Genomic DNA, 72,089 nt, shown 5'->3' with positions numbered 1-72,089 from the left:
TTCCAAGGCTGGTTCTTCTTTGCACATCAAAGCTTTAAAAATAGGTGGAGCATTTGCCAAGCCGAAGGGAGCCATGCCAATTTGGAGCTTAGACGATGTAGGCAGATGACTGCCTATCAATGGATTGATACGTTGAAAGTAGGGCTTTAATCTCCATCCATTGACTCTGGTCTTGTGGAGTTTTCCTGATAAATCTGCTAATCTGTAACTACCATTCCCAAACTTTGTTTTTATCATGAAAGGTCCCTCCCATCTTTGCAAAATTTTTTTGTCAAGTCGAGTATCAAGTCAGTTATCATAGCGAAGAACCAACATACCTTCCTTCAATCCTTTCCCCTTGAGCTTCTTGTTGATTTTGTCCCTTTGGCTTGTCGCTTTGGTGATGTAGTGATCAATGGACTCTTCTCTATCTAGCTCAAGTCATTGGAGATCTAAGATCCTTTCATGTAGAACCTCTTTTGGTTTTTTTGCCACGCTTGCAAGAAAGCACAAGCTTGAGAGCTCTACCTCAATGGGGAGAAGTGCCTCCTGTCCATAAACTAGATGAAAAGGGGTGAATTGGGTAGATACCTTGAAAGATGTCCTATACGCCCAAAGAGCAGCCGTCAAATGACGATCCCAATCATTAGGCCGGTCCACAACCTGCTTAGAAATGATCTTAAATATCATTCCATTCACTTTTTCCACCAATCCATTGCATTGAGGATAGTAGGGTGTGGAATGCAGGTGTTTCACTTTTAACCTCCTCAAGAGATCATTCAGAAGGTCAGCCCTAAAACCCGGGCCTTGATCTGATAAGATTTCTAGGGGTGTTCCAAACCTACTACAAATATGATCAAAAATAAACTTTGATACCTCTTCAGCTGTGATTCGGGTTGTGCTTGTTGCTTCCGCCCATCGTGTCATGTAGTCAACACCCATGATGATGAAAACCTTCCCTGTAGAAGTACGAGGTAGGGGACCTATTGCATCCACACCCCACTTTTTAAAAGGGCCATAAGATATTAGTGGGACTCGAGGCTCATATGTTAGTCGTCTATCCCCAGAAATTTGGCATGGCTTACATGCCTTACACCAATATTGGACATCACGATGTAAGCTCGGCCAAATAAACCCTGGTTGTAAAATCTTCCTACTTGTAATATCTTGAGAAAAGTGACCAGCATAGACATCATCATGACACGAAAGAAGAATTTTCTCTATCTCTTGCACACCTGGTACTCTCCTCAAGACCAAATCTTTCCCTTTGTGATATAAATCATCCCCGATCAACTGGTAAGGTGTGGCCTTCTTAACTAGTCTATGTCTTTGCACCTTGTCTAAGTTTTTGGGACACTCACCTGCTTGTAGAAAGAAGATAATGTCTTTTAGCTCCTCTTGACCTTGATATTTGGGTTCATATAGTTTCACACCTCCTACCACCATTTGAAGCTTTTCATTTGCGAGTAAGTCTGCTTCCTTGTTATGAGTTCTCACAATGTGTTGTACCTGTGTTGCTTTAAAACCCTTCATCAAAGCTCTGACACTACTAAGCCACTCAAGCAATGTACGATTCTTGCACCTCCAAGTCCCTTGGATTTGCCTGACCACTAGCAAAGAATCACCTTTTATAATAAGTCTTTGTATGCCTAATTCTTTGCATTCTTCGAACCCAAGGGTTAGAGCAGCATACTCAGCCTCATTGTTAGAGTGAACATTGGGTAGAGTGATACCTTTTCTAACCATTACCTCCTTTTCTGGGTTCAAAATGATGATCCCCCCTGTTGCTTTGTCTTGTTGGCGTCGATAAGCTCCATCAAAGCATAAAGTATGGGCATTATCAATCTCCTTCACTTTGAACTGTTTTGAGCCTTCCTCTCTTTGTAGTCGTGATCCTTCCCTTTCTCTCACTTTGTAGGTGAGAATGTTTGCAAGTCCTACTCTTGTGATATCTTCTACAAGGAAAGTGTATTCAAATTCTTGGAGTTCAAGCACCCACTTTGCTATTCTAGATGAGAGGCTCATGTGTTGTACTACATATGGTAGATTGTGCTCTAAGGTGAGAAAAACAAATGGCACAGGGAGAAGATACGATCGAAACTTCCTTACTGCAAACAAGATTGCAAAGACCACTTTCTCCATTTCAGTGTATCCCTTCTCGGCCGGAGTCATCACCTTGCTTGCAAAATAGATCGGCCTCATGTATGATGTTTTATGATTTTTTTGCATCAAAACAACACCAATGGCTTCGAAACCTGTTAGGAAATAAGACGTAGCTAAATAGATAATTGAGTAGATTACTTAATGGAGAGAGACAGATTTATATACATGGGATTATAGAGTAGAGAGAGAGAGAGAGAGAGAGTACACACGATATACGTGGTTCACCCAATGTGGGCCTCGTCCACGGGAAAGCAGCCACTCAATGGCTTTAGTACTTCAAAACAAGAAGTAGTTTACAAAGGGATTATACCCTTAATGGAGCTCCCGCCTTGCTTCACTCTCACCACCTCACACTCACCTTGTTGCATCAACTTCACACTATGAAATGTGTGTAGAAATGGCCTCCTTTTATAGGCCAAAAGGGCTGCCCTCTCTTATGAGAGACAGCCATGTGTAGCCGCCCTTGTGGAGGCTTTCTAATCAGCAAGCAAAGAAAATCGAGTGAAGCCAATTTCCGAGCAAATATGAGCAACACCCTTGACAAATTCATGAGAGCACAAGGTATGTTGAAGAAACGTGTGGTTGTCCTCCTCCAATATCTCCATAGCATTCACTAATATTGGTCCAGATCTTCGAACACTTTTACCCGGCACCAAACCTTTAAATAAGTCACCACTTCCAATATCTCCTCATCAGTCACTAATATTGGTCTAGATCTTCGAACATGATCAAGAGCATAAACATGCTCTCCTATATTATTTTTTCTATGCTCAATCTTAACATGATCTTCGTCATCAATGTCAAATGATTCTTAATAGTGTCAACTTTGATCTCATGCACGTGACTATGAAGGTAGTCGCCTTCTGGCCAAGAGTAAGAAAAGAAAAGCATCACAATCACTAGATGTAGACCGCTAGGTTGGCGCGGGAGGAATGAATGGGGTTGGAGAGGGTGTTGGTGGAAAGCGAGAGGATAGTGATGGTGCCGCAGATGTTTCGAAGGAGGTGGAAGAGGTTAGCAAGGGAGGTGGAGATATTGGATTAGAGGTTACAGAGGACGTGGAGTTGGAGATGGTGTTAGAAAGGCTACCAAGTAGATGGGATCAATATCTGAGGTCGAGGTGGAACACACCGTCCATCTATTCTCGGTGGCTAGAACTCAACATCGACGGTCCGTAGCGTTGCTCTTGTAGCTGTACCATGGAAAAATAGAGCAGCTATTTTAGCAATATGGGAAAATGAGGAAAGGGCCACTTGCAAGTTGGCAGGCTCCATGGCCATGGATTACCTCAACTTGTGAGTATTTATCGAAGCTAATGTAGGAAAACTTACATTACATGTTAAAGATCAACGAGGATTGCCAGTTTTGATTAATAATCTCACCTTTTTCTTTAAAAGCCTTGGCTTTGGTTCAATATTAGGGAGCTTGACATCATGGCAGCCATCTAGTAGCCGGGGTCTCGAGACATACCCTTTGAATGCCCCGCATCGTGCTTGTCAAACGACCTTATGAGCAATGCAAGTATGCTCTGTCCATATTCTCCGAGGGGAAAACAATTTAGAGGGAGAGAGGATCAAAGTTGAAGAAGGAGAGCTTGGGATAACGGCCTGTGGGCAAGCATTCAGTTGGTGAAGAATGTTAAGGATCTAGAGAGCATGTGATTCAAAAGAAGGGGAGAGAGAGAGAGAGAGAGAGAGAGAGAGAGAGAGAGAGAGAGAGAGAGAGAGAGAGAGAGAGAGAGAGAGAGAGAGAGGAGAAGGCTTCAAGAAGCTGCCTAGGAGAAAGAGCGCATGAAGAAGCTAGGAAGGAAGCTCTTGGGTGGGGATCTACTTGTGCTCATATGTCTTGGAATAGCAGGCATGCAGCTTTGCTAATTATCAAGCTCTTGTGCTTCTTCAAGCTGAATACTCTCTTGCGCTTCTCAAGTTCTCTACCTGTTTAGTCGGAAAGGTGGGAAGAAGTAGTTGCTTTCCAGCTACCTGGTTTCGCCGCCACCGGTTTGATCACTAGCCAACACGTTTTGCCACCGCCACCATCCTCCAGCCACAAGGTTTCGCCTCAAGCCGCCAAAAATAGCCTCTATCTCAGCTCGGCTAGCTCTTGTGGAAGCTGTCGAAACCAGTCCGCGCCGGCGCGGACAGGTTCCAGCAACGTTTATAAACAATGCTAATTGAGTCTCAACAAACAATACCGCTGGTTGCTGATCTCTAGTCGACACGTTTTGCCACCGCCACCATCCTCCAGCCACTCGGTTTCGTCGCAAGCCGCTAGAATTAGCCTCTTTCGCATCTCGACGAGCTCTTGTGGAAGCTGTCGAAACCAGTCCGCGCCGGCGCGGACTGGTTCAAGCAAAGTTTATAAACAATACTATAGAGTAAAAAATGTCACCCCGCCCAATAGATACCCCGACACAGCCTCCGCTACGGCCATGCGGCCTCCTCTTCATGACTTGCCATCACGCAGAGATGCCTCGCCTCATTCGGGATGAGAAAGAGAGCGAGGTATCTCCTTTCCTTGCTACATCCAACATGGGTGTATTGCACAATAACAATAGCAGGGACAACTGTAAAGAATATCCACTGTGTGTGTGAGAGAGAGAAAGAGTAAGAAAGAGAATCTCGATAGATTATACATGTTATTTTGCACAATCTCATACCCGTTCGTTGAATTTTTTTAACAAATCATTTTTTGCCCTAAAGTTTGCCTCCGTCTCATCTCAACTTGTAAGCTGTCGAAACTAGTCCGCGCCGACGCGGACAAGTTAGAGCACCGTCTGCAAAGTGCAATCGTGCATGTGGCCTAGGGATAACCCGGCTAGGGGCCAGGGCATAGAGAGGAATGCCAAATGTTTTGATCCTGTTGTTAGAAGTCGAAACTAGTCCGCGCCGGTGCAGACATGTTAGAGTAGTGTCTACAAACTCTAACCTTGCATGTGACACCCGACTAGGGCCCATAGCATAGAGAGGAATGCCAAACATAGAGAGCAGCGTCTGCAAATTATAACCGTGCATGTGACACCTGGCTAGGGCCCATAGAGCCTTTTGACAGTTTGTGCGTGCATACGTGTGTGTGTATGTGTGTATGTGTGTGTGTGTGTGTGTGTGTGTGTGTGTGTGAGAGAGAGAGAGAGAGAGAGAGAGAGAGAGAGAGAGAGAGAGAGAGAGAGAGAGAGAGAAAGCAACTTCTGATCTCGCAACTTTCAGAGTTGAAGCAATCAGCATCTAGCACCCCCATTGGACTCTATGGTGTTGATGACTTCAACTTTGTGAGCAAGCGGAGACCAAAAGGGATGTTGTCCTCGCAGCATCTCATCCATGAGGCGTGTCCACTCCATCGCCTCTCTCTGGCACAATAAGTGAAGACTGACCTGAATTTTCAACAAAAAATAAGAAGAGACATCAATTTCAAGTTTAGCGGTTGAGGTTTGAGGAAACACAGAGAAAAACATGAGGACTTGAGCCATCAATATCTAGAGAGCACATTCACTAGACAATCATCTTCATACCCATACAAAAGAAAGAAAAGGGATACTTGGCGACCATGAAAACCTTTTGGAACAAAAAAAATGTCCTTAGTATTGCAAACATCTCAATTTAGCTAAACACATGAATGTGAGACCATCGTGCTCCTATAAATGGCTACCTAATCAAACACTTTTGAAAATCTCTCTAGTTCAGAAAAACTTTGTGGAGGGACTTGCTCGTTCTTTTTGTCGCTCAAAAAATCTCGCTCGCCATCTGGTAAGACTCCCCTTGTGCAAATAAGTCCAAATCGGACCCTCCAATCCGCCCATGTGTGGCCACCCTTGAGAAGACAAGTCCGCTTTTGAATTCGGCCACCGGCCACCGGCCATTGACTTTCGACCACCGGCCACTGGCCATTGACTTCTGACCACCGGCAATCGGCCATTGACCACCGGCCACCGGCCAACCAACCGGTTGTTTTCCGACCACATACCGGCCGCCGGCCGGCCATAATATTCCGGCGAAAAAAAAGTCTCGGGGGCCTCCGCCCCCGAGGCCTCTAAAGTTGCCCCTGATTCTTGTCCGTGAAAATTTTGGTTTCCGGTGAGTGATTTTCCTTCATGCACGATGGCTTCTCCTCATAATGGGGGCCTTACAAATGTGCGCTTTTACCACAAAAAATTACAAGGGTAAATCAGGCTCCATACTTAACAATCTCCCACTTGGAGACTGATCTCCAAACCAAACCTGTGACTGCTTTCCATTCTGGCTTCTTATCCTTGAATGCCGATCGAAGATGAGCAAAAGCTCAACTTCTCCTTGTTGACTACCTTTGTAAACATGTCTGCAGGATTTTCACTTGTATGCACCTTTCCTAGCTTTAGTTGTCCCTCTTCCAAAAGAGTGCGTATGAAGTGATATCTCACCTCAATGTGCTTTGTCCTTGAATGAAAGACTGAGTTCTTCGCAAGATGGATAGCTCTTTGGCTATCACTGTACAAGACACAATTGTCTTGTTTGAATCCAAGCTCTTCTAAGAATCTGTGAAGCCACATAATTTCTTTGCTTGCCTCCGTCATTGCTACATACTCTGCTTCTGTGGTAGAAAGTGAAACCACTTTCTGCAGCTTTGAAGCCCAGCTTACTATTGTGCCTCCAATCGTGAACACATAGCCAGTAGTGCTCCTTCGAGTATCTTTGTCACCTGCCATATTTGCATCAGCATACCCTTCTAGAAAAATATCAGTTCCTCCAAAATACAAAGCATTTGTTGTTGTCCCTTTTAGATACCTAAGTATCCACTTCACAGCTTGCCAATGCTCTTTACCTGGGTTGTCCATGAACCTACTCACAACTCCCACTGCATGTGCAATGTCTGGCCTTGTCCAGACCATAGCATACATTAGAGAACCTACCGTTGTAGCATATGGAACTTTAGACATATAGGCTATCTCCTCTTGTGTCTTTGTACACATATCCTTCGTTAGTTTAAAATGACCAACCAAAGGTGTAGAAACTGGTTTTACATTTTGCATTGCAAACCTTTCTAGTACCTTCTTGATGTAATCTTCTTGAGATAGCTTTATTGTCTTCTTCGTCCTGTCCCTTGATATTTTCATACCAAGTATCCTCTTTGCAGCACCTAAATCTTTCATTGAAAAAGATTTGGACAGCTCCTCTTTTAGGTCTTTGATGTCCTGCATGTTAGCACTTGCAATCAACGTGTCATCAACATACAACATTAGGATGATGAATTTCCCATCTCCCAAATTCTTCGTGTAGACGCAGTGATCCGAGTTGCATCTTGTGAATCCATGATCCAACATCCATCGATCAAACTTCAAGTACCATTGTCTTGATGCTTGCTTTAAACCATACAAGCTCTTCTTTAATCTGCAAACCATTTTCTCCTTACCTTTTACTTCATACCCCTTTGGTTGAAGCATGTAGATTTCCTCCTCTAAGTCACCGTAAGGGAATGCCGTATTTACATCCATTTGCTCAAGATTTAGATCATGAGCAGCCACAAGGCTTAAGACAAGCCTAATTGAGTTCATTTTTACAACAGGAGAAAATATTTCATTGAAGTCAATACCTTTCTTTTGAGAAAAACCTTTTACCACAAGCCTAGACTTGTACCTTTTCTTCCCACCTTCTTCTTCCTTTAGCTTGTACACCCATTTGTTTTGAAGTGCCCGCTTACCTTTAGGCAACTCAACCAACTCCCATGTTTGGTTGCGATGTAGTGAGTCCATCTCCACTTGCATGCTCTTCGTCCATTCTTCTTTGGATTCATGTTGCATAGCTTCTTCATATGATTCCGGCTCTCCAGAATCTGAGATCAAGAGATGGTTGAAGGAAGAAACAAACCTTTCTGGAGGTCTACTTGCTCTTGTAGATCTTCGGGGAATAGGTTGAGGCTCCTCATTTGGTTGATGTTGTTGCACATTGTCACCGTTTGCAGTCCTTGAGTCTTCACCGTCCTCAAGCTCCATGTACTCATCACCTGTTTCTTTTGTTTGTTTTCTTTCCAAGTAATCTTTGTACATATTTTGTTAGTTAAAAATTACATCCCTACTCCTTAAGATTTTACCATCTTCAGGATTCCATAGGCGATACCCAAAGTCTTCTTCTCCATAGCCAATGAAGAAACACTTTTTGGACTTTGCATCTAACTTTGATCTTAGGCTTCTATCTATGTGCATGAAAGCCTCATACCCAAACACTTTGAGAAATGCATAATTCACCGGTTTACCTGTCCATGCCTCTTCTCGAACTCCCCCATCCAATGCCGTTGAGGGTGACCGATTGATTAAGTACACAGACGTACTTATAGCTTCTGCCCAAAGCTCAAGCGGTAGGCCTGCATGTAGCCGCATGCTTTGTGCTCGTTCCATGATTGTCCTGTTCATGCTTTCCAAAATCCCATTTTGTTGAGGTGTCCTTGGGGTTGTCCTTTGCCTCCGAATGCCATTGCTAGCACAAAAGCTTTTAAAAGCTTGGCTGCAATATTCGCCTCCATTGTCGGATCTGAGGCATTTAACCTTGGTACCTGTTTCATTCTCCACAAAGGCTTTCCACCTTTGAAATATGGAAAATACATCGGATTTATTCTTCATGACATAAACCCATGTTTTTCTAGTCGCATCGTCTATGAATGTTACATAGTACAATGAGCCACCAAGTGATGGTGTACTTGTAGGACCCCAAACATCAGAATGAACCAACTCAAGTTTTTTATTTTTTCTTTCATTTCCTGATTTTTGAAATTTTACCCTCTTTTGTTTACCATAAACACAATCTTCACAGAACTCTAAGTCCACTTCTTTCAAACCTGGTAGAAGCTTCTTTGTTTGAAGGATTTGCATTCCTTTGGCACTCATATGCCCAAGTCGGTAGTGCCACACTGCACTGTCAACTTCTGTAGTTGCAGAGTACACACGATATACGTGGTTCACCCAATGTGGGCTACGTCCACGGGAAAGCAGCCACTCAATGGCTTTAGTACTTCAAAACAAGAAGTAGTTTACAAAGGGATTATACCCTTAATGGAGCTCCGGCCTTGCTTCACTCTCACCACCTCACACTCACCTTGTTGCATCAACTTCACACTATGAAATGTGTGTAGAAATGGCCTCCTTTTATAGGCCAAAAGGGTTGCCCTCTCTTATGAAAGACAGCCATGTGTAGCCGCCCTTGTGCAAATAAGTCGAAATCGGACCCTCCAATCCGCCCATGTGTGGCCGCCCTTGAGAAGACAAGTCCGCTTTTGAATTCGGCCACCGGCCACCGGCCATTGACTTCCGACCACCGGCCATCGGCCATTGACCACCGGCCACCGGCCAACCGACCGGTTGTTTTCCGACCACTTTCCGGCCGCCGTCCGGCCATAATATTCCGGCGAAAAAAAAAGTCTCGGGGGCCTCCGCCCCCGAGGCTTCTAAAGTTGCCCCTGATTCTTGTCCGTGAAAATTTTGGTTTCCGGTGAGTGATTTTCCTTCACGCACGATGGCTTCTCCTCATAATGGGGGCCTTACAAATGTGCGCTTTTACCACAGAAAATTACAAGGGTAAATCAGGCTCCATACTTAACAAAACCTACACTTGGAGTGACATAGTAGGTCTCCTTTGGATCTGGTAGCATTAGGATTGGGTGGCATTAAGTTTTGTAACTTTATTTTGCAAACAATAAGTACTATGGGTGATGGAGTTAATGGTTATATTGTCTTGTGGGTGACTATTTTGGGTCTATATTTACCTTTGTACTTTTTTTCAAAAGTGAATCAATTAATGAAACATTCAATATGGTTGATGGGTGAATGCCCTGCCACCAAAAAAAATTTCTCTCGGGTGTCGCTATGAACGTCGCTATATAAGGCTCTGTAGTATCGCTATAGATGGCTCTACATCGTGGCTATAACCGTCTCTGTAGGCGTCGTTATATAGAGACGCATATAGAGATTGGCATAGCGACGCTTTATAGCGACATCCCCGTATTGTCGCTCATAGCGATGCTCTTAGCGACGCCGTGGGTTATAAAAACCCAGTGTATTTCCGTCGCTAAAAGCGTCACAAGAGCACACAACCTCTTGTAGTGTTTTGGGTGTTGGCATGAAAATTGTGGAGAGAAAATTGATTCCGAACTCAAAAAGGTGATGTTCAAGAGCTTGCTCATGAGGTCCGCAAGCCTTTGGTCCACACAATCATCATAGGAGTCAAACTCCTTTTGAAGATTCTCAATAAGGAGGGTTTGGGCTTGAATGTAAACATCGGTGCAATCTAATTGATATTGAATGTTAAGGGCTACAAGCTTGGATTGGAGAAAGGCTTGTGTATCAGTGTCATCCAACACAAGCCGGGGTGGTTTCATATATAGACTTAATGGAGCTTTTTGATTAGCCCAAAGACTTTGGACGCGCAAAAGGAGGGATTTGGCTTTGCTAAGATTGAAATTAAGAGTTTTAAACTCTTCTAAAGAGTGGCCAATAATGTTTTCAAACTCGAGTGGCTTCTCTATGGTAGGCATAATAGAGGGAAAGGAGGGAGGGGTAGAAAGGCTTAAGACAAAGGATCGTATAGGATGATTGAGGGACAAGGGTAGAGAGCGCTAAAGGAAGATGAAGAGAAGGATCCAAAGGGGGAAGGGAAGGTGAGGGGTGGTTGCAACAAGATTCCTCCTTGAGTAGCAAGCGCCGATGGGCCTTGGTTTTTGAAAGATTTGGCAAGGTTTGTAGGGAATTTAAGGTCTTCCAAGGGAAGATTCACAGTGAGACCTTGTAGATCTTCCGAGATGAAGATGACCTTCTGAGACTCCGACATTGACAAGGCGGCAGAGTGGGAACGGGATACATCTTTGTTAGAAGCAAACGCTAAGCAGTTGTGATAGTAAGACCCGGTAAGGTGTAGGTAGAGGCAGAGAGGCTGAAAATCATTGATGCAGAGGAAAAACCATGACGACGGCTACTGGAGGTAGCAGTAGGCACAAATGGTGAGCTGGAAAGAGTGGCAAGCCGACAAAGGAGGTCATTGGGAAACCCAAAAGCTAAGGAAGACGGTCTAGCTCCGAGTAGCGATTTGATACTCAATGCACCTTTGGTATGTGCATCGTGAGCTTCCAATTCTTGTGTAAACTGCATGATATCTTTATTTAAGCCTTTCTGGTTATTCACCTGGGTGCTTTTAATACATTCACTCTCACTATCAAAGTCTGATAGGCCTCGAGCTTTCTCATTGGAGCTCTCTGGAAGGACCTCAGTGCCTTATTGATTTGAGTTGGGGGCCATAGTAGGAGCCTTCTCTGTCTCCATAGGCCCTATGGTGTCAGATTCCAAATTGGCATGGCCTCTGAAAGGGGTAAATTGGGTTCAGGATTAGCTCTAAGGTTAGGATTATTTCTAGGAGAGGGAGACCTATTGGGCACCATAGAGCTAGTGTATTGAGAACCTTGATAGGTTTGAAACTGTTGGGTAGCTCCATCTTGCACGCTCCATCCATTTTGTTGAGAGACAGAAGGTAGAGAACCCATACCTTGTTCCACATGTCTGAAGAGGGGGTTGAGAAATCGCTCAGAGCCATAGATAGCTTCCACGTAGGATAATGGGGGGAAGGAAACTTGATTGAAGCTGGGCATCTAAGGGTGCATCTGCATATTCTGTTGCATGTTGACTTGAGCCATGGGTCGAACGACTTCATCATTGATTGTTCGAAACTGAGAAACTCTAGGGCTATGAACAAGTTGTGTATGGGACAGGCCGCGCCTACAAGGGGGAAAGCTAGAGGGGATGGAGCACTTTGGGAGGGCATTTGATTTTGGGTGCCCGGAGAAGAAGTACCCTGGTTTTCCTTTCTAGGCAAAGCGGCCAAGGCAAAAAGCCCGTTTAGCTGAGCTTCGTGGAGGCCCATTAGCCCCCCCCGGTCCCCCCCTCAAGGGGAAGAGTTGGCATGGTGGTGGTTAGAAGAGGGTACAAGGACGTAAGGCATGATGGAAAAGGAGGATGTCGCAGAAATCATGGCTAGCTATCATCTCAGAGTAGCTCAGAGCCTAGCCTCGCCCCATGAGTTTCATCACAACGAGAATCGATCGAATGGGATAAGGCCCTAAGGGGCCGAGCTAATTTTTGGCATCACATTGGGGAGAGAGAGAGAGAGAGAGAGAGAGAGAGAGAGAGAGAGAGAGAGAGAGAAGCAACATATCAATTAGGCCTTAGCTGTAAAGTCCAAATCTACCTTTCCATTTTCATTTTCTTTTGAACCTCTGTCAGGTATATGAATGTATGCATTCAGGCTATGGTCACGCGAGGCTTAGTTATCCGTAAGCCTGGCGGACTTCTGACTGCAGCACAGAATGGAGACCGGGAGCAACAGGTAGAGAGAGGGAGAGCCAGGTGCAGGCAAGAGAGAGAAACTCAGAGCGAGGCTGTGGCGACCGGGCAACGTTTTGCATAGTTAGCCTACAAAGCCAGTGTACGCATGTAAAAAGCTGTTGGACGCATGTAAAAAGCTGCCTCACGTCTGACAGCTTACGGAAAACTAAGCTGCGCGCGACCATAGCCTTATACATACGCACATACACTGAGGACTGAAGAGTGTTGACCGACAGTATATTGGGCCCGCCGAAAACTTTTAAAAAGGAGGCTGCCAGATTCTACCCCCAAGACGCTACCGTGGACACATAATAACAAGACCTCCTCGAGTCCTCGGCAAACCTCTCTCGCCCGCTTCCCAACCACGTCCTCACGTTATCCCTGTCTGAGGATGCTTCCCAACCACGTCCTCACGTTATCCCTGTCAGCCCAGCTTACGTAATTAACCCTTGCAGCCAAGATGCCGGCAACAACATGCAGCTGCTCATTTCACTTATAATGCCGAAGAGGCTCACAGCAGCTGCTCTCATCATCAACCTCGCCTCTATACGCTGCAATCGAGGAGAGAGAAGATGAGAAAGGATGCTTCTGCACCTGCAGATGGTCATGTTGCCATATCAATCAACCCAGCAGGCATTGCCAATCATGATATTACTTTCATTATTCTGCATGCACCCTAGTGCTGCAACTTCCCTCCAATGTTGTAGTACTGATGCAGCTCAAGAGAACCTGCTCAAGGCAGGTGTCTCCGATCACCCACCACCACCTCATCTACACTGCCCATTGGTGCACACACGATGTCTTCCGGATCAAACCCCGCCTCTCCCTGCAAACCCTGCAAGGACTTGTTTCAATCTGCAGTTGCATGCTTTGCAGCTTCAATCGGCGTTATGTTTCAAAAATCAGTCCCCCAGCATACATTCAATTGTTTGTGGGTCGCATCCATTGCATCCCTCCTTCACATAGCTATCTCTATCTCTAGGACATAATCATCTACCATACGTGGACAGCAGATCGAGAGTGGCTATGCTCTGCACCCTCTTTCCAATCATGGTTTCCACATTATCCATTCTCCTTGCACTATTCTTCCTTTCGTGAGGGTACGTACTTCTCAAACTCGCTGCACCTATTTGGTATCGTTTTGATCAGAGTATGGTACATGCTATATTCTATTGTCTCATGGGTGACTACCATTAGTCTATACCTTACACTTTCTTTTAAGGGTGATTCTGGGCTTATCTTGAATTCATCAGTCCAACTGCACCTCAATCGACTGCTCGTCCACGACGTTCATATACATCCATCAGGTACCCCTATGTACCGCTGAATCGCCCAACAAAAGCTCGATAGCTCTGCACGGCCACTTATAAACCCCAAGCACTTGTTCCAGGTTGCCCTTGCATACTTTGTCACCTCGCTCGGTGGTATTGCTCGGGGATATTGCGAAAAACTGAAGATGAACCATAAAAAGTACGTGGTGGGCATCGTAGATCCCATCTTGTGACTTCGATTTGTAATTGTATACTTATCACACAACTACCTCATTAAGGACTATGATGATTGTGGCACTCTAGATCGTGTTGTGACGCCTCCGTAAGTCTAATTCTTCTCTTAGACTCTTATAATTATAAAGGGGTTTTCAATTGAATTAATGGGTAATCTTTCGAGATCCTGTTTGCTCGAGAAAACACTACTATTGTCATGCCGTAATCTTTGGTACATTCTTGACTGAGTAATAGACATTCTTGGCATGCTCTCTGCATTAGCATATAAGCCTCATGCCTAATCAATAGTTTCTGTGTGAAATGGGAATATCCATGGTCCAAATTAGTAAAAGCGGAACGATTAAATCCCAGCTGTCAAACATGAAAGCACCATGGGGGCCACAACCAACATCGGGTTAAGAAAATAGAAAAGTTGCTTATTGATAATTACAACATATTATCCAATATCCAGGGGATTCTTATTACCAGACCAAGTGACTGATGCATACACAGTCAATAGGCAGCAATAACAACACCATGTCAAGAGACAAAGGCTACACCACAGATCCAACTTATTTCCCCCTCTCAGTAAAGGGACAAGGTAAAGAGTGGATTCCTTCCAAATATTGTAATCCACATTAAGTGTTACGCCCATCCGCCAGTTGCTTTCCTGCAAAGATCAAACATTGCTGGCTAGGGGGATACCTTAGTCTTCCCATTATAAATTTTGTAAGAGGTCTCAACCTCCAGGGTCATGGTCTGAGACATTTGTGATCAACGGGTATACCCTCCTTCTCATGGATCTTGGTGTTTTTAACGCTTACCATTTGTATCAGAGCTTTCTGATCCCAAAGTTATGGTCTTACCAGTAAGAGTTTTCACAAAGGTATGCATGCCAACACGCGGACACAGCAACCAGCAAGAATGCGGCTATCTTCCGCAGAGGCAAAGATAAGGCTACCAACGTGATGGTTTTGAGTTTACTGTTGAAGAATGTATTTGAAGCACTAGCCTCAGGACTAAGTAACACCTATACTTAATGTGGGGCCAAGTAATGGATCGACGACCCGGAAGTTCATGCACGGAGATCGAAAAGATCGTAACTGTAGGTGTCTGCTTAAAAACTAAACCTAGACACGCACTAAACATGGACAGGTGCTAAACCTGGACAACGTGGCCAATGCACCCCGAACTCACAATATTACAGCGTCAAAACGGTTTGGGATACACTATGAGCTTGAGGGTGAGGTGGTTAGCCTGTTTGACCCTAATCGCGGATCCCCGAGGTCACGGGTTTAAATTGAGCCGTTCTGTCTCGTTTTTCACACTGGCCAGGTTTAGCGCCCCATTTTTTCAGCGGCACCCTCGTTTTTCGTGCTGGCCAAGTTTAGTGTGCCTCGAGATCCCGCCTCGAACCCCGACCATCTAGGAGAGTCTTAATGAGGTGATCCCTGTTATTAGGCTTGTCTTTGTGTGAGGGAAACATGGAGCTTAGACATGGAAGGTGTGTGTGTGGTCATGTTCTCTCTCTCTCTCTCTCTCTCTCTCTCTCTCTCTCTCTCTCTCTCTCTCTCTCATAAAACATGTAAAAGGTAAGCAGATGCTACAGTAAGTAATCAACCATACATACTTGCAATTTTGCTTTCATCAGGCCAATGAGATTTTACTCACAACACAAAGATGCTTCAAGATAGTATATGATCCTACTCAATAAACTCAATCCTTCCATCAAGAAAAATGACTAAGAGCCTGGTCGCCTGCAACGCTACTCTGCTATCATTAGGAAGGGAATGGGGTCTAAGGGGCCTCTTTATTTGCCATGGGATTAAAAAGGAGATTATGGAAGGGGCAAATGGGTGGATGCCATGTGGACTGATCGTGGGTATGGCAGGGCCTAAAAGTAAGTGGTCAAACTTGTACTCTTTTATGAAATACAAAGAGAAATAAATTCAAAAATTGAAATTTTCTCTAAATAGTTGAGTAAAAACCAATCCTTTCTCTCTCTACTGGCTGCCAGTCCCCCCCCCCCCCCCCCCCCTCCTCCTAAAAGGGGTCCCCTCCAAAAACGTGTTCATCATTCCCTCCCTCTCTCTCTCTACTGTACTATCTCTCACTTCTCTTCACTTCACATTGTTTCTCTTTCCTTCCTTTCAGTTTTCCCTCCCAAAAGCTTTGCATCAGAAGTTTGAACCCCCTTTCCCTCCTCAAGCTTACTGCATTCTTGAGAGATGCATTCTCCTCAAACTAAGGTTCTCCATTAGTCCATGGGCTTCACTAAACACCTCTAGCTAAAGCTAAAGTTTACAGCATATCCTTCTCCTACATCATCCTTTTTTCTTTCCTCAACAGATTTCTTGCTCCTTCTCCATGAAGCTCTCTAGAGAGAATCTACTTCACTCTCAAGCTTTGCAACATTTCTTCCATATTAAGCCAACAAGCAGGTGCAACAGTATAGTAGTAAGTGGCATCCTTCACCTTTGTGTACCATCAAGATTCTTGCTCTTTATACAGCTGAGAACATGGATGTGCAATGTGTAATCATAAGTGTTTGTGTGCAGGTTGTGCCACTATTTCCCATGGCATCATCAGGTACTCGATGACCTAGGAGTGTCATTGACTCCATTTCATGCAGCAATGTACAAGACGACAATGGATATTGGGTGATGATGGAGTTAAAACGAATGATGTAGGTGACAATTCTTCCCAACTCAAGAGGTGCACACAAGGTCTCAAGGAGACACATGGCTTCTCGAGCACACCATTGGAAGGGAAGAATCATGGAGTTTAAGCAAACACAAGACGGCAAGATGCTTGCGAAGGTGCAGCATGTGTATGTTGCTTCACAAATGAAGCTAGAGATAGTAGTGGCTCCATCAAGGTTTGCTGCAAATTGTAATTTTTACTCCTCTTGCAAGTTTTTCGGTTATCTATTTAGTATTTCTGCCTTGTGTGTTGCTTTTGATGACTGTAAGATTTCCATTGCTTTTTGTTCATGTTTACAAATGTTTTTCCATCCGATTTTGTGGAGTGGGTGTTGGAATTAGGGTTGCAGAGAAACACACACAGCTTGGAGATGCCGAAGGAAGCTCAAGGAACACAATAGAGAGTGTGTTACTTAGTGTGCAATGGAAAGATATATAGCCCTAGATTGATGGGCGTATATACAATGCACGGGGGAAAAAACCTCCTAAAGAGGGAAAAAATGCCCCGGCGGTCCTAGTGTGTTCACACACATCACTACCACATCTATATGGTAACAAATCCCCCCTGGAGTGATGCGGTGAACGAGAGCTGGCACATGAGTAAAGGGAAGTGCCATGCCCTGAGGACAGGATCAGTCCACAAAGGGGAGTAAGCCCAAAGCTTTGTGGAAAGCTTCAAGCTTCTCACGAGACAATGCCTTTGTGAAAAGATCTGCAAGGTTGTCCTGTGTTGGAACATAAGCCAAGTTGATCTCTCCTGTTGGGAGCCTCTCCCTGACATAGTGGTAATGCACCTCAATGTGCTTTGTGCGAGCATGAAAAACTGGGTTCCTCGCAACTGCCAATGCGCTCTGAATGTCAGTGTAGATAGTGTTGGCAATGTCCTGTCCAACACCCAAATCAGCCATAAGGCGTCTGAGCCATACACACTCAACCGTAGCTGTGAAGACTGCCCTGTACTCAGCCTCACAACTCGAAGTGGCCACAGTAGGTTGCTTCTTGCTCAACCATGATATACATGAACTGCCAAGCATGAAACAAAAACCACTCGCATGTCAAATCAACCAGCCCAATCTAAGTCCAAAAAATCATGTAAGTCTGGCGGCAATGATCCCCCCTTGGGATAAAACAAGCCAAGATGTAAAGTGCCACTAAGGTAGCGGAAAATCCTCTTGACAACCTACCAATGCTTAGACCCTGGGATATGCATAAATCTGCTGACGTGTGAGACTGCAAACTGAATATCTGGCCTCGTGTTGCATACATAAATGAGGCAGCCAACAGCAGTTTGGTAAAGAATGACATCAGCAGGATCACCAGCATCATGTAGACTCAACTTCAAACCTGTTTCCATGGGAGTGGCAATAGGTTTGCAATCCTCAAGTCCAAACTTACATAGCAATGTCTCTATGTAACTTTTCTGACACAAGGCAATACCACCATCACACTGCTTAAACTGTATACCCAAATAATGATGCAACAGCCCCAAATCTTTCATCTTGAAAGTAGCATTCAAATCAGCCTTAAATTCAGCAATATGTCTCTCATTTTGTCCAGTGATCAGCAAATCATCAACATAAAGAACCACAATGAGAAGTACATCACCCTCACACTTTACATACAATGTGATTTCTGTGGGACTGTTACGAAAGCCTCGTTTGACCAAATGAGTGTCATCTTTCTCATACCAAGCACGAGGAGATTGCTTCAACCCATACAAAGCCTTGTTACATTTGCACACTTTGTCCTCTTGTCCTTTTATGACAAAACCGCGAGGCTGCGTTACATAAACTTCCTCAAATATGTCACCATTCAAGAAAGCAGTAACAATGTCTGATTGATGTACATCCCAACCAAAATGAGCTGCCAATGCACATAGAAAATGCACAATAGTCATACGACAAGTGGGAGTAAAAGTCTCTTCATAATCTATGCCTTTTTGTTGTGCATAACCCTTTGCAACAAGTTGAACCTTATGGCGATCGATCTCACCATCCGGCTTGCGTTTCAACTTGTCAACCCACTTCATACAAATGGCCTTTTTGCCAGGAGGCAAATCACATAAAGTCCATGTGCCATTTTCTATAAGTGCATCATATTCTGATTGCATGGTAGCCATCCAATTTTCTGAATTCTGTGCTTCATCAAAATTCAGAGGCTCCTCAACATCATGTAAGCTAGACACAGCCAAAGCATAACAATCTGATGCATAAGATGCATGGCGAGATCCTGAACAGTACGACTAGACAAAGGTGCATCCAATTTACTGTCACGCAAAGTGTGCACCAGCCATTTTGGCATACCTCTAGCCTGCTCATTTTCAGCCCTTTCCTCATCAAGTACATCATGTACATCTGCATCAGTAATAGGCTGATCTGTAACATTTTGAGAAACCCCCATAGGCTGTACATTTGCCTCATTGGAACTTACATTCATATTTCCACCACTGAAAAGAGGCAACAAAGTGTCATAAATGTCATGTGAGCTTACATTACTGTCTCTAGTACATGACAGCAAGGGCTGAACAGAATCTTCCACAAACACTACATCCCGAGAAACCATAATACATTTTGTTTGCGGATGATACAAGCTGTAACCTTTTTCTTTCAGCACTATAACCAACAAAAATACATTTGACAGCCTTATCATCTAATTTTCTGCGCTGCACTTGTGGCACCAAAGCATATGCCAAACAACCAAAAACACGCATGTGCTCAATAGAAGGCTTTCTATCATGCCATGCTTCATATGGAGTAATAGACTGCAAAGCTTTCGTAGGACACCTGTTTAGTACATAAGTGGCACACATGATGGCCTCAAGCCAAAAAGAATGCGGTAAAGCTTGACTTTTGACCATACATCGTGCCATTTCCATCAGTGACCTGTTTTTCCTCTCAACAACACCATTTTGTTGAGGTGTATAATGCACTGTACATTGGTGTTTTATCCCACGACTAGCCAGAGATGCATTAAATTCATGAGACATATACTCCCCCCCTCGATCGGAACGGAGGGTGCCCATAGTACATTTCGAGACATTTTCAGCCATAGCCAAAAATTGTTTGAAGCACATAAACACTTTGGACTTCGCTTTAAGCGGAAATATCCATGCATGCCTGGAGTAGTCATCAATGAAAGTCACGAAGTACAGGTAATTGCCCAAGGACGGAGTTTGCATGGGCCCACAAACATCACATACTATGCACAAGTTGCAACCTGCATGTGGCCCGCACTGAACCATCCTTTGGAAATTTAGAACGGTGCATCTTACCCAAAATACAGCTTCGCAAACATGTTTAACAGGTGCTTCAAGAGGTGGCAAAGAAGCAACCATATCAGATTTCTGCAAACGCAGCAAACTGGCAAAATTCAGATGACCAAAACGTGCATGCCAAAGTTTTGCATCTGAAATAGCCCTTGAATCTGCAACAACATTTGCAAAATTTTGTCCACACTTGTCATACAAAGTGATCTTATACAGCCCACGGCACAAAAGCCCAGATGCAACAATTTCATCACCAAAAGTGAGATCATGAACTGTACATCTGTCATCCACAAATTTGACTACAAGTCCAAGTCTAGCAAGTGCGGATACAGACAAGAGATTCTTCTTGATCCCAGGTACATAAAGTGCATCAACAAGTGTGGAGGAACTGTCATTAGCAGCAGTGAGCACAATCTTTCCAACTCCCTGAACTGGATAAGAGGCGTTGTTGGCACAAGTGACTGAATTCCCATGAGGGACAGAATGAAGAGAGGTAAAAAATTCATGATGTGAGGTAATGTGCTTTGTAGCACCACTGTCGAAATACCACACATGTGAATCTGCAGCAACTGACAAGCATGCATCATGGACAACAGGATTGTAAGTGCACTCTGCGCTAAAATCCCATTCTACATCAACATCAGCATTACAGTCTCCTTTCACAGAAGACTCAACAATGGCTACATTTGTAGTGGAACAAGCATTTGTAGTGGAACCACCCTTTTTCTTCTTAGCCTCTTTGGCCTTCAACTTAGGACACGACTTGATCAAGTGATCATTGGCTTTACAATAATGGCAATGCATCTTCTTTTTTCCCTTATCACCAGAATTGCCAGACGAAGTGCTGCCAGCAGAAGCATTAGGAACATAATTTTTGCCACTCGCAGCAGAACCATAAGAAGTGGCTGCATTACTGTTACCACCCTTTCTTTGAGAAGCAATAAAAGCCTGTTCAACTGCACGCTGTCTAGTCCTGTTTTTTCTGGAAAGTGACTCTTGCAACAGCAATGTACATAATGCATCAAACTTGACAACTTCAGGATTTCCTTGGGTCATAAGTCTCCAAGTACTAGCAAAAGTCTGGTAAGAATCTGGTAAGGCATCAAGAACAGTCTGCACAAGGGAGCTGTCTGAAATGACTTCACCTACAGAAATAAGTTGCTCATTGATATCCTTGACACTAGCAAGGAAAGTGTCCATATCATCTTCCTCATGCATAATCTTCGACTCCAGCTCTTTACACAGCAAAGCAATTTTAGCCTCATTGCGACTTGCATAAAGACCTGCTAGAATATCCAAAGCCTGTTTTGCAGATTTTGCTGAACGGATGTGAGGAATAATGGTACGCTTCACAGACAACGCAATCAATGAATGAGTCTACGTATCCTTAACATCCCAACGAGCTTGTTTTGCCGTAGGCAAAACAAATCTAGCAGCTGAAATCCTTACAGCAAGACGTGCAACATCGCCTACATCCTCAGAACCAGGACGTACATCAATGCCCTGCACAATGTTCCAGACACCCTTTGACACAAGAACATGTTGCATCATATAAGCCCACATAGCGTAGTTGTCCCCATCCAACCTGTCCTTGTTGAGCTTATATGTGAAGCTACTCAATATATGGCTTCTCTATATATGGCACCCAGGTCCCCTCTATATATACATCATCTCATATGTGTATTCTGCACACTTTGGGGTTCTACTTCTGTGTTCTCTCCTTCTCTCTCAACATGGTATCAGAGCAGTACGTTTTTGTTTTAGATTTTTCTCCTGATCAAAATCGATTTTGCAGAAACTACCGTCGGAGGGATCGGAATCGATGTGGTCTACAACTTTGCAGAAGGAAGTTTCTTCAAATTCTGCACCGATTTTGAGTTATCGTTCACGGACTGCGTACATACCTGAAAAACAGCTTCCGCGTTTTGTTTTTGATTTTTCTGCTAATTAGAAACGATTTTGCAGAAACTACCTATGATAGAGACCGGAATCGATGTGGTCTACAACTTTGCAGAAGGAAGTTTTTCCAAATTCTGCACCGATTTTGAGTTATCGTTCGCAGACTGCGTACATACCTAAAAAGCAACTTCCGCTTTTTGTTTTTGATTTTTCTGCTAATTGGAAACGATTTTGCAGAAACTACCTGCGAAGGAGACCGGAATGGATGTGGTCTACAACTTTGCAGAAAGAAGTGTTTTCAAACTCTGCACCGATTTTGAGTTATCGTTCGCGGACTGCGTACATACCTAAAAAGCAACTTCCGCTTTTTGTTTTTGATTTTTCTGCTAATTGGAAATGATTTTGCAGAACTACTCGCGTTAGAGACTGGAATGGATGTGGTCTACAACTTTGCAGAAGGAAGTGTTTTCAAATTCTGCACCGATTTTGAGTTATCGTTCGCGGACTGCGTACATACTTGAAAAGCAACTTTCGCTTTCTGTTTTTGATTTTTTTTTGCTAATTGAAAACGATTTTGCAGAAACTACCCTGCATAGAGACTAGAATGGATGTGGTCTACAACTTTGCAGAAGGAAGTGTTTTCAAATTCTGCACCGATTTTGAGTTATCGTTCGCGGACTGCGTACATACTTGAAAAGCAACTTTCGCTTTCTGTTTTTGATTTTTTTTTGCTAATTGAAAACGATTTTGCAGAAACTACCCTGCATAGAGACTAGAATGGATGTGGTCTACAACTTTGCAGAAGGAAGTGTTTTCAAATTCTGCACCGATTTTGAGTTATCGTTCGCGGACTGCGTACATACATAAAAAGCAATTTCCGTTTTTTGTTTTTGATTTTTCTGCTTATTAGAAACGATTTTGCAAAAACTACCCGCGTGAGAGACCGGAATCGATGTGTTCTACAACTTTGCAGAAAAAACTACCCGCTATGGGAGATCGGAATCGATGTGGTCTATAACTTTGCAGAAGGAAGTTTCTCTAAATTCTGCACCGATTTTGGGTTATCGTCTCGGACTGCGAATATGTTTGAAAATCAAAATTTTACTTTTTGCTTTTGATTTTTCTTATAATTGAAAACTTCTCAATTATATTTTTCTTCATCAATCATATATTTGTTACTGACGTAACTTTGCTGCAGAAGCCAGTTACACATCGTTCCGATTCAGTCGAGCCGTTGATGATCGTCCAAATTCTATCGAGCTACTGTTGGTACATGATCTTTTGTTATATGATATACTCGTTCATTGATTCTCGTACAATTATTCTTTTAGAGATATAGTTTACGTCGTTTTATTGATAATTTCTCATTGATACCATAGTGATTTTGATGGTACCATGATGATGTTTTGTTAATACTTTGGTCATGGTGATTTTCGTTGATACCATGATGATGTTTTGTTAATACTTTGGTCATGGTGATTTTCGTTGATACCATGATGATATGTCATTGATACCATGGTTATTCTCGGTGGTGTCATGATGATATTTCATTGATACCATGGTTATTCTCGGTGATTCCATGATGATGTTTCGTTGATACCATGGTTATTCTCGGTGATGCCATGATGTTGTTTCGTTGATTCCATGGTGATTTTTGTTGATACCATGATGATGTTTTGTTGATACCATGGTTATTCTCGGTGATACCATGATGTTGTTTCGTTGATACCATGGTTATTCTCGGTGATGCCATGATGATGTTTCGTTGATACCATGGTTATTCTCGGTGATGCCATAATGTTGTTTCGTTGATACAATGATTATTCTCGGTGATATCATGATGCTTTTCGTTGATACCATGGTCATTTATTCATTTTTATTGATATAATGATGATATTTTGTTAATACTTTGATGGTATTCATTGATCACTACATTGATAAATGTTGTTTTATGTAGTATATACACATATCATTTGTATCACGTAATCACACATTTTGTACTTTTACGTTTATACTTTATGTACCATATGTTGTCGTGCGTATATATGTCGTCAAAAGAGTGGCGTCGCGAACCATCTCTTATGGCATTGTGAACGTAATTATTTCATTAACGATGCTAATAATTTTCATGACATGTTCTTTTTGGAGTCTATGATCTATGTAGGATTGATCAAAGAATTGATTTTATGAAGACAAACTTGGTGACAATAAAAGATTTATGAAGATATGTTTGGTGATGCCATATTGATGACAACATGAAGACATGTTTGGTGATGCGATATTGATGACAAGCTACACAGCAGATTCACGGAGACACTTTTGATTACAAGCTAATCCATAGCTTTTATACCTCTTTATTGAACCTTTGTATTCATTATTGTATTTGATAGGATAGGAGTAATGTAACTCCTCATAAAACATTCATTGTAAAAGGAGTGATGTAGCTCCTCGTAAACATTTGTATATTTAATGATTTTTATAATATAACGGTGGGTGTATATAGAGCTGTGGGTTTTTCCCTTGATCCCCCAAGGGTTTTTTCATCCACAGTTAGGGACCCTTATTTGAGCGGGGGTGTTGAGCTTATATGTGAAGCTACTCAATATATGGCTTCTCTATATATGGCACCCAGGTCCCCTCTATATATACATCATCTCATGTGTGTATTCTGCACACTTTGGGGTTCTACTTCTGTGTTCTCTCCTTCTCTCTCAACAGTCCTCAGCAGCAAACATCTTGAACACATCTGTGTTGTTGTTGTCAGCCATGGTAAATGCTGCACCTGATGTGAAAACTGTCCGAAAATAGGAGAAACGGAGTGGGAACAACCTGTGCTATATAGCACAAACCGTAGATGACTATAAGGCACCTAGTATGCAGAAAACGACACTGACAAAAATTCTGCACAAAAGGACGAAATAGCCTGTGCAGTACTGCCTGTAGTGGAAACGGAGGCCGAAATGAGCTCAAAAATTTTGTAAACCTGCGAACGCTCGCCAAAGCTCACTGAAATAGGAGAAAGTGAGCAGGCGTGTGCTAGAGCAGCTGGCGACTAAGCCCTGGAGGACGTGACCTGCTCTGATACCAATTCCGGGAATTAGGGTTGCAAAGAAACACACACATCTTGGAGAAGACGAAGGAAGCTCAAGGCACACAATAGAGAGTGTGTTACTTAGTGTGCAATGGAAAGATAGATAGCCCTAGAGTGATGGGCGTATATACAATGCACGGGGGAAAAAACCTCCTAAAGAGGGAAAAAGTGCCCCGGCAGTCCTAGTGTGTTCACATACATCACTACCACATGTATATGGTGACAGTGGGAGCCAATAGAGTCCTTCACTGGAACTTTTGAGGCCATCCACACTGAGCTTGGCAAATTACTCTATGCTGGTTGTCAGTCCTCTGAGCTTGCCTCATGTGACATCTTTTTGTATGATTATACTTATGTCACACCTAGGCGAAATGGATATGGTAATCTATCTCTCGTTCACTCGCCAACCTTGGAGAGTTTAGAATGGCCTAAGACAGACAGTGCCTTGATCACAACAACCAAAAGGAGAATCGAGGTGGATGTGCAAGCAGTAATTAAGTGCACCTATGGCTCCCATAAAGCCAAGGTGACATGGTTTTTGTCTCTTCATGTGTTTGTGTTTATATTTCGACTTCAAAGTGTTCACAGGACACCAACAATGTCAACTTGCAAAGGGGGAAGTGTGATCAACGGGTTTCTTGCAGCAATGAAGTACACCTATGGCTCCCATAAAGCCAAGGTGACATGGTTTTTGTCTCTTCATGTGTTTGTGTTTATATTTCGACTTCAAAGTGTTCACAGGACACCAACAATGTCGACTTGCAAAGGGGGAAGTGTGATCAACGGGTTTCTTGCTGGATGGGAGACTAAGGGTGTCAACCACCATGGAGATAGAATCAAGTGCTTCGTAGTTGCTGACAAGGTGGTGTTCAGATACCGTATTGTGAAGCAAAGCTTGTCGATGGTCTTTCCCTATAGAAGATGGAAGCTGGCGATGGGAGAATGGGAGGCACTAGACTCTGAGGCTTCTACTGGAGAATCAATTGACCTACAAATACATCTCCACGACGATGCAATGCACCAGATTACAGTGAACAATGACTGGCATCTTAGTCACCTTCGCGAGTATCTTAATCTCAGATTTACCTTGCCCAAGCAATATCTCTTTGTAATCAATGAAAAGATTGTTCGCTTTCTGTGTGAGAACATTCCGTTTACACCATGTATTTTTGTAAAATCTTGTAGCTGACATGGATTTTGTCCACATTAATACATACGGTGTTTTGAATCTCATTTCTGCGCATACTTGTTTATTCTCAGTTTGTTCAAGTTTTCGATTGAACCGTGCAATTTATTTGTTGTGCAGCACAAATGTTTTCAATGTTGGTGTCTTTCAATGCTTTGTCACGTGATTTTGTTTAAAATTAAAGTTTTAAGTTATTTTGGCATTAATTTAGGTGCTTTTAAAAAAGTGACTTTGGGTATATAAGTAACTTTCTAGTTTTTAAACTTCATTTCTCACATTGACAAAACTCTAGCTCTAAGCTCTCTTCGCATCTTCTTCGCGAACAAACCCATGGCAACATCTACTAATGCAATTCTCACACAATTAGAGAAGGTAGGACTTGCAGATCGAGCACATGAACTACTCAGTGTGTTCGAGGGGACAATTGACGTGCAGGCAAGTGCCAACCTTCATGCAGAGACATCTAGGAGCTTTCTTGACTACATGGTGCAGCATATGGAGGAATATGCTATAATCTTTGAGAAATCCAACACGGCGTGGTTGCCAGTGGATTTCTTGAAGGATCTCTATGCGGTTGACAAAAACTACCGGTTTCACTTGTTGAGATTTATTAAAGGCCTCACGAAACGGGACTTCAAGATAGAGGATGAGGATGATCTCATGGATTTGGGCATGGGGTGCATAGGCACCCAATTTATTTCATGGGACATGGTTCTGGTATTACTTGTTCTTGAGGGCATGGACAAGGGAAAATCAAAGGAAAAAGTCAACCAAAGACCTCCTGTGACCATTGTGGAGGAATCAAATGAAGTTATCAAAGAGATAGATGAGCAGGCCGAAGCATCTATGGCACTCGTACTCATGCAAGATCCCAGCGCCATTTAGGAGGAAGGTCCAATGATAGAGGGAGATGAGGTGTTGGAAGAGATCCTCAACCTCCAAATTCTCACTTTGCATCCAGTGGTGGTGGATGATAGTCAGCTTCTGTTCCTTAACAACATTGCCTAGTGGAAATAAAATCATGTACCAGAGAGAGCTTTTTATCCACACAAACCATTGATTGAAATTGGTAGAGATGATTGTTCTAGCATCGATCTTACAAAAAAAAAAACTTGAAGAGAGGGATGAAGAAACTGAGGTAAATAAATCTGAAGTTGGTAGAATTTTTAGTATTTCTTACTACAAGTGTTAATATCAATTAAAATGCTTTGCAGACGGCTTATCATGTTGATAAGTTAGCAATGCCTACTGGAGGTTTGCGCAATGTCTCCACGGGTAGAGATAGTTGTCTTTGGCACTAGCCTGAGCCATCTAAGGCCATCGATTCTTAGAGTTTCTCACGCATAGTTCTCCAAGAATGATTCTCCAGAGCTGCTAAAGTGTAAAGCATTAGGTGGCATACTCGCTGAAGAGTCTCTCACCTTAAACGCTCACAAATGTATATTGATGAATTACAGCTCAAGGAAAAGGTCTGCAAAGTTTGAAATCAGGATTTACACAGAGTACAAATGTGGTGTCTCGCTACATGTCCGACCAGGTGGACACCCATTCAGTCAATCCGTTAACACAAATTAAATGTAAAGAGGATGCTATGTGGTGGAAGGGGGAGAAATAAAATGTCCATAATAAGAGAGTGTGAATCCCTAAGGTGCTGCATTTTGGAAATAAGAATAGGGTAAAGTTGTGAATGAAGCCACTTGGAGGTATTATTCAAAATATAGCCTCTGTAAGATCAAATAGAGAGACCCATAAGATTAGGTTTATACATTATGGAAAGAAGGAAGAAAGACAAGGTTTAGGGTTACCTTTGAGAGGTGCTAAAATGGTTTGTTTCTCTTTGATGGAAAGGGTAGGGAATCAAGAGATGGAAGAAAGGAGGGATTGCACAAAATTGAGGGGTGCCGAGGATATAAGAGCATAGGTAAGGGGGTCCGAGAGGTGGTGAGATGCTTCTTAAGGTACCAAGCTTTAGAAAGGAAAATGGGTCCAAGGTTCCTATCTGTAGGTTTAATATTGTGTCTTTATCTTTCTTAAGTGATTGGAGAGTTCTAGCCAAAGATGGTTGAATGCGAAAAGAGGATGGACTAGGAAAAGAAAAGAGTAGGGACTATAGGATGGAGGAAAGGTATTTAGAACATGCTCCAAGGGCTAGGGAAGGCAAAGGAGAAACCAAGGATGGTTAGGAATGTGAAAGGGATAAAAGAGACGGTTTAGAAAATAAATAAATTTGATAAGTTCTCTCTAACTTAGAGTAAGCCTCCTGAATAGAAGAAGGGTGTGGAGGGGGAGGGGGAGGGGGAGGGATGTAGTTGAGTCCAAGACCTAGAATTTTCTTTTCCAAAAGAGAGAGACTACGATTGGAGAGGTTATGGAAAGAGAGATTTGTAACCTTATGCTCTTAAAAAAACGGATTGTTTGCCCATTGCAAGAATCTTAAAGAGGTGCGGATTGGAGAGCGAAAGCCAAAATTTGGATATACTTTTGGAGCCAAGGAAGAAGGGGGTGGGGAGGAAGAGGAGGGAGTAGGGAGGAGGGGTCCAAATATGAGGAAAAAGTGGAGGGGTAGTAACGAGAAAATGGATCCTTGAAATAGGGTGATCCACACCTACTCTCTCCTCCACTACAATTTTTTTGAGGTATTTCCATACTTGGAGTGGGAAAAGTTAGGATGGAGGGGATTGGTTGGTTATTTGGGCAATGGGGATAAATTAGGGGAGCTTAGGTAATAGGGGTATTAACGGAGGGATCATACATGGGGTAGTTTGAGCAAGGGGGGAAATTGGGGAGAGAGGTGCAAAGAGGATAGGTGCTTTCATGAAAACGGAGCCAATTGGGAAGGAGAAGGGTTTTCAACATTGGTATCACATGAAAAATTACAAGGTTTAGAAGGCACCTTAGACGTTGGAGGGAGAGAGATTCTAGATTTTTTAAAGGATGATGAGAACTTTTATCCAAAGACGTCTTGGCCTTTATATCTAAAGGTGGTGGTTTGGAAATTCTTAAGAAAGGGAGATTCTTTTTATCTTGAGGGAACTTTGATGGGGTGGAAAGAAGCTTGCTCATTTGGATTGTGACCTCATGTTGGAAGAGCTCGCCAACCATTTCTTCTTTGGGCATGGATTCTACTTATTCCAAAAGAGCTTCTTGCAATCACTTCCTAGCCTTGTGTGCTTCAACTTCCAAAGAAGAGGCTAGGTGAGTTTGATCAAATTTCACTACAAGAGGTACTTAATAGTAGCGCCGCTCATACTGCGACTCTCAAATGTGAAAAACCACGGCGTCGCTATGAGCGTCGCTATGTTACTTATAGCATAGTGATGCTCATAACGACGCCGTCAGTGCTAAAAAAAATAACCAAGAGCGTCCGACAACTCAGATCTCAGATCTGAGTTTTCGGCGTGCGGTCAAGCAAGCAAGGTAACGCGCGCTCTCCCTCTCTCTCTCTTTCTTCTCCACACACACATACACACACACACACTCACGAGGAGTGGAAGGAGAGCCAGGTATGCTCCTTCCCTCTCCTCACTCTCATGTTCCCTTCCCCTCTTTCTCTCTCCCTATCTCTTATACACACACACACACATTGTGTTTCTGAGAGAGAGAGAGAGAGAGAGAGAGAGAGAGAGAGAGAGAGAGAGAGAGAGAGAGAGACAAGCATAAACAAAAAACGCACACACACATGCATAAACGAAGAATGCACACACACATTGAGAGAGGAAAAGAGAGAGAGAGCATGCATAAACCAAAAATGCACACACACATGCATAAACAAATAATGCACACACACATTGAGAGAGAGAGAGAGAGAGAGAGAGAGAGAGAGAGAGAGAGAGAAAGAGAAAGATATAAAACAAAGAGAGAGAGAGAGAGAGAGAGAAGAAGAAGAAGAAGAGAGTCTTAACATCGGAGGAAACTATCCCAAGAGACCTTAAAGATCTAGTCGATAGGAGTTGAACTTAAGACTTGTTATTAATGAGGAAAATGGCATAACTAATCTATCACACTTTGGTGATAGAAAAGTTATACCATTTTTCTCCTTCTTTTATTGGCGTGCACACACAACCACACCCACACACCCGAGAAGAAGAGAGTTTAATTTAACGTCGTAGGAAACTAATTAAAGAGACCTAAAGATCTAGCCGACGAGGAGTTGAACTCAAGACCTCAAGACCTGTTATTCAAGAGAGAAATGGCATAACGAATCTACCACACTTGGGTAATAGAAAGGTTATACCATTTTTCTCTTTTTATTGGCACACACACACACCCCCCCTCCACACACACACACACACACACACAAGAAGAAGAGAGTTTTAATGTCGTAGGAAACTATCCGAAAAGACGTTAAAGATTAGGTTAGATGTAGACATACGTTATATAAGAAATAGGTTTATTTAAATTAAATCAGATTAGATTTAGGTTTATTTACGTTAGATTTAGATTTACGTTCTATTAGATTAGATTTAGGTTTATTTACGTTATATTAGATTAGATTTAGTTTTATTTACGTTATTTACCTGTTATTGAAGAGGGAAATGACATAACCAATCTACCACACTTGGGTGATAGAAAGGTTATACCATTTTCTTCTTTCTATCGTTTAAGATAAGGTTAGATTTAGATTTTCGTGTACGTGCAACTTAGAGAGCCACCGACGCTTGTCAGAAATAGCGAGAAAATTTCTTGCGCTCACAGCCTCTATAGTCCATGCGGACCAGAAATTCCACCTGCATGTTGAACTGTTGCTACCATACAATAAGCCGTCATGATCAGCTAATGGAAGAGAAAATTGAGCCTACACAGAAATTAGTGATGCAAGATGACGATTCCAAGGGTCACACACACACACACACACACCACATCCCGTCAAATCGAGAGTAAGAATTAAGTGCCTTGAGCAGACATCATCTACATTGCAAGAATGGCGTACCTGCATGCTACAAACAAAGATCTACTCTGAAAAGATGTTAAGATGCTATGAAATGCTACAGCTAGAGAAGAGGCAAAGGGTTTTTTTCCACTACATGCAGTATCATGTAGACATGGGTGTGTAGATTTCTTGTACCCACAAATATAGGCATTGACCAATAAAGACGAGATTATAACCCGGTGGTTCTGATCTCCATGCACCTCTAGACCGAGGTGTGTGGACAAAGAGAGAGAGAGAGAGAGAGAGAGAGAGAGAGAGAGAGAGAGAGAGAGAGAGAGAGATAAAAGACGAAGAATTCCAATAGAAGATTAAATTTGTTGTCTAGGTTATAAGATTTTTGCTCTCATTATGAGTAGTGATGAGGATGTGGGGCCGTCCAACCGAAACACCGATCTCTCAATGAGGATCTTATGTCCTTGTAATCAATGCAAGCATGATGTGCGACGGACAAGACGCGTTTCTTTGTAGCACGTTCGTGAATTTGGCAAGTTCGATTCATCTATTATAGATCGAGTTGTTGCCAATTATAACTTGTTGGACTCTGACGCTGGCCAACAGGCAGCAATCTTACAACCCAGTAGATGTGTTCGCTGGCGCTTTGGTCAAGCAGCATATGTGAGGCCACAAGATATAGCCTCTGACAGCTCGGGGGATGATCATGCAGACCACATTCCCAACGAGGCAATGTTTGAGCCCGAGATTGATGAAATGATCGAGACGATCATGGATTCAGAGAGGCTTATCTATGATGATATGAAAAGTAAAGCCGATACGCCATTGTATAATGGAGCACGTGTGTTTAGATTGAAAGCGCTCCTGGTTCTTCTCAACATGTAGGCAAAGTTTGGATGGAGTGACACTAGCCTCATAGCGCTTTTTAGGTAATCGGCTACAATTAGTTTACTTTAACAAAACTCTAAATGTGATTCTGAGAGATATCCAGTAGATCTCCACGGAACGAAAATTCTGCAAAAGGTTTTGCGATATTTTCCTCTACTTCCTCGCATCAAGCATTTCTTTGAATGTAATTCCATGGCCGCCCTAGCATCATGGCATGAGGAGAATAAATCTTCGGATGGTGTGCTACGGATTCCTACAGATTTTGCACCCTGGAAACATATAGATGGAACATGGTCGGATTTTTCCAGGGAAGCTCAAAATTTGCGCTTAGGCCTGGCTATGGATGGCGTTAATCCATTTGGTCAAAGATCAACATTTTACAGTGTATGGCCCGTTGTCATCGGCAACTACAACATTCCCCCGTGGTTGACTACCAAGAAGGGGCACCTATGGCTAAGTTTGATTGTGCCAGGGCGATATAAAGTGAAGAATATGGATGTGTATCTTTGTCCACTATTGGAAGAGCTACAATAATTGTGGACTGGCATAGAAGTGGTTGATATTAGCCGACACACAGGTCGACGGAATGATTTGATCAGAGGCATTCTAATGTGGAACATGCATGACTATCCCGGACTAACAGAATGCTCAGGTGATCTATTTACACTCCTCACTTAGACACTGTAAATCTTGGTTTTTCTCAAGCTGGTCTATTATCATGTGTATACATGCAGGGCTTCAAACAAACAGATACAGAGCATGTGTCACATGTGGACCTAGACTGGATGCACGTAGGGTTCCCTCATTGAAGAAGCAAATCTACGAAGGTCATCAAGCGTATCTTCCAGAGAATCATGTGTTACGCGACGGCTTTTTGGGAAGAGAGCCACTCAGGATGTATGCACAAGCATGGTTAGAGCAGAAGGAGATGTGTGATGATGGATTGCCCCCAGGGATGAAGAGACTATCTCTATGGTACGAGTTACCATATTGGCCCCGACTCATGATCAATCACTTGCTCGATCCAATGAACATATTCAAGAATGTGGGTAATCTACTATGGGACCATCTAACCGGCAAGAAAGATACTTTGGGAGCCAGAGTTGACCTTAGAAATGTGGATCGTATGGAGAAATATTGGCCGCAAATAGCGTTCAATGGATCCATAAAACTCCCTAAAGCACCATAGATTTTCACACGAGCCCAAGAATGCAAAGTAAAAGAGACCATTCGATCTTTCCGGACCCCCACTGGCATAATGCACTCGCTCCGAACGTGTTTTACTAAAGAAGGAAAGCTTACCGGTTTGAAGTCACACGACTGGCATAAAATGTGTCAGGTATGTTCATAGTGGAATATATCATAGTGGGAATTGTGTAACAAATTTGTGTATGGACTTTAATATCATTGCTGCACGTGTTTTGCAGTTTATTTTACCGGTAGCCATTGAGAGATGTTTGTCTTTGGACGTCCGTAACACAATCTACAAACTTGCGAAGTTGGTGCAATGGATCTCACAAAAGGAGATCAACGTAGACGCCAGACTAAACACTGCGGAGGTTGTGTGCATGTTTGAGAAAAATTTTCCTACTACCATGCTAACCATTCAGGTGCATCTTCTTGTTTACATAGTTGATGATGTTGCAGCTATATATGGCTCACTCTACTCAACTTGGTCTCACCTATATATTAGTATCTTGTCCTCAATATGAATCAGTCTTTGGGAGCGTATATGGTGTGTCATGTAGTCATGTAGAAGTGTAGAAGTGGATTTCACAATATGAGGATGCAAAGCAAGAGCGACAAAGGGCACGAGTCGAGTGGAGACGGGGAAGACGACCACCGATGCACTATCCGACGGGTCTTAAAAGCCTACCAACATTCATGAGCTTAAGATGGTTGCACAACCAATTGAAAAGTGCACAACAGTGTGGTGAAGAAGTGACTGAGGAAGAGTGGGATTACTCTCGGGGTTGCGCGACCAAGGTAAGTCTGCAATGTACGACTAGTTACTTTCTAGATGTTTGAACGGCCACTCATAATCTTTGTTGGTTGTAGTATAAGTCATACACAGCAGTATGATGTAAAGGTTGACATTTTAGGGTGGAACGGATTGACAAAAAGCGTTTTACTCAAGATTGTGGAATCATGGCAAAATTTGAGCAGTCTAGTCGTCGACGGTCCTCTGATGCAGATCTTGTGGTGGCGGAAATCACTTACTTCGGCACGCTACAAGAGATTTTGAGGATCAATTATAGAGGATTTTTTGTCGACTTGTTCGACGTGCAATGGTTCAAGATAATCATGGAGGGTCGCAACACCACTATGCGTAGAGGAGAGTCTCGTTTTCTTGAGGTGGATTCAACTAATAAATAGACTGACCTAAGAGACACTTTCGTACTACCCGAGCATTGTGAACAAGTACGTATGTAAATAGTTAACATCCCATTTTAGAATGTATGTGCTTCGAAGATCTCATGTAAGTTATGTGGCTCTGGAAGGTGATATTTCATCCTACAAAGTCTGCATCAAACTGGTGGTATGTCATAGAGGTAGCCCCTCGTAGTGCACGGATGTATGAAGGCTACCATGTGCCAATCACAGCCGCATCAATGGAGGAGATCGGAGAAGATGCAAGGTGAGAAGCCGTGGAGGTGGTGCCAGATGAACATCAAGCTGCTACTCTCTATGGGGTGCATGCAGAGGATCTACAAAATGAAACAGAGGACATCTGTTTAAACGGAGAGCTCTATATAGATATAGGAAGTTATGCTGAGCTATGCGAGGATGAGAGAGAGATCTCTTAAAGCCATAAATATTGTATCTAAACAATTTTTCTCCGTTTTGTAAAACCTCTGGCTCTCTCTCTCTCTCTCTCTCTCTCTCTCTCTCTCTCTCTCTTTCGATTTAAAATTCCAAGCTATGCACTTGCCTCTTCCATCACTCAAGTTGAATAGAAGAAGAACTCTTTCTGTTGCTGCTAGCCTTTGAACATTCCAAAGCTACAAGCACCTTCAAGTTCTTGTACGATTCTCCGTTTTGAACAATGTTGCTCCGTTTTGTAAAAACTTTGGCTCTCTAAGAACCTTCCATGTTGTATAACGCTCTTTTGATTTTGCACTCACATCTTGGGCAATCCATGGCCACATGCAGCTCCACCACTTGGTTTTTTGACTACAAGATTTGATTGTGTGCTCTCTCTCTCCTTCGATTGAATATTCTGAGTTATGCACTTGCCTCTTCCATCACTCAAGTTGAATAGAAGAAGAATGCTTTCTGTTGCTTCTAGCCTTTGAACATTCCAAAGCTACAAGCACCTTCAAGTTCTTGTACGATTCTCCATTTCGAACAATTTTCCTCCGTTTTGTAAAAACTCTGGCTCTCTAACTATTTCCGTCATTGCGTCATTGTATTTATATGCGTCATTCCATCATTGTATTTAATGGTCTGTGCGTCCACTCCGAGTACGTATGCTCTAGGTATGTTCTCACAAGCAGAGACGACGAGCACCTCCTCCTCTCTCTCTCTATCTACTTGTCCATGTTTTCTACTCCATTCATTCAATATTAAGTTTAAATGTTTGTGTGTTTAATGCAGGTATGGATGATGAGGAGTTTCTTTCTTCTTTGTCACCCCAGAAGAGACAGTGGTACGTGGAGCGTCATCGCTCTGGCGCACCATCACGCATTCCTACTCCATCCGCTGCTCCCTCTGTTTTAGAGAATTGAGCACGCTCCGAAGCTTCGGTGTCAACGAGACGATCTTCACACTCCTCTAGGCACCGGGGCTCTAGTGGTGGCGGTGGCGGTTGTTGTGGGGATTCCGCCACCGATGCTTCAACACCGCCTTGTGTTCGATGAGGCTCTTTACCCTCCTCTTCTTTGTCCGTCCCGACACCAGCCACGACATCTCCATCGACACCAGGTTCTGCGCGGCTGACTTCCGTTCCCCGCAGCTACACATCACTAGCTAATCCCACAGGAGTCACTCCAGTGGACACTCCTCGCTTTGGGGCTCAGACTCCAGTGGAGACACCTGATGTTCGTACCCCCATTGACACGCCGCTAGAGAACCCTACCGGGACACCCAGGTTCATGCCTCAGCAGCGAGAGGGCTTGCCTTACTCCGTCGACTTCAGTGGCGGCATCATATTGGATGATGAAGGCAAGAAGGTGATTTCGCGCATGCGCGGTCTTTGCTCTCAGGTGTTGAGACACTACATACTAAACACCTGGAGTGAAGTACCGAATGATTTAAAAGACAGAGTCATGAGCATGCTTCATGACGAGTTTCCCGTTCCGACAAGGGAAGACCTCTTCAATGAAGACGTGATGAAGGTTCGAATGCGCGAATACTGTAAGCACAAGCATTCCGAAGTGCAAAAAGCAATCAAGCATGGGTGGAACAGAGCAGATTGGCTGGCCAAAGAAGATTGGAAGAATGCGAAGAAAGCAGCGCGTGAGAATCTCGACAAGTGGAAGCAACAAAAGGAGGTAGCCAGGGCGCGAGTAGAGGCAGGGAGCTCGCACCACTGGGGAGCGGTGGGGGTGGGCATCATCTGAGGCCGATTCTGTAAGTGTTTTCACATTGCTCTCTATGTTTGATAGTTTAGGGTTTATGGGTTTTTAAATTCTAACATAATGGATTCTTTGTATGTTTTGACAGTGGTCGTTTACAGGACGTGATCCCACACCGTACGAGCGTGAGTACGCAGGCAGGAAGGGCTTAAATGCCCTTATAGACATCTTGAGTTCTCGTGGCGGCATGGTTAGTATTAGGGTTTATTGTTTTATATTTGTTATATTGTTTTATACTCGTCGCTATATGTTTATACTTACAAAAATCTATCTTATTGTTTTTTTTGCCGAATCCGACAGATACGCCACTTGGACGCGATGAGACGTCTGATTAGACGACGTGAGTTTAGTCATAGCTAGATAGCATTAGTTTCTTCTTGTCATAGCTTATGTATCATGAGACGACTTTTATATGTCTTTTTGAAAACCATGTATATTTTTTAAATAATGAAAATGGTTTGTAACTATTACATTTGCAAAGTTTAACAATCAAGTGATTTTGCCTATGTGTACAATTGTCATTGATTTACTTTCATCAGTTCACGCTTGTCAGTTTTGTATCTTTAGTTTGCAAACAATAAGTACTATGGATGATAGAGTTAATGGTTATATTGTCTTGTGGGTGACTATTTTGGGTCTATATTTACCTTTGCACTTTTTTTCAAAAGTGAATCAATTAATGAAACATTCAATATGGTTGATGGGTGAATGCCCTGCCACCAAAAATTTTTCCTCTCGGGCGTCGTTATGAACGTCGCTATATAAGGCTCTACAGTGTCCCTATAGATGGCTCTACATCGTCGCTATAATAGTCGCTATAGGCGTAGCTATATAGCGACGCATATAGCGACTGGCATAGCGACGGTTATAGCGACAACCCCGTATCAACGCTCATAGCGATGCTCTTAGCGACGCCGGGGGTTATAAAAACCCAGTGTATTTCCGTCGCTAAAAGCGTCACAAGAGCACACAACCTCTTGTAGTGTTTTGGGTGTTTGCATGAAAATTGTGGAGAGAAAATTGCTTCCGAACAAACAATTGGTTGTTCCAAGTGGAGAGAAACACCCTCAGAAAGGTGATGTTCAAGAGCTTGCTCATGAGGTCCGCAAGCCTTTGGTCCACACAATCATCATAGGAGTCAAACTCCTTTTGAAGATTCTGAATAAGGAGGGTTTTGGCTTGAATGTAAACATCGGTGCAATCTAATTGATATTGAATGTTAAGGGCTACAAGCTTGGATTGGAGAAAGGCTTGTGTATCAGTGTCATCCAACACAAGTCGGGGCTACAAGCTTGGATTAGGCTTTGCTAAGATTCAAATTAAGAGTTTTAAACTCTTCTAAAGAGTGGCCAATAATGTTTTCAAACTCGAGTGGTTTCTCTATGGTAGGCATAATAGAGGGAAAGGAAGGAGGGGTAGAAAGGCTTAAGGACAAAGGATCGTATAGGATGGTTGAGGGACAAGGGTAGAGAGTGCTAAAGGAAGATGAAGAGAAGGATCCAAAGGGGGAAGGGAAGGTGAGGGGGGGTTGCAACAAGATTCCTCCTTGAGTAGCAAGCGCCGATGGGCCTTGGTTTTTGAAAGATTTGGCAAGGTTTGTAGGGAATTTAAGGTCTTCCAAGAGAAGATTCACAGTGAGACCTTGTAGCTCTTCCGAGATGAAGATAACCTTCTTAGAATCCGACATTGACAAGGCGGGAGAGTGGGAACGGGATACATCTTTGTTAGAATCAAACGCTTAGAAGCAGTGATAGTAAAACCTAGTAATGTGTAGGTAGAGGCAGAGGGGCTGAAAATCATTGATGCAGAGGAAAAACCATGACGACGGCTACTAGAGGTAGCAGTAGGCACAAATGGTGAGCTGGAAAGAGTGGCAAGCCGACAAAGGAGGTCATTGGGCAACCCAAAAGCTAAGGAAGATGGTCTATCTCCGAGCAGCGGTTCGATACCCACAGAGGACGATTGTAAGGTCATATTCGTGGTTGCGGCGGTCAAGGAATCCATAAGGAAGGACCAATGCTACAAACAAGCACCGAGGAAGGTCCGCCACTTAGCTGGGTAGCTTGAGATTTCAATAGCTTGAAGTTTGGTGCTCTCTGCTTCTAAAACTTGTTGAGCCAGAAGGCAAGCCCGCCACTTAGTTGGGTAGCTTGAGCAGAAAGTAGGTAGGCCACTACCTGCTAGCTTTTAAACAAGAGAAGGGGAAGATGTCTGTAAAATTGCTGGCGAACGGGAAGTGAAGAGGGAAACCTTGAGCTGGAAAGTAGTCTTCGATCACAAGGGCAGATCTACCAACATTAGCAAAGAAACAAGGGAAAGCTAGGGTGGCGGCGATGGACAAGTAAAAAAATTGTATTAAGCTTCAACTATTCGGTGACAGCTCAAAGTAGCGTTGTGAGCAGAGTAAGGTGCAAAGGGCAAGTAAATATGAGTAGCAAGGAGCAGAAGAAGGACCAAGTGTAGAAACGGAGGAAGTTAAGGGGTAGAAGCAAAGGGAAGTCTCTCTGCGCAATAAAAGACAAAACGCATACATTGAGGCAAACGAGAGAGAGAGAGAGAGAGAGAGGCCTCGATCTTTGGTGATAAGACAGGAAAGTAAGTGCAAGAAAGGTTGAAAAAAATAAACAGACTTCAAAGCCACCTGTAATAGACAATTCAAAAGTTCCAAGGTGCAAAAAAACGACCCGAGTGAGAAGACAACCACGGCTTTTGGAGAGCTAAAATAAGGGGCACCTAAACAGTTTCAAGGTTTATCGAGGATTTGGTAAGGGGATAGCATTGCACAGAAATAAATTGTCAAGTGCGCTCAATGCAAACACTAATACATAGCGTTGGAAAATATATAATCCATAGCGAGTGAAGCTTACCCAAAAAAAAAAGTTTATTACATGAAAGGGTGAAAACAAATTTGAGGCGAGAGGGGGAGAATTGGGGGGGGGGGGGGGGGGGGGGGGGGGGGGGGGGGGGGGGGGGGCGGCGAGAAGAGTAGCGTTGGCGTGTCATGGCACATACATAATGTGAAATAAAAACACCCACCTCACTTTCACTATAAGAGGCCACTTAAATTCCAGCGCCACATTACCGGCATCACTGGCGGGAGTCGATATATGTGTAGGTATGTATGGAGGGAGAGAAATTTTTAAAAAATTTTGATTTTACAAATTTTCGACGCTTGTTTTGGCGCCTATTTCGACGTCAGTGCGCATGCACTTTTCTACGCTTTCTCCGATGCGTGTCCTGATACCTATGCAGATTTTTGTATCGACGGTATCTGCAAAAACAAAACCGCAGGCTTTCTCTGCGCATTTATCTTCTTCTTGCGCCTTTTCTCAAGATCTCTTCTTCCTCACCTCTTACAGATCTGGTGCGAAACAAGCTGTCGGAAGTGCTAATCTTGGCCCATAACACTAAGGTGAGATTGTTTTCATGTTTAGTTGTAGATTTAGGGTTTAGGGTTTAACTTTGTGTTTGTGTGTGCATTTTTGCAAGTTCTAGGACGTTCACAACATCTTCTATTGCTCAAATAGGACGAATGTGTGTCACAGGAACAGAATGATAGATATTGACAGCAAAAGATAGAAGAAAGAGATCTTTGTATTGATAGAGTTTTGATACAACATGAGGAGCAATAAAATATATGGGTGCACTCTGTTGTAAGGAGCTCGAACCTCCCGACCAACCCCGAGCTTCAATCCGCTTGCATGCAGCATCTCACTCTCACTCGCATTCGCAATCGCACTCGCACTCGCAGAAGAGGAGATCTGTGTATGATCCCAAAACGCACCACCCGTCTTTCTTTTCTGATTTTTCCTCGAAAAGCATGCAACCTCTCAAAATAGCCGCTTTTCTGTTTTTGGCGTTTGGTCGACTCGACTTGCGCACCAAGTATACCTGCGAGAAAAGATAAGAACGTGATCGCGAAGCAATCCGTAAAGGTTATATTTTTGAAACTTGAGTTGAGGGTCTAAATGCGTCTCAGAAGGGAGACCATCTGCAGCCCCACCCATGGTTTGTCACACGGTCTTCACCCCTCCCTCATTTTCGGAGCTCTGGGAGAGGCCGGCCACCCTCTTGCCCCCTCTTGGAGGAGAAAAATGGTGACCATTTTTATTTTTGTTCGCCAGTGCCAAATCTAAGTGGCAAGCAGGGTTCAAGTGGCAGACGACTTCTACCTGGTGGCAACGCTCAGTACAAGCAGCTTCTTATTATGGTGCTTGGCTCTCCTTAAAAAGCCGGTATGTGTTGAAACTAGTCTTTTTTGGATTTGGTTTGTGGATGGTATTCCTTCATCCGTGCTGTGGCCCTCGGGTCGGTGATGGGGACCTCGGGCCTCGCCCTCTTTCGGCTTGCTCGTGTTACTCTTTATTGGGGGAAGGTGTCTCCAATGGCAGCAAGGCTATTTACTTTTTTGCAGTGTTGCTTTGTTGTTATGATATATGCGTGTGTGAATGGGGTGGCTCCCCAATACACCATGCTCTTGCACGGTTTTGTGAGTCCTAAGTTGTTATGATGTATATTGTGTTTCTACTTTATTTCACCACTCACACATGTGACTTTGGAAAAAAAAACATTTGTAATATGAGATGAAATTCAATATTAACCAATTTTTAGCATGTACAAAGGACAGTGCCTTAACTTGCCTCACTCTTTTGTCCTGACTAAAAATAACTTTGCATTATTTGATTCTTTTTTGGAAACAATTAAAAATCAAAACCCTTCATGTTTTAATTTCAAACACAAATTGGAAAATATAAAAGGGTTTAGAAAATGAAAAGATTCTTGTCAATTGGAAGTGAAAAGACTTTTATTCTATATAAAGAGGTGGCTTTGTATATATGCAATGTGCCAGTCTTTTGTGGAATTTAGTTTGCTTTAATTTTAAAATGATTCGTGGTACACAAAAACTCAATGCAGCTCTTGGAAAATATTATTTGAAAGGACATGATGTCTTTCTCAATTCTTCTCAAGACTTAAATAAGGCTCTTCAGAGGGACACATGTCTACCAACAAAAATTGAACAACCTTTATTCATACTAGTACAGCCGATGGGCTTCGCTCGCCTCCCCCCCTCTCTCTCTCTCTCTCTCTCTCTCTCTCTCTCTCTCTCTCTCTCTCTCTCTCTCTCTCTCTCTCTCTCTCTCTCTGCGTCACTGTGCTCTCGGAGCTACAGGCCACACCCGCCGCTTGAAGGAAATTTTGAAGCATGACAGGGAGGGGGAACCAGAATTCCCTCCCGCTTTATCCTTTTTATCCATATGGATACTAAAACCTGTAGAGGCCAAAAATCTGTTCTCGCTCGCTCGTTGGGTCGACTAGTCGTCTCTGACATTAAAAATCCTCCTTTTCCTCTCTCTCTCTCTCTCTCTCTCTCTCTCTCTCTCTCTCTCTCTCTCTCTTACACACACACACACACACACACACTCTCTGGTAGACTAATCATACACACGTGAAGCGCGCGCACACATTTTTAGTAACTCTCCCTCACAAGTATATTATATTGGTTTGAGATTGTAGGCTGTGTCTCTACTCAAGGATCATTCACTCTCATGGACATCAATGTTCGTAGCAATGGACAACATCTCGCCCGAGTCATATGAAGCAATGCAGAGAATCCTCCACTTTATCATTGGGCCAGGTAGCAAAGTGTTGCTCAGAGCCCATGCCCTTGATACGTTAGTGCCTTCACTAAAAAATATGCAACGTAATTTCACATGTGATAGTATGCCCATGCCCAGTATGGACGAAGATGAATCAACTAAGCTCCTCTTGGAAACAATGAGCGTAGGAGGTGATGATCATGTCCAGCTGGGGTAGGAGGAGGAACGAGTGGCGCGCAATATTCTACGCATGTGTCGTGTTTGTAGCAAAGTTTACTAGCCTTTGGTTGTGAAGGGAATGGGTGCCATGCTGGTCAGCAATGAGAGAGACGTTGTAGATGGATGGGCTAAAGATCAAAAGAGGATTTGGAGCTCATTCAACGACAAAGTTATTGAGGGATACTTGGAGGATGTGGTGCTAGAGCTCATCCTGAAGAGCTTCAAGGATTCATTGGATGAAGATCTCCAATGCTGTTTCTAGATGTGGCTCTCTTTATTCAACCTTCTTATCTTCAAGACAGTTCGCATGAGTGGTCCATCCGGCAGCTAGGCTTCATGCACGGAAAAGATGAAGCAATTGTTTGGGAACTGGTAATTTGTTGCCTTTCTTTAAACTTTTGTTTACGAAACAGCTTCAGGCTCATACATATTCGTATTACTGTGGCATACATATTATTGTAGCAGGTGCGGTGTCTCAGAAGGATGTGCTTTATTGAAACAAATATTGGTGACACAGATCGTATCATTATCCATGATGTCTATGTGAACTTTGCCAAAAGTATCCAAAAGAAAAGATTTGTATGTTTTCTTGGTCTTGTGTGAGGAGGAAACATAGCAATAGGGAAGTAGGATCGATGATGGAGGAAAGATATAATACAGAAAGGCCACTAAGAGCCATGATCATAGAAGCAGCAGGGCTTGAGACAGTTAGTCTGCAAAACTTGTCAAGCTTGAAAATTGTAATCATCAGAGAATGCAGATGATTGGTGAAAGTGAGGCTTGCAGAATTGACCTCTCTTGTTAGCATAGACATCAAACTACACTACAACAAAAACAGGTGCCTTTGACGCAGATTTCAACACAAACCGTCGAAATCTTAGTCCCTATGAAACAGTCAAAATACGTCGAACGAACCTATTTTTGATGCCTATTTCGACGACTGTATCGACGCGTATTTTGACAACCATATCAGAAAAAAAAATCTTGGGTAGAGGGCAGACAGCCTGCCTGTCCTCTGCCCAAGAAAGCGAGCAGCACCAAAACCAACCGTGCCCCCGCAAAAATTTTGCCAGAGTTCGCTTCGTTGTAACATAAACTTTTCAAAAAAAACCATATGTATACATGAAATTCAAGGCACAACTTGATGGAAGAAATGAAACGAACTTTGTGCAAAACCATAACCAAATTAAAACCATAACCATAACCATATTGATCAAAACCATAACGATAACCATAACCATAAACAAAACAATAACCATAAACATAACGTCCATAAACAATTTAAACAATAACCATAACCATGTCTATACAAGAAAGAAACACAAAGATGTGATTGTGTCTCACAAAACATATATAGAAATCCACTGATGACTCGTGCGTCACAACCTGCACATAAAGGAACAAGTCACAAAACTAGTATGATATTACTTCACATATACTTAATTAATTAAGTCAACTCACACATATTATTTGTCTCGATCAAACATCTCACCTGAATCGATTAGCGAGACTCTACGGCCTCCCAGTCTACAGGCTCTCTTGCGGGGCAGCAAGATCATTCAATACTTCATAAATGCCTCTCCAATATCCATCTGTCTCCTCCTGGCATGTCGGGGCTCGATGCATTGCAAGATTTTTCATTTATACAAAAACCAAAGTAATTAAGAATACATGATTCATCGCTCTTGAAAAAATACGCCATAGCTAGGATTGGATTGGAAACTCACAAGCTCGTAGCGAAAGGTGTCAAAGCCTCTGTTGCCAAGATGAGATGTGTCCCTGGTCGTCCTACGTACCTCCGCGGCGAAACGCTGCTTTCTGAACCTCCTGTCCGCTGCTCCTCATCCTCCCTGATTTTTTGCCACGACTCGTGTGAGATGCCTGAAGGCTTCGACAAGCCCTGTCTGAAATCTCAACGATCTGCATCTCAACGATGTTTCACGGTGTCCCGTGCAACATTCCTGATCCACCTCCTCAGAAGCTCCTCTAAACGCGGAGCAGGCTGATACTCTCTCATGATGGTCTCCACTATATAATTGATTTTTGTGCGATCCTGATGAGACCAAGACTTCATGATGGTGCTAGAAAACTGCAGCTCCGCGAGCTCGCAAACCCGCTGTCTCATCTCAGTCTCCCAACAGTATCCATGTCAACCTGTCCATCTGGCCGTACAGTATAGACCTTGGAGGCACTAGGATCGTGTGTCCCCCAAGGTGTCCGAGGTGTGCCTTTGTAGGACGAGGGTCGTGAGCAAGGAGGGGTCGAAGCATCTATGGACCCTTCTCCACAGCAACCACCACCTCTACCAGACGATCGTCGAGATCGGCGAGTGCGCCTGTGCTGTAGAGATGCTGATGTACCCGCCTCTGCCGTACCCCTAGGTGTCGAAGCGGCTGTGATGGGAGACCTTGCAGACATCTTACCCATAGGCATCCCCCCCATAGGCGTCGGACCCTCGGGTGTGAAGCCCGGAGGCGTGGTACCCGTACCTTTGGCTATCCAATACTGAGCTGTATCTACCATCTGAGTGGGTGTCATCCGTGTGATGAAGCCCATAAATGCATCCGCACTCATAGAAGCGGGATCTGGCGACTGGTGTGCCATACTAAAGTCCTGCACAAGAAAGTAAAAGAAAGCGTCAGAACACCTTTGTTTAAATTAAGAAAGAGCTTACTTTTAAATCAACATCTTCACACAAACACTTACAGGCCTCGACTAGTGAGGCATCATCGATAAGATCTTGCACCGTATCATCGTCTATCTCTAACTGCAGACATAACTTTGCCCCAACTCATTCTGGCGGATTGTCTTCAACCATTGCATCTCATCTACAAGTGTCATATCTGCCTCGTCTCTGTCATCCCTCATATATCCGTCAGCTTCCTCTGCCATACCTTCGTCCATCTCACCTAATATCACAGTAGTATCTATGTCGTCTGGCTAACTTTACTCCAGAAGCTCTTGCCCTTCAAATACTTGTTTATTTCTTGGAGAAACCTGAACCACAAACTACCATTGTCGCTCTCGGGGGTCCGGTACAAAGACCACTTGCTCGCAATGTTCAGGGAGAGCAAATGTGTCGCTTGCATCTATCCAAACCTTTGTAGAATCTATCTGCACAAGCTTGTTTCCGTCTCTGCGTACCGTTGCATTGCGACCAGAAATAATCACCTTGAACCACTTCACATCCAAAAAAAACATCTCAAACCGTCTGAAGCTGACTTTCAAGATATCTGACACTAGACCACAGTAATCCAGGTTGCTAGTGCTCTCATTCTTGTCTCTGGCACTGGCCCTGCTCTTTTGCATGAAACTAACCATTACCCCACTGTCAACGTGTTTCTTCTGCTGTCAATTTGTTGTGTTCTAAAATGCTTTCCATGCGACCACATTGCCATGTACGTATGATACCTCCAGTCAAATCCAATAGCCAGCTCTTCCTCTTCTGGAGATATGGGTTCTTTGATCTGTCGAGCTGCTCTCACTGTCTTGTCCAACCATGCCATTGTAGGAAATTCAGGTAGAGGAGCAAGATGGTCTGGCAAGGATAAGCCTCTAGTCGTTTGGCTTCGCCTGAAATTGTGTCGCTCCTTATTGCGTCTCTCTTTCTCTTCTTCGTACCTTTCAAGCCATTTTTGCATCGGGTCTCAATTTAGTATACAGAACTTCATGATCTTTTCTCGCATCACGTCGTCCATTTTCTTCAACACCCCTTGCCCTTGCGGCTCCTCTTCCACCAATCTTGCATCCTTCTCATCGCTCCATAGTCGAGGCATTTCTGGGTCAGAAATGGATAGAAATTCGGTCATCAACACAAGAGACTCTTGCACCATCCATCCTTCTGCCATGCTCCCTTCTGGACGTGCTTTTTGGCGAACAAAACCCTTAAGTTTTCTCATGAACCGCTCTAGAAAGAACATCCAACGGCTGTGGTCCTATGGACTGTACTTGCCACAACAACCTCATCTACTACATGGACGAGCAAGTGCATTTGGATAGTTAGGCAGCTCGTGGGTAGATACTTCTCAATCATGCAAACTACCTCAATGGAGTTAGACCTTGCGACTGCAATGGATTCCTCTCGTATCTCCTTGGAAGAGATCCGCCGCACTAGCTCTGAAATCTTGTATATGCAGGACCGCACTTCCTCCATTAAACACCCCTTGATCGCATTTGGAAGAATAAATTGCAAGAACTTATTCCACTCGTGCGATTTCAGTCCTGACAGTTGATCGTTACGTGTGAATTCTGTCTTGAGACACCGCATGCATCTTGTTGGCGTCTTGAACTCTGAAATCACCCTTTTCACTTGTCGTTCCTCGCTTTTTAGCAATACCCATGGCGCTCTTGGAAGCTTTGTTTGGTCCGCTGCATTGGTGAAAGGCCACAACTCTGGCATCTTTCCAACTGACTGCAAATCATCTCGTGAAGCTCAATTGTCTTTCATTCCCATGATTGTCTTCTAGAGGATCTCTCCCACATTCTTGAATATATGCATAGGATCCAGCAAATGGTTAATTAGTAGATCACCCCAGTACGACAACATATGGAGAATGGACAAATGTTTCATTCCTGGAACAGGTTGCCCCTCATGTTGCTCCCATTGGTGACGCCACTCTTGTACCTGCGTAGGACGACATTCGACGTGACCAAGCTAACCTTCGCGCAAGTGATGGCCATTTGGAAGATAACGATGGTGGCCTTGATAATTGTCTTTCAAAGCGAGGCAGAATAGCGCACATCCAAAGACGGCCCGCAAATTGGACATGCATTGTATCCCAAAGTTGTAAGCCCTGCATATATTAAAGCATGATTCAGTACTACACAAAGTGCTTGCGAATAGCCAGAATTTTGTAAATCATCCACCATTACCAGAAGCTTCACCGTATCCTGGCCAATCATGCATAGTCCACATAAGAAGTCCATGGATCCTTGCATGTTGTTGTTCTGTTGGTTCAACCGCATATGCTATGTCGATCCCATGCCATAACTCTTGGAGCTTGTCAACTAGTGGTTCTAGATAAACATCCATGTTTTTTACCTTGAACTTACCAGGCACAATCAAGCCTAATATCAAATGACCCTTCTTGATGGCAAGCCACGGCGGGAGGTTGTAATTGACAAGGCACACAGGCCAAGTGCTCCATGAAGAGCTTCTCAAGCCAAATGGATTGACTCCATCCATTGTCATGCCCAAACGCAAATTTTGTGGTTCACTCTTAAAATGTGGCCAGGTATCTTCAATGTGCCTCCAAGCCTTTGAATCAACGGGCACCCTAAATGTTGCGTCAGTGGATCTATTTGTAGAATTCCACCGCATCAACTTTGCAATGGAACCACAACGAAACATGCTTTTTATCCTCAGAATAATAGGGAAATGCCGCAACACTTTAGCTGGCACTGACTCGCCAACCGCATCTTGTTTGTAGCGGATTGCTCCGCACTTAGGACACGACAGACTGTTGGAGCTATATATGGCTCACTCTACTCAACTTGCTCTCACCTATATATTTGTATCTTTTCCTCAATATGAATCAGTCTTTGGGAGCGTATATGGTGTGTCTCTTGTCTCGTCTCTCTCTCTTTCTCTCTACATCTCAACATGGTATCAGAGCAGTAACGATCATGCGCCGATTCAATTCATGGTGACAAAACACGCAATGGAGCGTAGCGCGATGGCACTTTTCATCCAAAACTTGTTCTTCTCCTCGAGCTCTTCGATTTGAGTTCTAGGTTTACGTCAATCGGAGTTGGCAGCAGAAAGTTATGCTGTTTTTACTGCAATTGAGCTTGACGCAGCTTTCTTCGTCCTACTTCTTCGTGAAGCGTCCGCGATCGTTTTTCTTATTTTGGCGTTAACTTTTTCGAGAAGATTTAGCTTTTTGCTATTCGTATTGTGGCCGTCAATCTTGCGTCTCACGCCACTCTATTTTGAGGACTCTTTTATTATTAACGTCTCCTTTACCCTGCCCTTTTTGGGTGACGTCTCTCACATCTTTGGAAGTTCCTTGAGCATCCTTCTTACGTTTATCGTTGACAGAACGCAGTCCTCATATCTCTCTCATTCTCAATTGCGGCCTTCACCATATATGGTGTGAAAATTCTGCGATCTTATCTTATACATCTTCTCGCAACAAGATATGGCTATGAATATTCTCGTCAACGGCTTTCCTTCTGGCCAACGTTCTGTTCCTCCTTTCCAAGGTCAAGGTTTTCCAGGCTGGAAAGCAAAGATGTTGTTAATTCTTGAAGGCGATTAACTCTCCGATGTTGTTCTTGGAAATCGTGTTTGTCCGCCTCAGCCTGTTGATACGGATAATGATAACGTGCTTATCACTGAAGGACCTATATTTGAAGATTGGAATGTTGCCTATACGGATTGGCAACGACGTGATAAAGCAGCTCGTCGGTATATTCTTTCTGCTCTTACTGATTCCCTTTTGCTTGATATGTACGGACTACCTACTTCCCACGACGTATGGAAGTACCTTATTGCAAACTTTCAAAAGAAATCTGTCACAGAAATACTTTATTTGAGAGGGTTTCTTAACAAGTTACAATATGAAGTTGGTACTGCCATGACGGGACATATTGAATCTTTCAAATCTATTATTAATCAACTTGCTGCTGTCGGTGATCCTGTTCCACAAAAGCAACTGATTACAATTCTCCTTGATATGGTGAAGGACTCTTCTTATGATAACATTGTTACTATTCTCTCTAATAAAGATGGTCTTGATTTCGACCAAGCTTGCATGTCTTTAATTGAATACTCTCAACGTCAAGAACGTTGTAATGCTAGTCATGATACAGCTATGATTTCACACGAGGAGACTGAGTCACAACAGATGGAACGGGCTTTTTATGCTCGAAGGCGTCCATTTCAACGAGGAAACCGCAGAGGTGGCCGTCGCGGTAATATTTTCTCTCGTCTCAAATTTCCTAATAAGCAATGTTCTTACTGCAACAGAAATGGCCATACTGAAGATGATTGTTGGGCACGTCAATATGATGAAGAACACAATATTACCACAAAACAACCACGTTTATCTAGAGACTCTTCTTCTTCTTCTTGTGGATATTGTGGACGATCTGATCATCCCACTCATATGTGCTATAAGTGTCGATTCGACACAGATAGGAATAGAGCATATGCTACTGAACATCGAAACAACATTGTACCAGAAACAAGCTGTGTCCTATGTTCAATTGCTCAAGACAGAATACTTCATGTACGTGATGGATCACTTTTTATTGTCGATTTTGTTGCTACAGGAAATATGACATATCAGTCTAAGTGGCTCCATAACTATCATCCACTACCAGTTCAACGTGTTGTTTATCTTGCTGATGATACTACTTGTCAAGTAAAGGGTATTGGAGACTTATATCTTGGTACCTTATCTTCTTCCACTCGAATTTTGCGAGGAGTATTACATGTACCAGATCTTCAACGTAATCTTCTTTCAGTTGCTAGACTTGTTGATCTTGGTCTGTTTTTTGGATTTTATCATACCAAATGCCGAATTGAGAAAGATGGACAGACTATAGCCACTGCTCCTCGAAATGGTAATTTGTTTGAACTCTCTCTCAACGATGCTGTAGAAAATGTTATCACCGCTCCAGGTGATCATGATTGCAAAGTATGGCATCACCGTTTTGTTCATGCTAATTTCTCAAAACTCCTTGATCTTCAACGTCGTGATCTTGTTCATGGCATGGATCTTAAAGCCCATCCTCATATGGGAATTTGTGAATTTTGTGCTCTTGGGAAACACAATCGCAAACCCTTTCCTCTTTCAAATACAACTCATTCTCATGACATATTGGATCTTGTTCATACTGATATATGTGGACCTCTACCTTCTTCGAGATCACAATATCGCTACTTCATTACTTTCATTGATGATTTCTCAAGGTATACGATTGTATTTCTACTTAGACAAAAATCTGAAGCCTTATCTGTATTCAAACAATTCCACAAGGTTGCGGAACTTCAAACTGGTCGTCGCCTTAAGAAGCTTCGTAGTGACAATGGAGGCGAATATGTTTCTCGAGAGTTTGTGAGTTACTGTGTTGACAGTGGAATTCATCATGAACACACTATTCCATATTCGCCTCGACAGAACGGTGTTGCTGAACGAAAGAATCGCACTATTCTCAATGTTGTAAGATGTAAGCTGATTCATTCTGGCTTATCTCGTGTTTTTTGGGCTGAAGCTACTTTGACAGCAGTATTTATTCAGAATCATCTTCCTACTACTGCACCCTCTGGTAAGATACCCATCACAGCATGGACAGGTGACATTCCTTCTGTATCTCATTTTCGAACCTTTGGATGTATTGCTTATATTCATGTTCCCAAAGAAACACGAACAAAGCTTGATGCTCCTAGTCTTAAAGTTATTTTTATTGGATATTCTGACACTTCCAAAGGCTACAAATTCTATGACACTTCCTCCAAGAAAGTAATTGTGAATCGTGATGCTACTTTTAACGAACAGCTTATGGGAGGCTCATGGTCCATGGATGATTCTGATGATACTAAATCATTGCTTCAAGCTTTTCCATTTCTTTCAGAAGATGAAACTCTTCCTATAGAGCAACTTTCCTCTTCACAACCATCCATTCCAAATGTTGCCAATGATGATATTGATATTTTTGTTGATTTGCCTATTGATTTTGAACATGGCTCATGTCATGTTTATGATGACGATATTGCTGATAATGCTTTTTCTACTTCCGAAGATCCCATTACTTATGATGAAGCTATCTCTTCACCACAAAAGGATTAATGGCAAGAGGCTATGGAAGCAGAGTACGATTCTCTTATCTCTAAAGGTACATGGATACTAACTGAATTACCTCCTGGTCGTACAGCTATTAAATGTAAGTGGGTGTATAAGACAAAAGTAAAAGCAGATGGATCTTTTGACAAGTTCAAGGCGCGTTTAGTTGCAAAAGGTTACTCCCAAGTAGCTGGTGTTGATTATCAAGAGACTTTTTCACCAGTTGTTCGCATTACAAGTGTTCGAGTTTTATTGGCATTTGCTATTCAATTTGATTTAGAAGCTCATCAAATGGATGTGCGAACTGCTTTTCTTAATGGTGACTTAGAAGAGGAAATTTATATGGAACAACCAGAAGGGTTTGTTATTCCAGGTAAAGAAGACCTTGTTGCTCAACTCCATAAGGCACTATATGGTCTCAAACAAGCTTCGCGACACTGGTATACAAAATTTGATCTTTTTCTCACCTCTAAAGGATTCATCTCTTGCTCGTCAGACCCCAACTTATACATAAAACGCCAAGGTAGCAGTTTTGTGATTCTTGCTCTTTATGTGGATGATACCATCCTTGTTTCCAATGATTTGGGATTTCTTCAGCAAGTGAAAAAGTTATTGTCTTCTGCATTTGATATGGTGGATCTTGGAGATATTCACTCGTGTCTTGGCATTCAAATCCAACGGAACCGTACAAAAGGTATTTTATTCCTTCGACAGTCAAAGTTTATTGCACATACTATTCAAAAATTTGGTATGGAATCTGCACATTCAGCCAACACACCTTGTCTTGCGATCTCTACGAAGAACACTTCTGACAATGGCGGTCAACTTGCCACAAATCAACCTTATGCTAACTTGATTGGATGTCTTCAGTTTGTTGGCATGAACACTCGTCCTGATATTCTGTTTGCTGCTAATTATCTTGGACAACATCTTGCATGTCCTTCTCTTAAGCATTGGTCTGCTGCAAAGTGTGTGTTGAAATACTTGAAAGGCACTACAGATTTTGGTTTAGTCTATCGATGACAACTCACATCGGATTCTATGCAATATCTTTCTCTTTTGGGTTACACAGATGCAGACTGGGCAAGCTCACATTTATCTATGCGATCTACTAGTGGAAATTGCTTCTTTATAAATGGTTGTCTTGTTTCTTGGACTAGCAAGAAACAACGTTGTGTTGCAGTTTCTACGACTGAGTCAGAATATGTTGCGGCATCACTTGCAGCTCGTGAGTTGATTTGGATTCGAAAAATGCTGGTTGATATTGGTCACTCTCCTCTTTCTAGCACACCCTTGCGGTGTGACAACCAAAGTGCTATTAGTCTTTCAAAAGACTATGTTCAACATAATAAGTCAAAGCACATTGCTGTCCATTATTATTATGTCAGGTATGAAGTATGCAAAGGAACCATTATGGTTGAACACTATCCAAGTGACCAGATGATTGCAGACATTTTGACCAAAGGCTTCAACGAGTCACGTTTCATCCTCTTGCGCTCGGAGCTTGGAGTTGCTTCGACCTCATTCTTTCTAGATTAGCTTCTTTGCTATTGTAATAGCTTTGTACATATGACATTGTAATCTTTTAGGTACCATGCACTATGCACACTCCACATTTTCACATTGTGATCTCTAAGTCACTTGAATATTTGTACATAGATGCACAATTCACTTTCACATCATCATCGCTGGTTCATATTTTCACATTGTATAGGGGCTTGGGTTTTTCCCTTGAGCTCCCCAAGGGTTTTTTCATCCAAAGCTAGAGACCTTTGTTTGAGTGGGGGTGTTGGAGCTATATATGGCTCACTCTACTCAACTTGGTCTCACCTATATATTTGTATCTTGTCCTCAATATGAATTAGTCTTTGGGAGCGTATATGGTGTGTCTCTTGTTTCGTCTCTCTCTCTTTCTCTCTACATCTCAACACAGACAATCTACGAATTCATTGCAAAAAGGAATGCAATCATTTGGACATGCATGAATCTTGTTGTAGTCCAAGACAACTGAGGTCAATAGTCGTTTTGCATCTGGCTAGGAGGGGGGCATTTCATTGCCAACCGGGCATTTCCTAAAATTTTTAGCTGTCTTCAACTAAACATAACTCCCAAACGGAGCCAAAACAGCCCAAGTCCGTCTCACACAATCTTGTTGCCCTCGTTGCGCTCTTCGATGGCTATGTGATGGAAAATTTCCATAGCCTGCTCTAATTTGTTGAAAATCAACCTGCAAAATAGCATCTTCTACAAAAATGATGCAAAAACAGCAAATCCCACTTTCTTCTTAATCTTTGGCCCTCAACGAGCATCAAAACATAAAAATCTCTAAAGACTCAGAGATCCAAAGTTGTTCCTTATAACACAGGCTTCAATCGCTTCGTACATCACTTTTCCAAAATTCCACGTTAACACCTTCAAAAATGCCCCAGAAAGTGCCTTCCGGATCAAAAATTATTATTGGACGAAAACAATCCACACATCCTTCTACACAGTGGACCAACTTTAAAACGACCAAAACTTCCTAGAAAAACAAAATTTATTGCTAAAACACTTAAAAATCAAGTCCTGTTACAATGTGAGTGCTAGAACCTTTAAATGCATATTAAATTTATTTAAATGAATTTGTATATTAACAAAAGAAAATTTCATCATTTAAACTTTCAATGCTTTAAAAGAAATTACGGTTTGTGATGTGAAATTTCATTTTGAATTATGAAATTTTTTTGTTTTGGTTTATGAAAAAATCTTGTTTTTTGAAATTTCGTTTTGAATTATGTCATTTTAGGTTAAGTTTACGTTATAAGTTAAGTAAGGTTAGGTTAGGTTAGATTAAGTTAAGCTACGTTAGGTTAGGTTAGGTTATCTTGTACGTTAGGTTAAGTTAGATTAGGTTAGGTTAGATTATCTTATACGTTAGGTTAGATTAAGTTAAGCTACGTTAGATTAGGTTATCTTGTACGTTAGGTTAAGTTAACCTAAGCTACGTTAGGTTAGGTTAAGCTACGCTCGAAAATACAGCAAGCCATAGAGCTTACCCACAGCGCATGTTAAAAACAACACAATGGCGATCCGTTCGTCAATATGGAAAGCTATACAGCTTACCCACAACACATATGCATTGTGGGAAAGCTCTATAGTTTTTTGTATTGCCAATGGCTCCCCATTGTGTTGTTTATATGTCCGCGAGCGGTTTTCAAGTCCTAAAATAGCTAAGCGGCCATGAAAATAACACCATGGTGAGGTGTTTGGCAATACGGAAATCCATAGAGCTTTCCCACAATGCATATGCACTGTGGGTAAGCACTATGGCTTGACGTATTGCCAAACGACTCGCCATTGTGTTTTCTATATGTCCGTAAAGCCATTTTCAAATCCTAAAATAGCTAAGCGGCCCTAAAAGAAACACAATGGCAGGCTTTTGGCAATACCGCAAGCCATAGGTCTTGATTACAATGCATATACATATGCATACCCATAAAGCTTTCCCACAATGCATATGCATTGTGGGCAAGCTTTATGGCTTGCCGTATTTCCAAACGGCTCTCCATTGTGTTGTCTATATGTTTGCGAGCGATTTTCAAGCGCTAAAATTGCCTCGTGTCCCTAAAAACAACACAATGGCGATCCGTTTGGCAATACAACAAGCCATAAAGCTTGCACACAAGGCATATGCATTGAGGGCAAGCTCTATGGCTTTCCGTATTGCCAACAACTTGCCATTGTGTTGTTTTTATGTCCGCAAGCGGTTTTCAATCCCTAAAATAGCTAAGCAGCCCTAAAAACAACACAATGGCAACCTGTTTGGTAATACAACAATCCATAGAGTTTTCCCACAATACATATTCATTGTGTGCAAGATCTATGGTTTGCCCTATTACAAAAAGGCTAGCCATTGTGTTATCTATATATACGCGAGCAAGTTTCAAGCTTTAAAATTGCCTCGCGGCCCTAAAAACAACACAATGGAGATCCTTTTGGAAAAATGGAAAGCCATAGAGCTTGCCCACAATGCATATGCATTGTGGGCAAGCTCTATGGCTTGCCGTATTCCCAACGGCTGGCCATTGTGTTGTCTATATGTTTGCGAGCGATTTTCAAGCGCTAAAATTGTCTCGTGTCCCTAAAAACAACACAATGGCAATCCTTTTGGCAATACGGCAAGCCATAAAGCTTGCCCACAAGGCATATGCATTGTGGGCAAGCTCCATGGCTTGCCATATTGCCAACAGCTCGCCATTGTGTTGTCTATATGTCTGCGAGCGGTTTTCAAGCCCTAAAATTTCTTTGCAACCCCAAAAACAACACAATGGTCAACCGTTTGCCAAATTGGCAAGCCATAGAGCTTTCCAACATCGCATATACATTGTGGGCAAGATGTATGGCTTGCGGTTTTGCCAAACACCTCACCATTGTGTTGTTTTTTTGTTAGATTTGGTTAGGTTAGGTTAGGACGTTTAGGTTATAGATTAGGTGAGATTATAGGTTAGGTTAGAGCTAGCGACAGATTAATAGTAGAAAAAATACAAACAAACTTTAAAGATGACTCGTGTACTTCTAAAAATGCAAACGAACACCGGTTAGGTTAGGTTTAGGTTAAAGGTTAGGTTAGAGCTAGTGACAAATTAATAGTAGAAAAAACCCAATCAGACTTCAAAAGTACACACAGAATCCAAGAACCTTAATATATAGTCATTGACCAATAAAGACAAGATTACTACCCTATGGTTTTAATCTCCTTGCACCTCTAGACCGAGGTGTGCGGGTATCGGGCCTGGCTAGAGAATGTGAGGTTGTTAGAGCTAGCAGCAATAGTTGAAAAAACGCAATCAGACTTCAAAAGTGCACACAAAGTTCAAGAACTTTAATATATAGTCATTGACCAATAAAGACGAGATTATTACCCTATGGTCGTAATCTCCGTGCACCTCTAGATCGAGGTGTGCGGGGATCGGGCCTGGCTAGAGAATGTGAGGTTGTCATGTATTGTCATGTACTTAGTAGTGTTTAGTTAAAACAATTAGAGTGTTTTAATTCTTTGTTGCATCATTGGTAGATAAAGTATGGACGATAGGATGGTGTGTCCTTGTGCGCATTGCAAGCATCAGATCTTAGGAAAACAAAAAATCTGCGACCAACGCATACGTAATCACGGTCTCTTTCTGATAGAGCAACTACAATACCTGCATTATTGATCTCATAGTCTAGAGATTGAAGATCAAACTCCGCAAGTAGATATTGCTCCAACTTCATCCCAGAGAAGACGATTTTCAAACGAGCAGTCATCGATTGAGTCCTCCCAACGAATACTTGATGTGGCATTTCAAGAAGTAGAGATGGAGCAGATGCTGGACGCGTTCTTTGACATGGATTCCAACATAGAAGGTGACAACATTTAACGCAGTATTGTTGACCAAACTCGCCAATGGCCTACCCCCGTGGTTGACTACCAAGAAGGGGCACCTGTTTCTAAGCTTGATTGTGCCAGGGTGGTATAAAGTGAAGAATATGGATGTGTATCTTCGTCCACTATTGGAAGAGCTACAACAACTGTGGATTGGCATAGAAGTGGTGGATATGAGCCAACACACAAGTCGACGCAATGCTTTGATCAGAGGCATTCTAATGTGGACCATGCATGACTATCCCGGACTAGCAAAACGCTCAGGTGATTTATCCTCATACTCAAACTCAAACACTATAAATCTTGGTTTTTCTCAAGCTTATCGATTGTCATGTGTATACATGCAGGGCTTGAAACAAGTAGATGCAGAGCATGTGTCACATGTGGACCTAGACTTAATGCACGTCACGCGCCCTCACTGAAGAAGAAAATCTACGAAGGTCATCAAGCGCATCTTCCAGAGAATCATGAGTTACACGACAGTTTTTTGGGAAGAGAGCAACCGAGAATGTCTGCTCAAGCATGGCTAGAGAAGAAGGAGACGTGTGATGATGGTTTTTCATGAGGGATGAAGAGACTCTCTCTATGATACAAGTTACCATATTGGCCCAGACTCATGATCAATCACTTGCTCGATCCAATGCACATATTCAAGAATGTGGGTAATCTGCTGTAGGATCATCTGATTGGCAAGAAAGATACTTTGGGAGCTGGAGTTGACCTTAGAAATGTGGATCGTATGCAGAATAATTGGCCGCAGACAGTAGTCGATGGATCGATAAAACTCCCTAAAGTGCCATGGATTTTGACAGGAGCCGAAGAATGCAAAGTAAAAGAGACCATTCGATTTGTGCAGACCCCCACTGGCATAATGCACTCGCTCCAAACGTGTTTCACTAAAGAAGGAAAGCTTACTGGTTTCGAGTCACACGACTGGCATAAAATATGTCAGGTATGTTTGAAGTGGAATATATCATAGTAGAAATTGTGTAACAAATTTGTGTGTGCACTTTCATATCATTGCTAGACATGTTTTGCAGTTATTATTACCGGTGGCCATTGAGGGATGTTTGTCTCGTAACGTCTGTACCACAATCTACAAACTTGCAAAGTTGATGCAATGGATTTCACAAAAGAACATCCATGTAGACTCCATACCATTCGCCAAACTAAATGCTACGGAGGTTGTGTGCATGTTTGAGAAACACTTTCCTACTACGATGCTAACCGTTCAAGTGCATCTTCTTGCTCACATAGTTGACGAGGTGAAAATAGTTGGCCCAATAAATTCCAGATGGATGTTCTTTTTAGAAGGTTTCATGAAAACACTCAAGGGATATGTGCATGAGAAGGCACATCCAGAGGGTAGCATGGCAAAAGGCTGGCTGGTATCAAAGTCCCTAGTTTACATAACAGAGTGGCTAGAGGGATTTGATAAAGCGCGAGACACGCTATGGCAAACCATAAATGATGAGCGCATATCATGCGATTGTCATATGCAATCTTAGTGTTGAGAAGAAGATGACGCAAGATCTACAGGCTAATGTCAATCGATTTTTCATGCTTCACAATCCAGTGATGCAAAAGTGAATTTCACAATACGAGGATGCAAAGCAAGAGCGACAAAGGGCATGAATTGAGTGGAGACGGGAAAGACGACCACGGATGCATTATCCAGCGGGTCTGGAAAGCCTACTAACATTCATGAGTTTAAGATGGTTGCACAACCAATTGAAAAGTGCACAACAATGCGGTAAACAAGTGATTGAGGAGGAGTGGGAGTACTCTTGAGGTTGGGCGACCAAGGTAAGTTTGCAATGTATGACTCGTGGCTTTCTAGATGTTGAACGGCCACTCATAATCTTTGTTGGTTGTATTATAAGTCATACACAGCACCATGGTGTAAAGGTCGACATTTTAGGCCTAAACGGAGAGCTCTATATAGACATAGGGAGTTATGCTCTGCTATGCGAAGATGCGAGAGAGATCTCTTTAAGCCATAAACATTGTATTTGAAAAAATTTTCTCCCTTTTTTAATATATATTGTATACATGTGGCTTTTTATCCATTCTTTTCTATATGCTATACTTGAGAAAATTATATTGTATTTAATTGTCATCACTACCACTCCAAGCCGAAGAAGGTCCTCAACAAAGGGCAGACAGATCTTGCTCTTCTAACGAAGAAGCAGTAAGCGTGCATCGCTACTTGCTAACGTTTAATTTGAAGCCAGCATGAACTCCTCATCGCAAGAATCTCTCTCTCTCTCTCTCTCTCTCTCTCTCTCTACACAGGAATCCCTCTCCCGTTATGAGTCCTCTCTCTCTCTCTCTCTCTCTCTCTACAGGAATCCCTCCCCCTATTATCTATAGTATAGATTATAACTTGTCCATATTTTCTTCTCTATTCAATATTAAGATTAAATATTTGTGTGTTTAATGAAGGTATGGATCATGATGAGTTTCTTTGTTCTTTGTCACCCCAGTAGAGGAGGTGGTAAGAGCAGCATCATCGCTTTGGAGAACCTTCACGTTGTTCCACTCCCTCAGTGTCTCCCTCTGTTTTGGAGCATTCAGCACGTTCCGAGATCACTTGGGGAGATTACCTAATAAAAATGTAACATATCACGTGAGTTCAACAAAAGGGTATGTAAAGTTCTTGAATCTTACATAAACATAGATACAGAAGGTCATTATTTTTTCAAATTTGAAAAAACTTACAAATTTTAAAAGAAAAAGGTACATTATATTCCTAATGAAATTCATAGATAAGGGGTTTACAAACATGTCTTGAACGCATGTGATATGGTAGTTTTACACATAGTGAACCCCTCGAGCAACAAAAGGAGGCAGCAAAAGCGCGAGTAGAGGGAGGGAGCTCGCACCATTTGGGGAGCAGTGGGTGGGCATGATTTGAGGCCAATTTTGTAAGTATTTTGGCATTGCCCTTTAGGTTTGGTAGTTACTTTTAAATTCTAACATAGTGTACTCTTTGTATGTTTTGAATAGTGGTCGATGACAGTACGTGACCCCACACCGTACGAGCGCAAGCACGCGGGCAGAAAGGGCTTAAACGCCCTGATGGACATTCTCAGTTTTTGCGGCGTCATGGTTAGTATTTCACTTTACCTCTTTAGTGTTTTAACATTTTTGAATTAATAAAATGACATGTTATTTTAAGATTTTCTTCCAAAATTAAATATAAAAACCCCGTACTTTCATGTATCTCTGTTAAATTACCTAAGCTTTTTGCATTTTGAAATCCCTTCTATCAAACTCACGCTATACATTAACATAATTACATAGTGCACCCCCCGACGCGAGGCTACATGTTTCCATGAAAGAGGTTTGTATTTTGAATGAAATTTGGGCATCTATGAGAGTTGAATTTTCATGGCTGAAAGTTTAGTCTTCTTATTTGCTCTTTTTAAGTAAAATTGGATGTGAATTGGTGATCCTTTCATCACGAACTCGTCAGAAAATAAGCAATTTCCAAGCATAATAGGGGACAGGGCTTGTGATTGTCTTGTCACGAACCCTCTTAGTTTTTCAGTCATCTTTAGAAAGAGAACTGGTGATTTTCCATAAACTCTTTTTCTTAAATTTTTTGTGACTCTCATCACGAACTCTCACAGCCAGAGGTTTTGCACGTTCCAAGCTAGACCGCACACATTTCTACATTTCTAATGAATATTTAAATACAAATATTAAAACTATGGATCAGCAAGAGCAACAAGGCATGTGCTTTGATCAAGGCACAATGCAAATGCTTCAAGCATTGGCTATGTTTATGCAATGACAATAGGCTATAGAAAGAAGAAAGGTGTCAACAACCAAAGCCTTCAAGCTATTGTGAAAAAAATGGACCAATTTGAAGGGAAATATGTCACAAAGTTTCTTCATGGTTATGTAAAGAATGTGGAGCTACAATGGGTTCTAGAGGTGGACATGATTTGTAGTTTTGAGCTTGTTGTGGTTCGCAAGATTAGCGACCATGTAAGGGGAATCAGGGAGGAGCAGCATGGAGAAGGTTGGGAGCAATTCAAATTAGTCCTAATGGAGGAATACTTCATGGAGGACTTTGAAATGGTTACAAAAAAGAATTTCTTCGAATGAGTTGCAAATTCAAAAAAAGAACTTTCTATCACTGAACTATTGAGATAGTTTAAGTGGGGCGATGCTCAACTGTCAGGAACAGAATGAGCTACTTTGGATAGTGAAAAGACTGAATTGTTCCTTCAAGCTGGAGGTCTTGAGTTCCAAGAAAAATTAGAGCTACGCCTTGAAGACAAGAATACAGAACAAGGTCTAAAGGCTGAATGGAAAGAGGTTGAGGACGAAGCTAAGAGGAAATGTCATAGGGACAAGTTGGTGGTGAATGGTACTACATCTACTCCTAGCACATCGGAGATTCCACCAAAGCCTATTGTTGTGAGTCAAAAAGGTGATAATTCAATGCTTGATGAGCATGTTAAGGGAATCGAAGAAATGAACTTAAAGCTGAAAAGGCTTGAAGAGAAGGACAACCTGTAGGACAAAAATCCCAAAGCAAATAAGGGTTTCTGCACAGATGCATATGGTGTCATAGAAATACCATGGCAGAAGGGATTGTGATAGCTTCAATGATGCCTTGGAAAGAGATACGCCGCTTGGGCGCGATGAGACGTCGGATTAGACGACGTTAGTTTAGCCATCCCCGTATCAATGCTAGGCGACGCTTATAGCGACATGCCCGGATCGACGCTCATAGCGATGTTCTTAGCGACGCCTGGGGTTATAAAAACCCAGTGTATTTTCATCGCTAAAAGCGTCACAAGAGCACACAACCTCTTGTAGTGTTTTGGGTTATGTCATTTTAGGTTAAGTTTACGTTATAAGTTAATTTAGGTTAGGTTAGGTTAGATTATCTTATATGTTAGGTTAGATTAAGTTAAGCTACATTAAGCTAGGTTATCTTGTACGTTAGGTTAAGTTAAGTTAAGTTAAGTTAGGTTAGGTTAGGTTAGATTATCTTATACATTAGGTTAGATTAAGTTAAGCTACGTTAGGTAAGGTTAGGTTAGGTTATCTTGTACGTTAGGTTAAGTTAATTTAAGCTACGTTAGGTTGGGTTAAGCTACGTTCGAAAATACGGCAAGCCATAGAGCTTACCCACAGCGCATATTAAAAACAACACAATGGCGATTCGTTCGTCAATACGGAAATCCATACGGCTTATCCACAACACATATGCATTGTGGGCAAGCTCTATGGTTTTTCGTATTGCCAACGTCTCCCCATTGTGTTGTTTATATGTCCGCGAGCGGTTTTCAAGTCCTAAAATAGCTAAGCAGCCATGAAAATAACACCATGGCGAGCTGTTTGGCAATACGGCAAGCCATAGAGCTTTCCCACAATGCATATGCATTGTGGGTAAGCACTATGGCTTGACGTATTGCCAAACGGCTCGCCATTGTGTTTTCTATATGTTTGCAAGCGATTTTCAAATCCTAAAATAGCTAAGCGGTCCTAAAAGCAACACAATCGCAGGCTTTTGGCAATACGGCAAGCCATAGATCTTGATTACAATGCATATGCATATGCATACCCATAAAGCTTTTCCACAATGCATATGCATTGTGGGCAAGCTTTATGGCTTGCCGTATTGCCAAACGGCTCTCCATTGTGTTGTCTATATGTTGCGAGAAATTTTCAAGCGCTAAAATTGCCTCATGTCCCTAAAAACAACACAATGGGGATCCGTTTGGCAATACAGCAAGCCATAAAGCTTTCCCACAAGGCATATGCATTGAGGGCAAGCTCTATGGATTTCCGTATTGCCAACAACTTGCCATTGTGTTGTTTTTATGTCCGCAAGCGGTTTTCAAGCCCTAAAATAGCTAAGCAGCGCTAAAAACAACACAATGGTTGGCTGTTTGGTAATACGACAAGCCATAGAGTTTTCCCACAATGCATATTCATTGTGTGCAAGATCTATGGTTTGCCCTATTACAAAAAGGCTAGCCATTGTGTTGTCTATATATACGCGAGAAAGTTTCAAGCTTTAAAATTGCCTCATGGCCCTAAAAACAACACAATGGAGATCCTTTTGGAAAAATGGAAAGCCATAGAGCTTGCCCACAATGCATATGCATTGTGGGCAAGCTCAATGGCTTGCCGTATTGCCAACGGCTGGCCATTGTGTTGTCTATATGTTTGCAAACGATTTCCAAGCGCTAAAATTGTCTCGTGTCCCTAAAAACAACACAATGGCAATCCTTTTGGCAATACGGCAAGCCATAAATCTTGCCCACAAGGCATATGCATTGTGGGAAAGCTCTATGGCTTGCCATATTGCCAAAAGCTGTGGAGGTTGTGTGCATGTTTGAGAAACACTTTCCTACTACCATGCTAACCGTTCAAGTGCATCTTCTTGCTCACATAGTTGACGAGGTGAAAATAGTTGGCACAATAAATTCCTGATGGATATTCTTTTTAGAACGTTTCATGAAAGCACTCAAGGGATATGTGCGTGAGAAGGCACATCCAGAGGGTAGCATGGCAGAAGGCTGCTGGCTGGTATCAAAGTCCCTAGTTTACATAAGAGAGTGGCTAGATGGATTTGATAAAGCCCAAGACACGCTATGGCAAACCATAAATGATGAGCGCATATCATGCAATTATCATATGCAATCTCAGTGTTGAGAAGAAGATGATGAAAGATCTACAGGCTAATGTCAATCAATTTTTCATGCTTCACAATCCAGTGATGCAAAAGTGAATTTCACAATACGAGGATACAAAGCAAGAGCGACAAAGGGCATGACTTGAGTGGAGACAGGAAAGACGACCACCGATGCATTATCCGGCGGGTCTGGAAAGACTACTAACATTCCTGAGTTTAAGATGGTTGCACAACCAATTGAAAAGTGCACAACAGTGCGGTAAAGAAGTGACTGAGGAGGAGTGGGAGTACTCTTGATGTTGCGCGACCAAGGTAAGTTTGCAATGTATGACTCACGGCTTTCTAGATGTTGAACGGCCACTCATAATCTTTGTTGGTTGTAGTATAAGTCATACACAGCACCATGGTGTAAAGGTCGACATTTTAGGCCTAAACGTAGAGCTCTATATAGACATAGGGAGTTATGTTGTGCTATGCAAAGATGAGAGAGATATCTTTAATCCATAAACATTGTATTTGAACAATTTTTCTCCCTTTTTTAATATATATTGTATTCATGTGGCTTTTTATCCATTCTTTTCTATATGCTATACTTGAGAAATTTATATTGTATTTAATCCTCATCACTACCACTCCAAGCCGAAGAAGGTCCTCAACAAAGTGCAGACAGATCTTGCTCTTCTAACGAAGAAGCAGGAAGCGTGCATCGATACTTGCTAAGGTTTAATTTGAAGCCAGCTTGAACTCCACATCGCAAGAATCCCTCCCCCTTTATGAGTCCTCTCTCTCTCTCTCTCTCTCTCTCTCTCTCTCTAGAGGAATCCCTCCCCCTGTTATCTATAGTATAGATTATAACTTTTCCATATTTTCTTCTCTATTCAATATTAAGATTAAATATTTGTGTGTTTAATGAAGGTATCGATAATGATGAGTTTCTTTCTTCTTTGTCACCCCAGTAGAGGAGGTGGTATGAGGAGCATCATCGCTCTGGAGCACCATCACGTTGTTCCACTTCTTCAGTGTCTCCCTCTGTTTTGGAGCATTCAGTACGCTTTGAGACTTCGGTGTTGAGGAGACGATCTTCACACTCTTCTAGGCACCGACGCTCTAGTGGTGGTGATGGTTGCTGTGGGGATGCCGTCGTTGATGCCTCGACACCGCCTCGTGTTCAACGAGGCTCCTTGTATTCCCTTCTTTGCCCACCCCCACACCAACCACAGCATTGCCATCTATGCCAGGTTTTGCACAGCTATTGGCCGTTCTTGGCTACACACCACTAGCTACTCCTCCGGGAGTCACCCCAGTCGACACTCCTCACTTCGGGGCCCAGATTCCGGTGGAGACACTCAACATCCATACCCCCATCGAGACGCCACTAGAGACACCATTCGAGACCCCTGCTCTGTCGAGACACCCATGTTCACGTGTCACAGGTGACACGACTTACTGTACTCGATCGACATCAGCGGCGGCATCATCTTAGATGACGAAGGCAAGAAGGTGATCTCGCGCACGCACATTCTTTGCTCTCTGGTGTTTCAACACTACATACTAAACACCTGGAGTTAAGTGACGAATGTATTAAAAGACAGAGTTATCAGCATGCTGCATGACGAGTTTTTTGTATCAAATCGGGATAAGCGGTTCAAAATGAAGACCTGATGAAGGTTCCAATACGCGAATACTACAAGCACAAGCTTTCTGAAGTACAAAAAACAATAAAGCATGGGTGGAGTATACAAGATTGACTGGCCAAAGAAGATTGAAAGAATGCAAAGCGAGCAACGCGTGAGAATCCTTACAAGTGGAATCAACAAAACCTAGGGAGATCACCTAATAAAAATGTAACATATCACGTGAGTTCAACAAAAGGGTACTTAAAGTTCTTGAAACTTACATAAACATGGATACAGAAGGTCATTATTTTTTCAAATTTGAAAAAACTTACAAATTTTAAAAGAAAAAGGTACATTATATTCCTAACAGAATTCATAGATAAGGGGTTTTACAAACATGTCTTGAACGCACGTGATATGGTAGTTTTACACATAGTGAACCCCTCGAGCAACAAAAGGAGGCAGAAAAAGCGCGAGTAGAGGCAGGGAGCTTGCACCACTTGGGGAGCAGCGGGTGGGCTTGATTTGAGGCTGATTTTGTAAGTATTTTGGCATTGCCCTTTAGGTTTGGTAGTTACGTTTAAATGTACTTTTAGATTCTAACGTAGTGTATTCTTTGTATGTTTTGAATAGTGGTCGATGACAGTATGTGACCCCACACCGTACGAGCGCGAGCACGCGGGCAGAAAGGGCTTAAACGCCCTGATGGACATTCTCAGTTTTCGCGGCGTCATGGTTAGTATTTCACTTTACTCTTTTACATTTGTTGTATTTTAATGATAAGCTAAGAAAATAGATTGTTTTGTAAAAATATGTTTAAACTTACCGCAAGTCTTATTGTTTTTTTTTTTGCAGAATCCAACAGATACAATGCTTGGACGCGATGAGAAGTCTCATTAGATGACTTTAGTTTAGCCATAGCTAGATAGCACTAGTTTTCTTTTGACATAGCATGTATACTGAGATGATGTGTGTACGTCTTTTTGTAACTATTGAAAAACGATGTATTTTTTGAATAATGACAATTGTGTTGTAACTATTACATTTGCAAAGCTTAACAATCAAGTGATTTTGCTTATGATGTGTATAAATTTTTCATTGATTTTCTTCGTCAACTACTTTTGTCAGTTTTGTGTCTTTATTCTGCAATGCATGATGGAGTTAATGGTTATATTGTCTTGTGGGTGACTACTTTGGGTCTATACCTTGCACTTTCTTTCAAAGGTGAATCTGTGCTTATCTTCGATTCATTTAGGTATACTTTATTTTTGAAATATTCAATATGGATGAATGCCTTGCCACCCAAAATGTTTTATTCTCGGGCGTCGCTAGTATAAGCGTCTCTATATAAGGTTCTACAACATCGCTACCAGCTTCGCTAGAGAAGGAATGCTAGTGTCGTTTTATAGCAACGTATATAGCGACACTTATAAAGACGCCTATAGCGACATTCTCGTAGCGACGCTTTTAGCGATAGTTTAAGCAACGCCGGGGAGTTAAAAAACCCAATGTATTTTCATCGCTAAAAGCGTCACAAGTGCACATAACCTCTTTAGTGTTTTAACATTTTTGAATTGATAAAATGACCTGTTACTTTAAGATTTTCTTCCAAAATTAAATATAAAAACCCCTTACTTTAATGTATCGATCTCTGTTAAATTACCTAAGCTTTTTGCATTTTAAAATCCCTTCTATCAAACTCACGTTATACATTAACATAATTACATAGTGCACCCCCCGACGCGAGGCTACATGTTTCCATGAAAGAGGTTTGGGTTTTGAATGAAATTTGTGCTTCTATGAGAATTGAAGTTTCATGGCTGAAAGTTTAGTCTTCTTAATTGCTCTTTTTAAGTAAAATTGGATGTGAATTGGTGATCCTTTCATCACACGAACTCGTCAGAAAATAAGCAATTTCCAAGCATAATAAGGGACAGGGCTTGTGATTGTCTTGTCACGAACCCTCTTAGTTTTTCAGTCATCTTTAGAAAGAGAGTTGGTGATTTTCCATAAACACTTTTTCTTAAATTGTTTCTGACTCTCATCACGAACTCTCAAAGCCAGAGGTTTTGCACGTTCCAAGCTAGACCGCACACATTTCTACATTTCTAATGAATATTTAAATACAAATATTAAAACTATGGATCAACAAGAGCAACAAGGCATGTGCTTTGATCAAGGCATAATGCAAATGCTTCAAGCATTGGCTATGTTTATGCAACGACAATAGGCTATAGAAAGAAGAAAGGTGTCAACAACCAAAGCCTTCAAGCTATTGTGAAACAAATGGAACAATTTGAAGGGAAAGATGTCACAAAGTTTCTTCATGGTTATGTTAAGGATGTGGAGCTACAATGGGTTCTAGAGGTGGACATGATTTGTAGTTTTGAGCTTGTTGTGGTTCCCGAGATTAGCAACCATGTAAGGGGAATCACGGAGGAGCAGCATGGAGAAGGTTGGGAGCAATTCAAATTAGTCCTAATGGAGGAATACTTCATGGAGGACTTTGAAATGGTTACAAAAAAGAATTTCTTCGAATGAGTTGCAAATCCAGAAAAAGGACTTTCCATCACTGAACTATTGAGATAGTTTGAGTGGGGCTAATAAAATAGATTGTTTTGTAAAAATATGTTTATACTTATAGAAAGTCTTATTATTTTATTGTTTTTTTGCAGAATCCAACAGATACGGCGCTTGGACGCGATGAGACGTCTGATTAGACGACGTTAGTTTAGCCATAGCTAGATAGCACTAGTTTTCTTTTGTCATAGCATGTATACTGAGATGACATGTGTACATCTTTTTGTAACTATTGAAAAACGAATAATGACAATTGTGTTGTAACTATTACATTTGCAAAGCTTAACAATCAAGTGATTTTGCTTATGATGTGTATAAATTTTTCATTGATTTTCTTTGTCAATTCACTTTCGTCCAATTACTTTTGTCAGTTTTGTATCTTTATTCTGCAATGCATGATGAAGTTAATGGTTATATTGTCTTGTGGGTCACTACTTTCGGTCTATACCTTGCACTTTCTTTCAAAGATGAATCTGTGCTTATCCTCGATACATTTAGGTATAGTTTATTTTGGAAATATTCAACATGGTTGAATGCCTTGCCACCCAAAACTTTTTATTCTGGGGCGTCTCTAGTATAAGCGTCTCTATATAAGGTTCTAGAACGTCGCTACCAGCTTCGCTACAGAAGGAATGCTAGCGTCGTTATATAGCGACGTATATAGCGACACTTATAAAGACGCCTATAGCGACGTTCTCGTAGCGACGCTTTTAGCGATAGTTTAAGCAACGCCGGGGAATTTAAAAACCCAATGTATTTTCATCGCTAAAAGCGTCACAAGTGCACATAACCTCTTTAGTGTTTCAACAATTTTGAATTGATAAAATGACCTATTATTTTAAGATTTTCTTCCAAAATTAAATATAAAAACCCCTTACTTTAATGTATCGATCTCTGTTAAATTACCTAAGCTTTTTCCATTTTGAAATCCCTTCTATCAAACTCACGTTATACATTAACATAATTACATAGTGCACCCCTCGACGCGAGGCTACATCTTTCCATGAAAGAGGTTTGGGTTTTGAATGAAATTTGTGCGTCTATCAGAGTTGAAGTTTCATGGCTGAAAGTTTAGTCTTCTTAATTTCTTTTTTTAAGTAAAATTGGATGTGAATTGGTGATCTTTTCATCACGAACTCGTCAGAAAATAAGCAATTTCCAAGCATAATAGGGGATAGGGCTTGTGATTGTCTTGTCACGAACCCTCTTAGTTTTTCAGTCATCTTTAGAAAGAGAGTTGGTGATTTTCCATAAACTCTTTTTCTTAAATTGTTTCTGACTCTCATCACGAACTCTCACAGCCAGAGTTTTTGCACATTCCAAGCTAGACCGCACACATTTCTACATTTCTAATGAATATTTAAATACAAATATTAAAACTATGGATCAACAAGAGCAACAAGGCATGTGCTTTGATCAAGGCATAATGCAAATGCTTCAAGCATTGGCTATGTTTATGCAACAACAATAGGCTATAGAAAGAAGAAAGGTGTCAACAACCAAAGCCTTCAAGCTATTGTGAAACAAATGGACCAATTTGAAGGGAAAGATGTCACAAAGTTTCTTCATGGTTATGTAAAGGATGTGGAGCTACAATGGGTTCTAGAGGTGGACATGATTTGTAGTTTTGAGCTTGTTGTGGTTCCCGAGATTAGCAACCATGTAAGGGGAATCACGGAGGAGCAGCATGGATAAGGATGGGAGAAATTTAAATTAGTCCTAATGGAGGAATACTTCATGGAGAACTTTGAAATGGTTACAAAAAAGAATTTCTTCAAATGAGTTGCAAATCCAGAAAAAGGACTTTCCATCAATGAACTATTGAGATAGTTTGAGTGGGGCTAATAAAATAGATTGTTTTGTAAAAATATGTTTATACTTATAGAAAGTCTTATTGTTTCTTTGTTTTTTTGCAGAATCCAACAGATACGCGGCTTGGACGCGATGAGACATCTGATTAGACGATGTTAGTTTAGCCATAGCTAGATAGCACTAGTTTTCTTTTGTCATAGCATGTATACTGAGATGACATGTGTACGTCTCTTTGTAACTATTGAAAAACGAATAATGAAAATTGTGTTGTAACTATTACATTTGCAAAGATTAACAATCAAGTGATTTTGCTTATGATGTGTATAAATTTTTCATTGATTTTCTTCGTCAATTCACTTTCGTCCAATTACTTTTGTCAGTTTTGTATCTTTATTCTGCAATGCATGATGGAGTTAATGGTTATATGGTCTTGTGGGTGACTACTTTCGGTCTATACCTTGCACTTTCTTTCGAAGGTGAATCTGTGCTTATCCTCGATACATTTAGGTATAGTTTATTTTGGAAATATTCAACATGGTTGAATGCCTTGCCACCCAAAACTTTTTATTCTGGGGCGTCGCTAGTATAAGCGTCTCTATATAAGGTTCTAGAACGTCGCTACCAGCTTCGCTACAGAAGGAATGCTAGCGTCGTTATATAGCGACGTATATAGCGACACTTATAAAGAGGCCTATAGCGACGTTCTCGTAGCGACGCTTTTAGCGATAGTTTAAGCAACGCCGGGGAGTTAAAAAACCCAATGTATTTTCATCGCTAAAAGCGTCACAAGTGCACAAAACCTCTTTAGTGTTTCAACAATTTTGAATTGATAAAATGACCTATTATTTTAAGATTTTCTTCCAAAATTAAATATAAAAACCCCTTACTTTCATGTATCTCTGTTAAATTACCTAAGCTTTTTCCATTTTGAAATTCCTTCTATCAAACTCACGTTATACATTAACATAATTACATAGTGCACCCCCCGACGCGAGGCTACATGTTTCCATGAAAGAGGTTTGGGTTTTGAATGAAATTTGTGCGTCTATGAGAGTTGAAGTTTCATGGCTGAAAGTTTAGTCTTCTTAATTTCTCTTTTTAAGTAAAATTGGATGTGAATTGGTGATCCTTTCATCACGAACTCGTCAGAAAATAAGCAATTTCCAATCATAATAGGGGATAGGGCTTGTGATTGTCTTGTCACGAACCCTCTTAGTTTTTCAGTCATCTTTAGAAAGAGAGTTTGTGATTTTCCATAAACTCTTTTTCTTAAATTATTTGTGACTCTGATCACGGACTCTCACAGCCAGAGGTTTTGCACGTTCCAAGCTAGACCGCACACATTTCTACATTTCTAATGAATATTTAAATACAAATATCAAAACTATGGATCAGCAAGAGCAACAAGGCATGTGTTTTGATCAAGGCACAATGCAAATTCTTCAAGCATTGGCTATGTTTATGCAATGACAATAGGCTACAGAAAGAAGAAAGGTGTCAACAACCAAAGCCTTCAAGCTATTGTGAAACAAATGAACCAATTTGAAGGGAAAGATGTCACAAAGTTTCTTCATGGTTATGTAAAGGATGTGGAGCTACAATGGGTTCTAGAGGTGGAGATGATTTGTAGTTTTGAGCTTGTTGTGGTTCCTGAGATTAGCAACCGTGTAAGGGGAATCAGGGAGGAGCAGCATGGAGAAGGTTGGGAGCAATTCAAATTAGTCCTAATGGAGGAATACTTCATGGAGGACTTTGAAATAGTTACAAAAAAGAATTTCTTCGAATGAGTTGCAAATCCAAAAGAAGGACTTTCCATCACTGAACTTTTGAGATAGTTTGAGTGGGGCTATGCTCAACTGTCAGGAACAGAGCGAGCTACTTTGGATAGTGAAAATACTGAATTGTTCCTTCCATCTGGAGGTCTTGAGCTCCAAGAAAAGTTAGAGCTATGCCTTGAAGACAAGAATACAGAACAAGGTCTAAAGGCTGAATGGAAAGAGGTTGAGGACGTAGCTAAGACGAAATGTCATAGGGACAAGATGGTGGTGAATGGTACTACCTCTACTCCTAGCACATCGGAGATTCCACCAAAGCCTATTGTTGTGAGTCCAAAAGGTGATAATTCAATGCTTGATGAGCATGTTAATGGAATCCAAGAAATGAAGTTAAAGCTGACAAGGCTTGAAGAGAAGGACAACCTGTAGGACAAAAATCCCAAAGCAAATAAGGGTTTCTGCACAGATGCATATGGTGTCATAGAAAGACCATGGAAGAAGGGATTGTGATAGCTTCAATGATGCCTTGAAAAGAGATCTTGTGTTTTTTAATGATAGCAAGATCCATCTGTGGGAGATAGGTATGCCATTAGGAATTGACTCTCGAAAAGGGGGTATGTGGAAGTTAGTGGAGGATATGGAGACCAATCATGCTATTTTTGCAGTGGAGGCTGTTACCTATGGGGCAAAGATAGAGCTTATTCCAAAGAAAGTGTTAAAGTCTACTCATGATGCTTTTGAGGAGATTGATAGCTTGTGGCCGTGTGCAATAGCATCAACCAAAAAAATGAAAGGTAACTAAACAGGTATTACATGAAGCTGGTGATTGCATACGCCATACAAAAGGTTGGGATGACCGTGTTGACTCGTTATCAGTGCATGCTTATCTTGCAAAATGTGATAACAATGAAGCAATTGTGGAAGAAAAGCGTAGACTTAAGAATGGAGATGCACATCCTTCTACTTCAAAGAGGGTTACAAGAGCCGGAGGAAGAAAGGATCTAGGACCTTCTTATGAGGCTCCACCACATGTGCCTCCTCCTCCTGAGATTCCTATGGAGGAAGCATCTACATGAAAGAATAAAAAGCAAGAAAGGCCCTGCATACAAACTACAATTTGACATTCAAGCTGCCACAAACGTAAAACAAGTATTGGAGGAAAGATTTGACTAGAAAAGTTGATTTTACCTTGG

The 72,089-nt window shown here is 42.0% G+C and overlaps 2 pseudogenes; both read left to right on the top strand.

Moving 5' to 3' along the window:
• Positions 1-12,823: 12,823 nt before the first annotated feature.
• Positions 12,824-13,973, top strand: LOC147430716 (uncharacterized; annotated as a pseudogene).
• Positions 13,974-40,411: 26,438 nt separating this feature from the next.
• LOC147430715 (uncharacterized) lies at positions 40,412-60,982 on the top strand (annotated as a pseudogene).
• The last annotated feature ends 11,107 nt before the right edge of the window (positions 60,983-72,089 follow it).

This window comes from Adiantum capillus-veneris, chromosome 21 (genome assembly GCF_014529385.1).
Source record: "Adiantum capillus-veneris isolate H3 chromosome 21, ASM1452938v2, whole genome shotgun sequence".
Taxonomy (NCBI): Eukaryota; Viridiplantae; Streptophyta; class Polypodiopsida; order Polypodiales; family Pteridaceae; genus Adiantum; species Adiantum capillus-veneris.
This window is presented reverse-complemented; position numbering and strand designations above follow the sequence as displayed.